Source organism: Hyla sarda (assembly GCF_029499605.1).
Source record: "Hyla sarda isolate aHylSar1 chromosome 2 unlocalized genomic scaffold, aHylSar1.hap1 SUPER_2_unloc_2, whole genome shotgun sequence".
Classification (NCBI taxonomy): Eukaryota; Metazoa; Chordata; class Amphibia; order Anura; family Hylidae; genus Hyla; species Hyla sarda.
In genome coordinates this window covers 613,880-685,968 of record NW_026607607.1, presented here as the reverse complement: position 1 = coordinate 685,968, position 72,089 = coordinate 613,880, and the positions used below count along the sequence as shown (strand labels likewise).

The 72,089-nt window shown below is 48.3% G+C and overlaps 1 protein-coding gene across 2 annotated transcripts; it reads left to right on the top strand.

The window, feature by feature from the left end:
- Positions 1–23,629: 23,629 nt before the first annotated feature.
- On the top strand, positions 23,630–58,156 carry LOC130298364 (uncharacterized). 2 transcript variants are annotated; one of them, XM_056551296.1, is made up of 3 exons: positions 23,630–24,339; positions 24,426–24,725; positions 57,706–58,156. In XM_056551296.1, exons 1-3 carry the CDS (start codon positions 24,215–24,217, stop codon positions 58,154–58,156), a joined length of 876 nt encoding a protein of 291 aa, XP_056407271.1. In that variant the 5' UTR covers positions 23,630–24,214. The 2 variants fall into 2 exon arrangements, with proteins under 2 accessions (XP_056407271.1, XP_056407272.1); XM_056551297.1 differs by lacking the exon at positions 57,706–58,156 and having other exon boundaries at positions 24,426–25,475.
- The last annotated feature ends 13,933 nt before the right edge of the window (positions 58,157–72,089 follow it).

The window sequence follows — 72,089 nt, the reverse complement described above, 5'->3', positions numbered from 1 at the left end:
TCCACGGGGGGCATTCGAGAGGCAGGAGGAAGGAGGACAGCAGTGGGGGAAGGGGGGGGGGGTGGGAACTCGGGGCAGAGAAGTGATGGGGAGGCGTGGGGGGGGCGCAGTGGCTGCAAGAACCATGGGGAGCACTGGAAGAGCACGAGGAAAAAGGGGGGGGGGCAGCAGCAGCAGTGGGCAGGGGGGGAGTGCTAGTGTGGTGGGGGTAAGGAGCCGGGCAAATGAGTGGGGACGATATGAGGGCTCATATAGTTGGCGTTTTGATCTGAAGCTGTCCGCAGTACCATTGTCGTTTCGATCAGAGTTTGAGATCGCTGTTTTTCATATTTACGGTATAAAAAGGGGTCAAAAATACGCTATTTTGGACTGTGAAATTTATTTATTCAAGTAATATTACTTATTTATGTATTTTATTCATTAATTAATAAATTTGTAATGTTTTTTTTTTTTTTTTTTATATTATACACGTACGCCATAGACGGAGCGCCTTAAATGACTATATTTATTTATTAATTTTTTTAATTAATTAATTTATTAATTTTTTTATACTACGGACATGTAGGCATGCGGCGATACCACACATGTGTATGTTGTTGTAATATACAGTATTTTATGTATTATTATTTTATTTATAGATTTTAATTTTTTATCATTACTATTATGATATTTTTTTTTTTTTTTTTTTTATTATTATTAATTTTTATTTTTTATTTATTTATTTTATGATGGGGAAAAGGGGGGTGATCAAACGTGTAAAATTGCAAGGGTTAAAAGATCTTTATTAACTTAACTATTCAAATACTTCAACAGTTTTTTTTTTTGCAATGCTATAGCTCCCCTAGGAGCTATAACACTGCACACACTGAACCTGACACCGATCACTTGCCATGTAGTAACATGGCAATGATCGGTGTTATCAATGATTGATTGCTCAAGCCTGAATTTCAGGCTTGGAGCAATCAATTGAGGAGCGGACGCGCAGGAGGCAGGTGAGTGACCCTCCTGCTGCGTCCCAGCTGATCGGGACCATCGCGATTTTATCGCGATGATCCCGATCAGCCTGCTGAGCAGCCGGGATGCGTTCAATTACATTTTCTGACGCGGCGATGACTTTGATCGCCGCGTCTGAAAAGGTGATGACGGACATCTGCCAGATCGGCGATGTCTAGCATTATCAGGGGTCCTGGTCGCTAATAGCAACTGGGACCCAACAGCTATAATGCGCGCTCACTATGTGAGCGCGGATTATAGCTGGGGACGCGCAAATGGACGTTAATAAACGTCCATTTGCGCAAACGTTAAAGGGGGTTAAAACAGCAGCAGCCACCCAGGGGCCGCCACCTCCAGAGCGGAGGGGACAAACAGGCGGGAGGGGGGGGGGTTATGGTAAGGACCGCAACAGGGGGGGGGGAGGCAGACGAAGGGGACCGCAACAGGGGGGAAAAAAGAGACGGACGGGGCAAGTAGGTAATCAGAGCCTGCTCCAGGAGCACCCCCGGAGAGAGGGATCAAAGTACAGGCAGGGGATAGGGCAAAAGAACGGGACAGGGCTCAAAGGGATTACAGTGGGAAAGGAGGGCAGGACTGATAAGAGGTCCGCCAGCCTCCTGAACCCGCCAAGGGTGCAACAGGAGGGGAGGCCAGCTCAGCCACAAGGGAGCATGCCAGCCCTCACCCTCCTGCTCCATCCAGGCCACAAATAAGGGGCAGACACATACCAGCCAGCAGTCAAAACTCCGGGTCCTGGGCAGATTGAGGGGGGAAGGGAGGCACCACAGCTATAAATACCCAGGGGAGGGCCCCTGAAAGCCCGGGAAACTATTAGACCCCTGATTGGTGCACTCCTTCCCCCCCACCCATGGGACATACCACTATAGTTAGCAACAAGTTTTTACAGGCGGGGGAGGGGGCTAAAAAACATTGCCTGTATATTTCTTAACCCCTTAACTGCTCACCAGTCAGGGGGCAAGCTAGTTATGCACAGCTTGCCCCTCTAGCTACCAAGCAAACAATGCAGCAAAGACCAAGAGGGCAGCATTTTCCACCAAGGTGAGAGCTCTGAAGAAACAGGTGGATGAGATTGTGAGGCTGAGATCGGACATTGTGGAGGGAGGTGGTATACTCAGCGAGAGACTTGTGAACAAGGATCGTTTCTCCAGCATGAAGGTCTCAGGACAAGTGAGTAACCAAGATGACTGCCAGAGTGAGGAGGAGGAGATGGAGGGAGGTGAGGAGGGGGATGTGAGTGAGGGGGATATGAATACTGGACCTGTGTGTACCACCACTACTGTTACCCCAGACCCCCCACTTACCCTCAGTGAGGACTATGTAAACCCGGCTCAGGTGGCCTTACCTCCCTCCAGTGAGGAGGAGGATGATGATGATGATGACGGCAGTGACTGCAGTGATGGAAGCGGCTTGGCAGATGGGGGTCTCCTGCGGGCAATTGTTATGCAGGAGTCCCCCACCCGTCTGGAAAACTTTTCCTTTGGGGATGATTTGGGCCCAGAGGAGAAGGGAAAGAAGAAGAAGAAAGGAAAGGGCAAGAAGAGGAAGAAGACACAAGGAGTTACGTTTGTCTTTTCTCCCTTCCAGCAGTCTGGGTCGGCTGAAAAGTCGGTTCAGGGTGCTGGGTCCCCCAATCTGCCAGACCCCGTTTCTGTAGTGGAGCGGGGCCAGCATGGGGGATACAGTAGCGCACCCAAAATGGCCGCGGGTGCTATAGAAAAAAAAGGGCACCCTCCTGTGAGGGGGGAGGGTGTCCAGGCACCGGAAAATGGCGGCAGATTCACCCGTTCGGGGGGCGGTCCCCTGGTTGAAGTGGGTGGTACAGGTCCTGGCACCGCAGGGCACTCTCCTATGAGGGGGGGGAGTGTCCGGGCGCTGGACCTTGTTGGTTCAGGGGGCGGTCCCCTAGGTGGCGTGGTTGATACTGGTTCTGGCGCCAGGGGGCACTCCGCTATAAAGTGGGAGGTTCCCTGCACATCAGCTGTAGCGGGAGTTAGTCCGGAGGGACAGTCTTTTTGTGAGGGGGTGTGGCCACCCATGTCAGAGGCGGAGCCTGTGTCTGCACCCAAAGACACAGGAAGAAAGAACTATGCAGCACCAATCCTGAAACCGGCAACCCTTAAACATGAAGCAAAAGACCCAGCCAGCCCAGTCTGTAACACTCCAAGGGAGAGTGAACGCAAGAGTGAAAGTGAAAGGAAAAATGTGAATAAAAATGGTAATGTGCAGAATGTGAGTTATGGTGGTGTGCATGGGAGGAGTTGTGGTAGCAGTGTTGATGAGGGGGGTGCAAGTAGTGTGCAAGAGAGGGGTGCAAGTAGTGTGCAAGAGAGGGGTGCAAGAGGAGTGCAAGAGAGGGGTGCAAGTGTAGTCCAAGAGAGGGGTGCTAGTGAAATACAGGTGAGGAGTGGTAGTGGAATGACAGAGAGAGGTGTTATGGCTGTTAAGAATAAGGGTCCAGGTTTGGCCTCTGGGTCAGTTCCTGGTTCGACTGGGCCCAAATCAGGGGGATCCCCATCTCCGTTTGGCTCTGGGGGTCACTTGCAACAGCGCCTCCTGGAGGCTCTACGTAGGGGAGACAGGTCAATCCATGTAGAGGGGAGGGGTGAGGTTGACCTGTCTTTTTGGATAGAAAGACATGGCTTAGGCGCCTTCCGAGAACAAAACGGGGAGGTGGTCTGGTCCCTCCCGACATCCGGCCAGGAAAGTGGCCGTAGGAATGTGGTCCGTTTAGTGTGGAGGGGCGAAGATGCGCGTCCGCCTCGGGGTAAGGTGGTTGAGCTCCTCCTCCGGATGGAATTCAGGGCAAGTGACATCTTTGCCCTGATCCACCCCTATGGTACTTCCGAGTTTGACATCAGCTTTGTTCGGCCAGAGGGTCTGGAACTTTTCTGGTCGAATTATGAGGTGGTGAAAAGCGAGCCCGGCTGGCGCGATTTCGCCGTAAAGGCGATATCCCGTCAGAATCTGGCCAAGAAAGTGACCGTTTTGACACGTAACGAGTCAATATCTTGCTATGACATTATGACCTGGCTTAGCCGATATGGGGATGTGACGGACATGCCAAAAAAGAACTATGACGAACATGGGATCTGGTCTGGGGCCTGGACGTTTTCCGTCAAACTGAAGCGTTCGGGGAGCACTGTTGCCCACATCCCATCAGCTGCTTTTCTTGGGAGAGACAGAATCCAAGTTTTCTACCAGGGGCAGCCCAAGGTCTGTCACAGGTGTGGCAGCCCCACTCACTTTAGCGCAGCCTGTACCGTGCAGGTCTGTGCACTGTGCGGTGGGGTAGGTCATCTTGCCGCATCCTGTAGGCAGATCAGGTGTCATCTGTGTGGTGTCTTAGGACACCCTTTCAGCCGTTGTCCTAGCGCCTTTGCCCGTGCGACGGTCACCTTGGCTGGGGAGAGCAGTAACGTTGCCTCAGCTGGGGAGGGCACGGGTGCGGGTGAAGGTGCAACAGGGTCAGTGAAGAGGAAAAGTCCCGCCAGGCTGAGGCGGGAGGCTAATCGGAGAAGGAGCAGGGAACTGGAGAGTTCCCATGTGGCAGGGGTAGCTTCTGGCCCTGCTCCTGAGGTTAGTCCTGAAACTGCTGAGACCCTGGGGGAGAATGTGCTGGAAGAGGAAATGGGGAGAATCTGTAAAGAAGAGGGCAGCAAGGCCGATCTTTCCGATTCCTCCCACTGTGAAAGTGTGGATGGGATGAGGAGGGTGAAGAGAGGCCAAAAAAGAAGGGCAGTAAAGGGAGAAAGAAGAGGTCGGAGCCCTCTAGTCCCCGTGCTGTGGACCAGGTCCCAAGCGGAAGCTTACCTGCCCCTTCTCTGATTGATCTGTCTAACCGGTACTCTGTCCTTGAAGACATCTCCTCCCCCTCCTTGAAGGGGGGGGGGTCAGGGATGGGGTGCCTGAAGTGGGGGAGCCTCCAGGGGGAACTGGGCCCTGTCCTGATGGGGCAATTTCCGCAGGGGATGGGGCCAAATCGGAGCCAGGCGGAGATGGGGATTATAAAATGGACCAGTCAGAATCAAAAAAACGGTCCAAAGACAAGGAAGCCTCCTCATCTGGGGATGAGGGGGTAAAGAAGAAACAAAAATGAGGGGGTTAGGGCCGTCTATCTCAATCACCCATGATGGCGGCACTCACCCCATTGACACTGGCATCTATTAACTGTGCCAGTATAAAGTCTGATACGGCTAGATTCGCAGCCTTTGATTTTCTCGGCCGTGTTGAAGCCGATATTTTGTATCTGCAGGAGACCAGGTTGTCAGATCTTGCCTCTCTGGTCTCTTGCGGCTGAGCCGTATAGTGGGGTGGCGGTCCTTTTTACCGCTCCTGTTGAATGCAGACGGGTTATTGAGTTAGAAATGGGGAGGTGCCTGATCTTAGATGTCCTCATGAAGGGGCAAGAGCTCCGGCTTATTAACATCTACGCCCCACAAACCAAGTGGGGCCGCAAAGATCTCTTTATGAGGATTAAGCCCTTTCTTTTTACAAGCCGACAGGTGATCTTTGGAGGGGATTTCAATACTGTCACAAGGTCCCAAGATAGGAGAGGCTCCAATGATCGGTTGGCTTATGATATCATAGCTCTCAATAGCATAGTTAGGGAAGCTCGCCTAGAGGACGCCCACATCCGGAGCCCCTCAGGCCACGCGGGTTTCACCTATCATCGAGGTAGCTGCAGGTCTAGAATAGACAGGTTTTATTTGAAGGAGGAAGCTGTCTCTTCTGCAGTGTCCGTGGTTGAGGTGGAGTTCTCCAATCACTGTATGATTTTCTTTTCCCTGAATGTTTCAGAGACCCCTCGGATGGGTAAAGGTTATTGGAAGCTGAATTCGTCCCTCCTGGAGGAAGCAGAGGTAAGACAGTCCTTTGAGGATTTTTTTCAGAGTCAGGTACCTTTACTGGGCCTATGTAGTAGTAAGTCAGAGTGGTGGGAGATATTCAAGAAGCTGGTTGCGGGGTTCTTCCGCCAGCTCTCGAGCCTCAGGTCCCTGAATAGGTATCGCCTGTATCAGGGACTGAGGAGGAAACTCGAGCTTCTCGTCTCGACTGGAGGTAGCCGGGATGATATCTCCAGAGTGAAGTCCTTGCTGATGAGGTGTCAGTACGATAGGCACGCATCTTTGGTTTTTGAGAGGGATTTCGGGAAGTACCGCTCGCCCGACCCTTACAGAAACTGTAAGATGTCAGTGAGTAGTAAAGTCATTTCAGGACTGATTGATAGTACAGGATCTCTGAATCGGTCCAGATCAGGGATCTTGGAGGTCGTCAGATCCTTCTACTCGCATCTCTTGGGAAGGAAGGATCTAGATCGAGACGGGATGTCGGCTTTCCTGGCTGAAACCATTCCTGAGCCAGGGGTAGACCCCTCTCTTGATGTTTTGGCAAAAAAAATCAGGGAAGAGGAAGTGAGACTGGCGATTGAGGGGCTTGCCCCCAAAAAGTCACCAGGTCCGGATGGCTTAACATCCGAGTGGTACAAGACCTTTAAGGAGTCTTTAGCTCCCCTCTTGACTGAGGTATTCAATGAGTGTCTCTCCTCGGGCACTCTGCCGAAGTCAATGAGGAGGTCAGCCCTGATTCTTCTCTCAAAGGGTAAAGATCCCAGCCGTATTGAGAATTGGAGGCCCATAGCTCTTCTCAATACGGACAGGAAGCTTCTGGCAGAGATACTGTTTAATCAGCTGGTGAAGTTTGCACCCCGGCTCCTTTCGGGGGCTCAGCACTGCTCTGTTCCAGGCCGAAGCACCTTAAGTGCTGTTCTCGGTGTCCGGGAGGCAGTGGAGCAGAGTAGTGCAGGTCTCTGGAAGGGGTACTTGCTGTCCCTGGATCAGGCCAAAGCATTTGATCGGGTGAACCACGAGTACCTCTGGTCCGTCCTTCTGAGATCTGGCTTACCGTGTGCTTTTATTAATTGGCTTAAGACCTTATATGCAGGGGCAGAGAGTTTTTCCGCTGGTGAACGGGTGGTCTGGCCACTCTTTTGAGGTGGGGTCCGGAGTCCGTCAGGGTTGTCCTTTGAGCCCGCTTTTATACGTGTTCGCAATTGATCCCTACGTCCGGAGGGTAGATTGTGGGCCGTTGGCGGGAGTCGGGATGAGTCTGGCGGAGCTGGATGTCGCCCAGAGAGTGGGGGTGTACGCTGATGATGTCACCATTTTCGTGTCCTCGAGAGAGGATGTCGATGTGGTGATGTCGGAGGTGGAACGCTACTCGGAGGCATCCGGGTCTAAGATCAACCGGGATAAGTGTGAAAGTCTCTGGCTGGGAGGGGGAGATCCCACTTTTGATCTCCCGGACACCCTCCCAGGGCCCCAAGACTCAGCAAAAATTCAGGGCATCACATTCGGCCAGGATGATTATCCCACCAAAAACTGGGATGGTAAGCTCCAGGATGCCACTCATAGTGTGGATCAGTGGAAGGGTTGGTCTATGACCCTCAGGGAAAGGGTACACCTGATCAAATCGTATCCTGCTCCCCTTGTTTATCTATCTTGGCAGTGTATGTATCTTGCCAGATGCCTACTACACTAGGATCTACAGCCTGTTTTTCCAACTGTTATGGGGGAACAGGATGAACCTAGTCAAGAGGGAGGTTACGTACCGCACAAGGAGACTAGGGGGTTTCTCTATGGTAAACCCTGTGGTGTTCTTAACAAACACCTTCTTGAAAGCTAACATTTCAAACCTCTGGTCGGAGAGGGCTCCTCCGTGGGTACTCTCCTGCAGGGAATGGTTTCGGCCTTTCTTCCAGGAATGGGAGACAGGAGGGCAAGTGAAGGACCTCCGTACGCCCCATGGGCATCTTCCGGCTTACGCTACCCCGACTCTGAAGGCGATACGTCGGTGGGGTCTGGGAGTGTGGGAGATCAGGACCCAGTCAAGGCAGTTCCTTGACAAACGGGTTCTGTTGACCCACTTCCAGAAGCCTCTGGCGCTCAGGGACTGCCCAGGTCGGGATCTGAGGGTGGGGTTGTATCTCTTAAATATGAAAAGGATCCCCCAGAAGTTTTGGGACTTGGCCTGGCGCTGCTTTCAGGGGAAGCTATATGTGAGGGACAATTTGAAGTGCAGGAGATCTGATGACCGGGGATGTCCCCGAGAAGAGTGCGGGGACATGCTGGAAAGCATGGACCATTTCCTGCTTCATTGTCCCTTTAATATAAGGGTCTACAACCGGGTGGGCGCTTCCATCGGCTGGAGTCAACTTGCCGGCCTTACCTATCCAGAGTGGGCTTATGGGGCATTCAGGAACCTGGGTGGCCGAGATCGGGGCACTTTGTTTTTAGTCAGTTTAGTGGTTAGGTACTACACGTGGAATGCACGGTGTTTAGTGTCTAATCAGCGCAAAGTCCTCTGCGAGGTGGAGGTCTGTAGGAACATCACCGGTGACCTCAGGAAGATCAGGTCTTTGGAGTATGGCAGTCTTGGTACCAGTAGGGCTTCTCTCCTATGGAGAGGGTTTTCTTTTGATGTGCCCTAGGTACTAGACCTTTTGGGTAGAGTACCCTTGTTTTTGTTAGGGACAGTGATGCAGGGACAGGGTTAGGGTGATAGTAGGGTCAGTTTATCTTTAGGGATAATGGTAGGGTGAGAGGTAGGGTGCAGTTAGGGAAAGAATATACATTTTGTATGTATCAGGATTGCCTTCCTTCTTCCTGGTGGTGGGCTAATGCATGTGCACCATAGCTTTTTGTTTTGTTTTCAGATGCTATGGTTATGAAGGGCTTACAGGCACCGAACTTGGGCATAAAGTGGGTTGTATTGTTTGCTTATGTATGTTAAAGCTGGTAATGGTTAAGTTGGTTGGGAGGAGTTCTAGGTTGGGAGGGTATATTTGTGGGTGGTGGTGGTCTTTTCTTTTGGTGGACCTGGCATGGGTCAGTTGTGGACTGGACATTGAGGACTATGAACTGTATGGAAAAAACTCTGACCCATGTACAGGAGGGCGGGTGGTGTGGGTGAAGGGTCAGTTTAGTGTAGAATGTTCTTTTATATTTGTAGGTGTGTTTTCTGTTTATTTATAGGTGTATATAGTTTGTGTATAGTATTGTACATAGTAGTGTATATAGTTAGTTATGTATATAGTATGTATAATGTTATATTATTATAAAAAAAAAAAATTTTTTTTTTTTTTAAGTATATAGTATTTATAGTAGAGATAGACATGGCAGTCTAACCAGTTTTGTTTTTGTAGTAATGTTTCTTTAGTATCCTGTTGTGGATTTATTTTCTTTGGTTTATATATGTAGTATGTAGTAAAGATGTGTGTAAGCATGTGTGTATTGTGTTTTCTGTGATATTTTCCCGAGTTTGGGTATTTTGAGTTGAATTTAATTTATTTATTTATTTTTGGTTTCTTGGTTAAATGTAGTTAATATATGGATATATATGTGTGCATGTGTGAGTGTGGTATAGTGTTGTTATTATTATTATTATAATTATTATTATTATTTAAAAAAAAAAAAACATGGTGTGCAGTGTGAGTGCTTGTTGTGTTTTCTATTTGTAATGTATGATTTTTCCCGAGTTTGGGTTTTTTGAGTTAAAGCGAAATAGTGCTATATTTATGTTTCTTATGAGTGTGTTGTTTGGCTATGAAAGGTGAAGTTGTAATATTTATAGTTCTAGTAGGAAAGCTGGGCTGGCCGGTTAGGCAGGATTTTTGTTCTTTTATTTAAATGTAAAGTTTGGGTTTATGTTATTTCATGTTGTTGTTTTCCGTTATGGCAAAGTTGTGCTGGTTTATGTTTTGTTATGATTTATATTTTTCTAATAAAAGATTTACAGGATATAACTCAGGATCAGTACAGGATAAGTAATGTATGTAGACAGTGACCTCACCAGCAGAATAGTGAGTACAGCTCTGGAGTATAATACAGGATATAACTCAGGATCAGTACAGGATAAGTAATGTAATGTATGTACACAGTGACCGCACCAGCAGAATAGTGAGTACAGCTCTGGAGTGCTGACCAATTAGTTGCGGGTGTGGTCGTGCTTCAGCTGTGCTGTGTGTCTGCTGTGTCTCCTGAGCTCCAGGGAATTACCATCTGTTCCACCTGGGGCCTGCTTCCTCCTCCCCAGGGAGGGAGTGGGTTTCCAGGCATGAGTGAGGGAGGTGAGGCCCAGGCTTCTGCTCCTCGGACTAGGCCGCAGGGGAGCAGTAGAAGCCAGCAAGCGGCCGGAACATCGGAGGATTTGGGGGTGAGGCGTTCCACCAGGAGTCGCAGCAATGCTGCTATAACTCCCCCCACAGAGGCGAGAAGCTTCAAGGTGGGATCCTCCTTGGGAAAGCTGGGTGCTGCCAGTGGAAAGCTGGGTTCGTCCGGAAGAAGGCAGAGTGCTCACGGAGGTGAAGCCGACCTCAGTGAGGAAGGCTGGGGAGTGCTGAGGACCCGGGAGTCTATTTCCACCTATACCTCCCGGGTAAAAAGTCACCTCCGTGAGTATGAAGACGCCTGTAAGGCCATCAGGAGGCTCCGAGAGGAACTGCGCTGTGCCCGTGCCAGAGCTAAGGTAACTCCTAAACGGAAAAAAACTGAGATCAAGGCAGAGATAAAAAGACTTATGGCTGACATGCAAGTTTTGGAGGAGAGGAGAGCAGCTTTACTGGAGAAGAGTGGTCCATTTAAAGAAAAATTGGAAAATGAGGAGCGCTTCAGGGTGACAGAAGAAGAAAAAAATAAAAGGTTGATGGGGCTGCAACCTGAGAGCCAGGTGGATGATGCGGAGGAGATGGAGGAAGAACTACAGCCAGATCCACCTGGTGGCCTGCGGCAACAGCAGCAGGCCCCGTACAGTGGGCCCCCTGCACAGCAACCAGCAGTATCACCTGCCGACTCAGGAGAGGACAGTGACAGCAGCTACCAGGGAGGGGCGCTAATGGCCCAGATCCGCATGCTGGAATCCCCAGTGTGTCCTCAGAATCTGGTGTTTGGAGATGAGCTCCCAAATGAGGCACCTGGGGGTAAGAAGAAAAAGACCAAGCCAAAGCAGCAAGAAGTGGTGAGTTACATCTACACCCCCCTCCCTGTAAACCATGAGTCGGCCGCAGGGTCAGCTCATTGTGCAAGCCCCGTTACCCAGCCCAGCCCGTGTTCTGTGGTGGACTCGGTGCAAAGGTGCGGGGAGAGTACAGATACTAAAAGGGCGCAGAGCTCCATGCCTGTTTGCAGTAGCAGGGATGGAGCAGAGAAGGCATCGGCCGCAAGGCCGTACAATGAGGGCGGCCCAGCAGTGGGCAGAGAGGCAGACTCCGGTGCTGTAGTTCGCTCCCCTGTGGGAGAGGGGGGTGACTCAGTGCCGGAGGTAACAAAGGGCATAACAGACACTCCTAAAAGTAAAGAAAAACGTTTATTTTGCATTGGTGCCGCTGATCCCATTGATCAGCGGCGCCATGAGAAGACTGGAGATGATGCTGATGAGGCGGAGGGCACTAATAAGAACAGGGCTGGGGCCTCCTCTAGACCGGGCAAGCATGCTGCCCGGTCCCTTAAAGGGCCAGCGGAGGTTGTCCCAGCCCCAGTGCCCCGTGATGCTGAGGCAAAACAGGGAAAAACATCATCATCATCCTCGTTTCTCGGATTTGCTATTTCTGGTCCAGCTAGAGTGAATGAGAAGGTAAATGGGGGTGCGGGGTGTATGACTGGGGAGCGGATGGAGGTTAATGCTATTGGAGAAGGTGATTTTGCTGTTGCTGTAATTGGGGGTGGTGGTGATGGGACTACAGATGAGGCTATTGGAAACAATGTTGTTGGGGGAAGTGCTAATGTTGTTATTGGGGGTGGTGGGGATGTTGTCATTGGCAGTGGTGTAGGTGTAGGGTCTGGTCCGGTTGCCCCCCCAGTGGTGACAGATCATAGGAGTTATGCCAATGTCACTGCTGGGGGAAGTAGAATATTTTCCTCGTCTCCTGACTCTAGGGACGGTTTATTGCAGCAACGTCTCCTGGAGGCTCTGAAAAAGGGGGAAAGGTCGATTAATGTAGAGGGTAGAGCAGTTGATCTGTCTTTCTGGATAGAGAGACACGGTCTCTCTGCCTTCCGAGAGGAAAGAGGGGGCGATACTGTGTGGTCCCTCCCAACAGCCGGGGCAGGTAGTAACCGTAGGAATGTGGTTCGTCTTCAGTGGCAGGGCGAAGATATGTGTCCTTCAAGGACCAAAGTGGTTGAGCTCTTGCTAAGGATGGGCGTCAAGGCAGTCGATATCTTCGCCTTGATACATCCCTACGGTACTCCTGAATTCGATATCAGTTTTGTTCGGCCAGAGGGGCTTGAGCTTTTATGGCCGAATTATGAATTGGTAAAGAATGAGCCCGGCTGGCGAGACTTTGCCGTACAGGCATTGTCTCGTCAAAACGAAATAAAAAAAGTGACCGTTTTGACCCGTAACGAATCACTCTCTTGTGTTGACATCATCACCTGGTTAGGACGGTATGGCGAGGTAATGGGGGTCCCGCAGAAGAACAGGGACGAGTTTGGCATCTGGTCAGGAGCCTAGACGTTTTTGGTAAAACTTAAGCGTTCAGGAAATACAGTTACCCATATTCCATCCTCTGCCTTTCTCGGTAGGGATCGTATCCAGATTTTCTACCGGGGTCAGCCGAAGCTCTGTCACAGATGTGGTGACCCCACACACTTCAGTGCAAACTGTACGGTGCAGAAATGTGCCTTGTGTGGGGGTGTAGGCCATCTTGCCGCATCTTGTGCAGAGATTAGGTGTCACCTGTGTGGTGACTTAGGTCACCCATTCAGTCGTTGTCCTCGTTCTTTCGCTAATGCGGTCTTGTCCCCAGCGGGTGAAGATCACGAGCCGGAATCTGCTGGGAAGGGGACTAGCAGGGGTGGAGGAACTGAGGGGTCAGTGAGGATCAGCAAGAGAAAGACACCAGCCCAACTAAGACGTCTTGATAAACGCCAAAGGGATAGGGTGATGGGGAAAGCCCGGGTCACCGGGACGACCTCTCATTCTGTCCCAGAGGCCAACCTTGCTGCTGAGACCCCGAGGGATGGCGAGTTGAATGAGGAGGTTAGGAGGATCCAGAATGAGGAAGGTGCCATCTCCTCAGATAGCGTGGAGGAGGATGATGGGGGATGGCAGAAGGAGACACGAAAGCGGGGTACAAGTAGAAAAAAGGGAGATTTGAGATCTTCTCCCACCCTGGTCCAGGTGCCAACAAAGGCAAAACTGACTCCCCTCTGGTTGGCCTTTCCAATCGATTCCGACCCCTCAGGGACATCTCCTCCTCTTCTTCGGAAGGGGAGGATGAGGGGGAGGTGGCAGAGGGGCTTCCAGGGGGCGCCGAGTCCTCTTCCCCTGGGGAGGTTATGTCCTCAGGGGAAGGGACTGGCCTAGAATCCGGAGATGAGGAAAGTAAAACGACGACTGGTGAGATGGACACTTCTATTTCTCTAAAAAGGGTGAAGAGTTCTTCTGATGTGGAGGGTGAGAAGGGGAGTGGGAAAAAGAAAGCTGTTTAACTCAATCACCCTCGATGGCGGCACCCTCTCCGTTGACGCTGGCGTCCATTAATGTCGCCAGCATTAAGTCAGATACAGCTCGTTTTGCTGCCTATGATTTTTTTGCCCATATTAATGCTGATATTTTATTTTTGCAGGAGACCAGGCTAACAGATATGTCATCTATCTACAAGGCTAAAAGAGAGTGGAGGAATGGGCCCTCCTACTGGTCTCTTGGGGCCGAGCCGTATAGCGGAGTGGCGGTCCTTTTTATCGCAGCGGTAGAATGCCGACGGGTTATCGAGTTAGAAATGGGGACGTGCCTGATCTTAGATGTCCTCATGAGGGGACAAGAACTTCGCCTTATTAACATCTACGGCCCACAGTCTAAGTGGGACCGGAAGTGTCTCTTTATGAGGATCAAGCCCTATCTTTTTACAAGTCGGCAGGTGGTCTTTGGAGGGGACTTTAATGCTGTCACGAGGCCCCAAGACAGGGGAGGTGCCAGAGACAAGCTGACTTATGATAGCGTCGCCCTTAATAGCATAGCGAGTGAGGCTCGCCTGGTGGATGTCCACATCCAGCACACCCCAGGCCACGTGGGATTCACCTATCATAGGGGTAGTTGTAGGTCTAGGATAGACAGGTTTTATTTAAAGGAGGAAGCCGTCTCTTCAGCAGTGTCTGTTGTTGAGGTGGAGTTCTCCGATCACTGTTTAATTTTGTTTTCTCTGAATGTCACAGAGACCCCCCGGATGGGCAGAGGCTATTGGAAGTTGAATTTGTCTCTCTTGGAAGAAGCGGAGATAAGACAGTCCTTTGAGGATTTTCTTCAGAGCCAGGTACCATTGCTGGGCCTTTGTAGCAGTAAGTCAGAGTGGTGGGAGATCTTCAAGGAAAGGGTTGCGAGATTCTTCCGCCAGCTCTCGGGCCTCAGAAGCCTAAACAGGTACCGCTTGTACCAGGGCCTGAGGAAGAAACTTGAGCACCTTGTCTCGACTGGAGGTAGTCGTGATGATATCTCCAGAGTTAAGTCCTTGCTGATGAAGTGCCAGTACGATAGGCACGCATCTTTGGTTTTTGAGAGGGATTACGGGAAGTACCGCTCGCCCGACCCTTACAGAAACTGCAAGATGTCAGTGAATAGTAAAGTAGTCTCAGGACTGATTGATAGTACGGGATCCTTGAAAAGGTCCAGATCAGGGATCCTGGAGGTCGTCAGATCCTTCTACTCGCACCTCTTGGGAAGGAAGGATCTAGATCGAGATAAGGTATCAGCTTTCTTGGCTGAAACCGTCCCTGAACCAGGAGTAGACCCCTCTCTTGACGTTTTGACAGAGATGATCCGGGAAGAGGAAGTCAGGATGGCTATTGATGGGCTTGCCCTCAAGAAGTCACCCGGTCCAGATGGCTTAACATCTGAGTTCTATAAGACCTTTAAGGACACTTTGGTTCCCCTCTTGACCGCGGTTTTTAATGAGTGTCTATCCTCGGGCACTCTGCCAAAGTCAATGAGGAGGTCAGCGCTGATCATCCTGTCAAAGGGTAAAGACCCGTCCCACATTGAGAATTGGCGTCCCATAGCACTTCTCAATGCGGACAGAAAGATTCTGGCAAAAGTGCTGTTTAACCGGTTGGTGGAGTTTGCACCCCGGCTCCTTTCGGGGGCTCAGCATTGCTCTGTTCCGGGCCGCAGTACATTTAGTGCTGTACTCAGTGTCCGGGAGGCTGTGGAGCAGGGTAGGGCTGGCCACTGGAAGGGGTACTTGATGTCCTTGGATCAGGCAAAAGCGTTTGATCGGGTTAACCATGAGTACCTCTGGTCTGTCCTTCTGAGATATGGTCTGCCAGGGGGGTTTGTTGATTGGCTTAAGACCTTGTATGTAGGGGCAGAGAGTTTCCCGCTTGTGAATGGTTGGATTGGCTGCTCTTTTGAGGTTGGGTCTGGTGTCCGTCAGGGTTGTCCTTTGAGCCCTTTGCTGTACGTGTTTGCAATCGATCCTTTCCTTAGAAGAATTGATTGTGGACCGTTGGCGGGGGTGAGAATGGACCTGGTGGTGCCGGATTTGGCTCTGAGGGCGGTAGCGTATGCTGATGATGTCACCGTGTTTGTCTCCTCACAAGAGGAAGGCTAATGGATGATGTCAGAGGTGGACCGCTACTCGGAGGCATCCGGGTCCAAGATCAATCAGGATAAGTGTGAGAGTCTCTGGCTGGGAGGGGGAGATCCTGATTTTGATCTCCCGGACGCCCTTCCAGAGCCCCAGGAATCCGCAAAAGTCCTCGGCATCGAATTTGGTCAAGGGGATTACCCCAAACAAAACTGGGAAAGCAGGCTTAAGATCGCCGCTCAGAAGGTGGATCAGTGGAAGGGTTGGTCTTTGACCCTCCGGGAAAGGGTTAACCTGATGAAAACTTTCCTGCTCCCCTTGCTGATATATCTGGGCAGTGTATGCATGTTGCCAGAACCTCTTTGGACCCGGGTCTACAGTGTGTTCTTCCAAATGTTATGGGGGAATAGACTGAACCTAGTGAAGAGGGAGGTTACTTACCGTACGAGGAGACTAGGGGGGTTGTGTATGGTCAACCCTGTGGTGTTCCTAGTGAATACCTTTCTTAAGACCAATATAGCAAAGCTCTGGTCAGAGAGGGCTCCTCCGTGGGTATCCTCCTGTAGGGGATGGTTTCGGCCTTTCTTCCAGGAATGGGAGACAGGAGGGCAAGTGAAGGATCTTCGCACACCACACGGGCATCTCCCGGCTTATGCTACCCCGATTCTGAAGGTTATTCGTCGGTGGGGTCTGGGGATGTGGGAGATTAGGACTCTGTCGAGGAAATTCCTTGACAAGAGGGTCCTGTCTTCTCATTTCCAGAGGCCATTGGCGCTCAAGGACTGCCCAAGTCGGGATCTGGAGGTGGGTTTAGAGCTTTTAAATTCTATCAGGATCCCCTTGAAGTTTTGGGACTTGACTTGGCGCTGCTTCCATGGGAAACTGTGTGTGAGGGACAATCTGAAGTGCAGGAGCTCTGATGACCGGGGATGTCCCCGCGAAGAGTGTGGAGGCATGCTGGAAAGCATGGAGCATTTTCTGCTTCATTGTCCCTTTAACACAGAGGTTTACAACAGGGTGGGCGCTTCCATTGGTTGGCCTCGGCTGGCCAGTCTCTCCTATGCGGAATGGGCCTATGGGGCATTCAGAAACCTTGGAGGCTGGGACCGGTGCACTTTATTCCTAGTCAGCTCAGTGGTCAGGTATTACACGTGGAACGCACGGTGTTTAGTGTCGACGCAGCGTAAAATCCTCCCTGTGGGTGAGGTGGTTAGGAACATTCTTGGTGACCTGGTGAAGGTGCGTTCTCTGGAGTACGAGAGGCTGGGTGCTGGCAGGGCCTCTCGTCTGTGGAGGGGCTCTGCCTTTAAAGTGCCTTAGCCTGTTGTCTCCCCCTGGTGGTGGGCTGATGCTGGCACATTAGTCTTTTTGTTTTGTGCTGTAGATATATGGTGATATAGGGCTTGCAGGCACTGAACTTGAGCTTTAGGGGTTTGTGTGATTGAAAAGCCTTATTGTTGTTTGTTGTTTGGTTTGTATAGTTTTCATTATTTTGTATATATTTGTTTTGTTTGTACATTTATGTATATGTGTATGTATATATATATATATATATATATATATTGTGTTTTTTTTCTAGGGGTTGTGTTGTGTTGGGGTTCAGTGTTAGGTTGGGTGGTGGGTAGATGGGGGGAGGGGGGTTTCTGTGTGGGACTTTTTATAAAAAAAAAAAAAAAAAAAAATCCTGGACTGGTTCATGGACGTCTGTTATCATGTACTGGGGGCATGGGATGCGGGACCAGCTCAGGGCCAAAAAAAAAATAAAAAAAAAAATAAAAAATACATTGTATATTCTGTTTTTCTGTTTGCGGTGTTTGTTGGTGGTTTGACATATTTATTATTTTGGGTGGGGAAATGCAACCGGACCAGTTTTTTAGTTATTATTGTTGTTATTATTATTACTGTTATTATTATTACTGTAAGTATTATTATTATTGTAGAGTGTTTAGTAGTTGTTGTTATTATAGCGGTGTGTTTGGTGAGAATGAGGCTGGACCAGAAGATACTTGGTTGGACATTTTTGGACTAATATGGACTCATTTTTGTATATATTATACAGGTGTATGTTGTTTGTATTATTGTTATGGTGATGTTTGTTCTTTTTGTAATGTTTTATATTTTTTAATAAAAGATCTACAGGATATAACTCAGGATCAGTACAGGATAAGTAATGTAATGTATGTACACAGTGACCTCACCAGCAGAATAGTGAGTACAGCTCTTTAGAATAATACAGGATATAACTCAGGATCAGTACAGGATAAGTAATGTAATGTATGTACATAGTGACCTCACCAGCGCCGCACGCTACATAAAAAGGTAGCGTGCGGCGCAAACCCGCCCCCCCGCCCACTCCTACTAACATTTTGGCCGGGCCCCTGACGCCTGGCCCGCCAGCCTTTATCAGCTTTATGGGGCAAAAGGGGAGAGCTGCTTTTGGGCCCCCAGGAATTACAGGGCCCGGGGCAGCTGCCCCTTTTGCTCCACACCCGGCACACCCTGTGCGCACGCCTATGAGTGTACATAGGTGACAGAGGGGTGTAGAGGAGTGTACATGAGTGACAGAGGGGTGTAGAGGAGTGTACATGGGTGACAGAGGGGTATAGAGGAGTGTACATGGGTGACAGATGGGTGTACATGGGTGACAGAGGGTTGTAGAGAAGTGTAAATGGGTGACAGAGGGGTGTAGAGAGGTGTACAAGGGTGATAGATGGGTGTAGAAGAGTGAACATGGGTGACGGGGGCATAGGGGTGACAGAAGGGTGGACAGGGGGTGGACATGGGTGACAGGAGGGTGGAGAGGGGAGACAGGGGGTCAGAGGGGTGGACAAGGGGGTAATAGAGGGACAGGAGTGACAGAGAGGGGTGGACTGGGGTAACAAAGGGACAGATGGGTGAACAGGAGGGTGGACATGGGTGACAGAGTGGGGGTGGACATGGGTGACGGGGGGTGGACATGGGTGACGGGGAGGATTACATGGGTGACGGGGGAGGGATTACATGGGTGACGGGGGAGGGATTACATGGGTGACGGGGGAGGGATTACATGGGTGACAGGAAGGGTGGACATGGGTGACAGGGAGGGTGGACATGGGTGACAGGGAGGGTGGACATGGGTGACAGGGGGGGTGGACATGGGTGATAGGGGGGGTGGACATGGGTGACAGGGGGGGTGGACATGGGTGACGGGGGGGTGGACATGGGTGACGGGGGGGTGGACATGGGTGACAGGGGGGGTGGACATGGGTGACAGGGAGGGATTACATGGGTGACAGGGAGGGATTACATGGGTGACTGAGGGGGTGGACATGGGTGACAGGGGGGGGTGGACATGGGTGACAGAGGGGTGTACATGGGTGACAGGTGTGTAGAGGAGTGTACATGGGTGGCAGAGGGGTACAGAGGAGTGTACATGGGTGACAGATGGGTGTACATGGGTGACAGAGGGTTGTAGAGAAGTGTAAATGGGTGTCAGAGGGGTGTAGAGAGGTGTACAAGGGTGATAGATGGGTGTAGAAGAGTGAACATGGGTGACGTGGGCATAGGGGTGACAGAGGGGTGGACAGGGGGTGGACATGGGTGACAGGAGGGTGGAGAGGGGAGACAGGGGGTCAGAGGGGTGGACAAGGGGGTAAAAGAGGGACAGGAGTGACAGAGAGGGGTGGACTGCGGTAACAAAGGGACAGATGGGTGAACAGGAGGGTGGACATGGGTGACAGAGTGGGGGTGGACATGGGTGACGGGGGGTGGACATGGGTGACGGGGGGATTACATGGGTGACGGGGGAGGGATTACATGGGTGACGGGGGAGGGATTACATGGGTGACGAGGGAGGGATTACATGGGTGACGGGGGAGGGATTACATGGGTGACAGGGAGGGTGGACATGGGTGACAGGGAGGGTGGACATGAGTGACAAGGAGGGTGGACATGGGTGACAGGGGGGGTGGACATGGGTGACAGGGGGGGTGGACATGGGTGACAGGGGGGGTGGAGATGGGTGACAGGGAGGGATTACATGGGTGACAGGGAGGGATTATATGGGTGACAGGGAGGGATTACATGGGTGACAGGGAGGGATTACATGGGTGACTGAGGGGGTGGACATGGGTGACTGAGGGGGTGGACATGGGTGACGGGGGGATTACATGGGTGACAGGGAGGGATTACATGGGTGACAGGGAGGGATTACATGGGTGACGGGGGGGTGGACATGGGTGACTGGGGGGGTGGACATGGGTGACTGGGGGGGTGGACATGGGTGACTGGGGGGGTGGACATGGGTGACTGGGGGGGTGGATATGGGTGACAGGGAGGGTGGACATGGGTGACAGGGAGGGTGGAAATGGGTGACAGGGAGGGTGGAAATGGGTGACAGGGAGGGTGGACATGGGTGACAGGGGGGGTGGACATGGGTGACAGGGGGGGTGGACATGGGTGACAGGGGGGGGGGTGGACATGGGTGACAGGGGGGGGGGTGGACATGGGTGACTGGGGGGGTGGACATGGGTGACTTAGGGGTGGACATGGGTGACTGGGGGGGTGCACATGGGTGACTGGGGGGGTGCACATGGGTGACTGGGGGGTGGACATGGGTGACAGGGAGGGTGGACATGGATGACAGGGGGGGATTACATGGGTGACATGGAGGGATTACATGGGTGACAGGGAGGGATTACATGGGTGATAGAGATGGACAGGGAGGTAAACAAGGCAGATATGGCTGACAGGGGGGGGTGGACATGGGTGATAGAGATGGACAGGGAGGTAAACAAGGCAGACATGGCTGACAGGGGGGGGTGGACATGGGTGAAAGAGATGGACAGGGAGGTAAACAAGGCAGACATGGCTGACAGGGGGGGTGGACATGGGTGATAGAGATGGACAGGGAGGTAAACAAGGCAGACATGGCTGACAGGGGGGGTGGACATGGGTGATAGAGATGGACAGGGAGGTAAACAAGGCAGACATGGCTGACAGGGGGTGGTGGACATAAGTGACGGGGTCGGGGGGGGAGGGGTAGAGTGTGGACCTGGGTGACGGTGGGGGGATTTAGACAGGGTTGAGAAGGTGAACAGAGGGGTGGAAAGGGTACGGTACCTTAAGCAAGCCGGCCCGCACAGCTTGCAGTTCCACAGGAGGCACGGGAGTCCGGCGCTGGTGCAGCTCGTTCCGCCCCAGGGCACCATATCCGGCTCACTGCGCCGCAAGGGAGAGGGGGACGGAGGGGGACGCAGGAGACGGAGAGTGAAGGAGGGGGATGCGGGGGACACAGGGAACAGATGGGGAAGGAGGGGAACACGGGTCACGCGGCAGACGCAGGGGACGGAGGGGAACACAGGAAACGCAGGAGATAGAGGGGGACGCTGTGTGCGCAGTGCGCACGCAGACTTCCCTTCCCCCCTGCGCCGTCAGGGCGGGGCGGGACATTTAAAAAAAAATAATAGTAAAAAATAAAAAAAATCACGGCTAAATCCAGCGGCACCACGGGCAGTGCTGAACGGCACACACGTGTGCCGCGGCACCGCGGTTGGGAATCACTGCTATATACTGACCCCCATATATATGAATGTATACTATATACTGACCACATATATATGAATGTATACTATATACTGACCCCCGTATATATGAATGTATACTATATACTGACCACATATATATATGAATGTATACTATATACTGACCCCCGTATATATGAATGTATACTATATACTGACCCCCATATATATGAATGTATATTATATACTGACCCCCATATATATGAATGTATACTATATACTGACCCCCATATATATGAATGTATATTATATACTGACCACATATATATGAATGTATACTATATACTGACCCCCGTATATATGAATGTATACTATATACTGACCCCCATATATGAATGTATATTATAAACTGACCCCTATATATATGAATGTATACAATATACTGACCACATATATATGAATGTATACTATATACTGACCCCATATATATGAATGTATACTATATACTAACCACCATATATGAATGTATACTATATACTGACCCCCATATATATGAATGTATACTATATACTGACCACACATATGAATGTATACTATATACTGACCCCCATATATATGAATGTATACTATATACTGACCCCCATATATATGAATGTATACTATATACTGACCACACATATGAATGTATACTATATACTGACCCCCATATATATGAATGTATACTATATACTGACCCCCATATATATGAATGTATACTATATACTGACCACACATATGAATGTATACTATATACTGACCCCCATATATATGAATGCATACTATATACTGACCCCCATATATATGAATGTATACTATATACTGACCCCCATATATGAATGTATACTATATACTGACCACACATATGAATGTATACTATATACTGACCCCCATATATATGAATGTATACTATATACTGACCCCCATATATATGAATGTATACTATATACTGACCCCCATATATGAATGTATACTATATACTGACCCCCATATATATGAATGTATACTATATACTTACCCCCATATATATGAATGTATACTATATATTGACCACATATATGAATGTTTACTATATACTTAGCAACCAATCAGATCGCTTCTTTCATTTTTGAAAAGGCCTCTGAAAAATGAAAGAAGCAATTTGATTGGTTGCTATGGGCAACTCAGCAGCTTTTCCAGGAAAGTAAAGTTTAACCACAACACTGTAACACTGTCCACCCTGGGACTCGAACCAGTGACGGTCTCCCATCCCACTGTACTGCCGAGACGGTCCTGCTTATCTTACATGCAGTGAGATCCCCATAGACCACAATTAGCCTATTGGTTTTATTGGGCAAAAAATCACAGAGTTGATGCACTAGTCACAGTTCTCTATACCTTTAATGAAGGGAGGGCTCAATATTCGCAAATTTGCGCATATGCGCACAAATTTTCACATATGCGCAAAAAAAGCGAATATTCGTAATTATGAATATATAGTGCTATATTTGCAATATTCGCAAATTCGCGAATATGCTATATTCGCGATTAAAATTTGAATTGCGAATATTCGTGAGCAACACTAGTCGCTGCAAATACAGTGAAGGAGTTTAAACATGCATGGGATAGGCATAAGGCTATCCTTCATATAAGATAGGGCCAGGGACTATTGATAGGATTCAGATTATTGGGCAGACTAGATGGGCCAATTGGTTCTTATCTGCCGACACATTCTATGTTTCTATACTGTATGGATATCAGAAAAATGGTTCCAAGCTCTTATTTCTTTATTAAATTCATTACTTTGGGGCAGGAAAGCACGAGAATGAAATATGTTTCTTTAACGTTAGCTAAGCACGATGGGGGTTGGGCACTTTTTTTTTTTTTAGGTACTTTTTAGCACTAAAATAGCAGACTATTATGAGAAGGAGGGAAAATGTAGTCCTATTTTTTCTCTCTAAGGGTATGTTCACACTACGGAATTCCCACGGAATTCCACGGGCGGAATTCCGCAAGCCGAATTCCACGGGCGGAATTCCGAGAGCCGAATTCCGCGGTGTGAACTAAACATTAATGTGAATGGGTTTCCGCGAGAGCCGTTCACACTGCGGAATTTCAGCGCCACTGAAATTGTTCCGCCCAAAGAAAGAACATGTTCATTCTTTGCACGGAAGTCCGCGAGCACTGCATAGCTGTCAATGGTGACGGCTCAGTGCCGCCCGGTCCTACCGCCACCGCCGGCTGCCAGTCTGAATCTTCGCTCACTGAATTCAGCGAGCGGAGATTCCATTCACACACTGTAGTGTGAACATACCCTAATGGGTCGTTATAAGGATATTTTTGAGATTTTGGAAGCTGGGATACTCACTACACCCATGCATATCTATATAATTAAGTATGGGAGGAACTTAAAAAATGTTTAAAATCACATGGAGATTTGACTTTACTTCATTATGGTCGAATAAAGCACTTAAAGAATTCCTTAAAATTAAAGATTCACTCTTTTGGATGAAAAGGGGCTTATTTATGTAAATCAATTATACGCTTTAGGTCAAATAAAGTCGTTTGAAGAGATAGCCCATAAATGTGTGGGGGGAAGACAATCAGAAACATTGTTTTTTACAAATAAGTAACACAGATCATAAACCAATAAAAGGAGAGATTGGAGATTTCAGGGATTCTATATATAAGAAAAGTTTAATTAGACTATTTCCTTATGCGAAGTTGCTGTCTCGGCATGCTGGGAGTTGTGGTTCTGCAGCGGTTGGGGGTTCACAGCTTGAAGACCACTGCTATAGAGGGTGCAAATGTATCTGAGCCCTGGAACTCAAATAATGTGAAATATGAGATGATCAAAATGGAGCCCCTGCACTAATTACTTGGGTTCTGAGGTCTGTAAGGTCCATAGTAAAAACATCAGGTTCTGTCTATAGCAGATACTAAATCATGGCAGCTCAAAGAAACAAGCAGTCATTCTGACATGTCACATGTGATGTCATAGACAGCTGGAGGCCTGACATTCCACTGACAGCCGCCCGAGCCTTCAGTCAGTTCCAGTGCGATTAGTGAGAATAGTGAGATTAGCGTCTTCTTCTTCTACTTGTCTGAAATGGAGCTAAAAGGACTGGGGTTCGTCCCCCTCCTGTTGGCGTTTTGGTGTGCGGCCTGGCTTGCCACCAGCTACATCATGACGGTCGTCCTCGGCCATGCAGCCTCGCCACTGATGAGCATCAGGTAAGATAAACAAGCACATGATTCTTATTTCATGGGTTGGGAGTGAGGAAATATCCATAATAACATTGGTTTCTTTTCCTTCACAGTGACGTGGGAAATGTCTTTCCCGAAAGCATATTATTCAGAATTGGATTCATAGGGACGTCCATTGGCACTTTGGTACTAACCTTTCTTATTTATAAGTATATGGTTATGCATACTGAAGAGTTCAGGGGTCATCAGGTCCTGATCCAGAGGATCCTGCTGGCCATTGTGTGCGCCTCCTGTTTTTCCACAGCTGTTATGCATGTATTGTCCCCCGAAGAATATCCCAGGATACACTTTGTCAGCACGATAATTTCCATTACATGTGAAGCCTTATACTACCTTGGGCAGTCCATCCAGATGTATAAATTACCAGGAGCAAAAAAAGTCATCCACCATAGTAGATGCACCTGCTGTGGCCTGACTTTTGTCTGTGTAGTTTTCTATTTTGGATATGAAACATTAAAGGAATTATTCCATAATGATGAAGACTGGGACGAGATCCGTGAAATCCCCATCATAATCATCGAGTGGGTGATGCTTCTACTGATCCTGATAAACATCGTGACCTATTATTCCACCATGCAGAGGTTATTGTTGACCGTCTCCAGAAACAGCTGCGAACAGCCATCCTGAATATAGATATTTAAATCCAGGAACTCACATTTTTTGGGGGACTGATGCAGCGCTGCCTTTGGATATCTCTGGCTCTGCCATAGCGCTTTTTTTGAGGGGGCGTGTCGGCTGCCCCTTCGTCTGGTGGTCAACACTAGTGTTGCTCGCAAATATTCGCAATGCGCGAATTCGCGAATATTCGCCAATATAGCACTATATATTCGAAATTACGAATATTGTTTTTTTTTTTTTTCACAATACACATCACAGTGATCATCCCTCTCTGCTTCCAGCTTGTGTGGTGTAAAGAAGGCTCTAATACTACTGTGTGAGACTGGCATATGAATTTTCGCATATGGGAAAATTTGCTTATGCACATTTTCATTTATGCAAATTTTCGCATATGCAAAAATATTACGCGAATATTACGAATATGCGAATTTAGCGAATATATGACGAATATTTGTCCATATATACGCGAAATATCGCGAATTCGAATATGGCCTATGCTGCTCAACACTAGTCAACACGCGCTATCTGGCCAGCGAGCCAAGGCCCCGTACAGGAGATCACGGGGCCCCCCAGCAGTCGGACACCCCACAATCTGAAATGTATCCCCTATCCTTGGGATAGGGGATGTTTTTCAACACTGCACTACTCCTTTAATGGCCTCCAAAATGAAGTTCCTCTGATGTATGGGCATCAAGGGATCTTCCACTAAAAAAGATCACACAGCTTCCACTCCTCTGTCATGTGGGATGTTACTATATAATGAAGCAATATCTAGCGTTGCCCACATATAGTCCTCTTCCCGCATGATATCTTTCAATAGGGTTAATAAACGCCCATTTATCTCTGAGGTATGCTGGTAAAGACACCACACATTTCTGTAACTGATGGTCTATATATTCAGATAAACATCTGGCAACTATCGGACGACCAGGTGTTTTTTTTTTCGGTCTTTATGTACCTTAGGTAGAAAATAAAAATAAGGTACATTTGGGTTGGGGTTAAATATATATCATGTTTTTCCCTCTTAAAGGGGTACTACGCACCAAGACATCTTATCCCCTCTACAAAGGACCCCCGTGATCTCGGTTGCGGCCCCCTGCTGTCATCACTGCACAGAGAATACAGGGGCCAGCACATCGGCATAGCCATTGACTGTCCTGGCATGCTGGGAGTTTTGCTACAGCTGGAACTCTTTTTATTAGAAAAATATAAAACTTTTACAAAACACAAATACAATGCTTAATCAGCTGAAACATAAGGATGAAAAAGTAACAAATATAAACTCTTTGTTACAGAATAAAAGGACCTACCTAACCAACCAGCCCAGCTTAACTCAACTAACAAATATTGCCTGATACTACTAATTCTTACCTATTATCCTTCCAAACACACATACACACACACATTAATTACCAACAAAACATAAATATAGCTTTCCTTAATTAAGTTTTAACTGAAAACATCCGAATAGGAAACTTATCCCCACATACCATACACAAAATGCATTAAACAAAAATAAATAGGGCTAACTGCCATAAAAATAATAAGGAAATAAATAAAATAATTCCATCTTGGAAATACCATTAATTTTACACACATACAACAACCAATACTCACAATACATATTATATCATAACAACGAAAAAAAAAAAAAAAAGTTAAAAATAAATAAAAAAAAATTATAATAAAAAGAGGGCTTATTGCCATAACTAAAAATAATTCCAACTTGGAAATTTCATTTATTTATTTATTTTTTCCCCTTTCTCCTTTCCCTTCTCTTTAAACTATAGTAACACACACATGCATGGATACATTACCATAAGGGGGAAAAAATAAACACAATAATATCAACTAAAAGCTGGTCCGACTGCCTTTACCCAACAATGAGGTATAACACTATACAAAAATACATAAAACTATTTATACTTATGAAATACATGTAAACAAGAATAAAACCTAAAGAAAAATAACCTACACTATGAACTCTCCCATCACCCACACCACTCCCACTGGACATGGTCAGAGTTCGTGTATCACAGTGTTTTTTTATTTATTTATTTATTTATTTTTTTACTGAAACAGTCATTGTCCATAAACTGACCCAAGTCAGACCCAAAGCATCACCCCCTCCCCCCAACAACCCCCACCCAACTTAAAATTAACCCCCCCCCCCCCCCACTATTATTAACTAACTCAACAATGTACTAATTCACTACAACCACAGAAATAATATGAAAAACAAAGTAATACAGTACTACAAACCCCCACCAGGCCCAAGATTGGTTGCCTGCAAGCCCTTTACATTCAAATTACAGAAAACAAAACAAAAAGCTAGAGTGACATGCATAGCCCACCACCAGGAAGAAGGATGGCAATCCTGATAAAACTAAGTTTCAAAATGCTTACCCTATGAACCTTACTTCTAACCCTATCGCTATCCCTTCATAAAACTGACCCTATACTCACCCTAACATCTATATACTGTCCCTAACCAAAATTAAGGTACATCAAAAGAAAACCCTCTCCACAGGAGAGAAGACCTACTGGTACCAAGACTGCCATACTCCAAAGACCTGATCTTCCCGAGGTCACCAGTGATGTTCCTACATACCTCCACCTCGGAGAGGACTTTCTGTTGGGTCGATACTAAGCACCGTGCATTCCACGTGTAGTACCTAACCACTAAGCTAACTAAGAATAAAGTGCCCCGATCATGGCCACCCAGGTTCCTGAATGCCCCATAAGCCCACTCCGGATAGGAAAGGCCGGCAAGTTGACTCCAGCCGATGGAAGCACCCACCCTGTTGTAAACCCCTATATTAAAGGGACAACGAAGCAGGAAGTGGTCCATGCTTTCCAGCGTGTCCCCACACTCTTCTCGGGGACATCCCCGGTCATCAGAGTTCCTGTACTTCAGGTTGTCCCTCACATATAGCTTCCCCTGAAAGCAGCGCCAGGCCAAGTCCCAAAACTTCTGGGGGATCCTTTTCATATTTAAAAGATGCAACCCCACCCTCAGATCCCGACCTGGGCAGTCCCTGAGCGCCAGAGGCTTCTGGAAGTGGGTCAACAGAACCCGTTTGTCAAGGAACTGCCTTGACTGGGTCCTGATCTCCCACACTCCCAGACCCCACCGACGTATCGCCTTCAGAGTCGGGGTAGCGTAAGCCGGAAGATATCCATGTGGTGTACAGAGGTCCTTCACTTGCCCTCCTGTCTCCCATTCCTGGAAGAAAGGCCGAAACCATTCCCTGCAGGAGAGTACCCACGGAGGAGCCCTCTCTGACCAGAGGTTTGCAATGTTGGCTTTCAAGAAGGTGTTCGTTAAGAACACCAGAGGGTTTACCATAGATAAACCCCCTAGTCTCCTCGTGCGGTACGTAACCTCCCTCTTGACTAGGTTCAACCTGTTCCCCCATAACAGTTGGAAAAACAGGCTGTAGACCCTAGCGTAGTAAGCCTCTGGTAAAATACATACGCTGCCCAGATAGATAAACAAGGGGAGCAGGTACGATTTGATCAGGTGTACCCTTTCCCTGAGGGTCATAGACCAACCCTTCCACTGGTCCACCCTCTGAGTGGCATCCTGGAGCTTACCATCCCAGTTTTTGGTGGGATAATCATCCTGGCCGAATGTGATGCCCAAAACTTTTGCTGACTCTTGGGGCCCTGGAAGGGTGTCCGGGAGATCAAACGTGGGGTCTCCCCCTCCCAGCCAGAGACTCTCACACTTATCCTGGTTGATCTTAGACCCGGATGCCTCCGAGTAGCGGTCCACTTCCGACATCACCACATCGACCTCCTCTCTCGAGGAGAGGAAAATGGTGACATCATCAGCGTACGCCACCACTCTCTGGGCGACACCCGGCTCCGCCAGAATCATTCTGACTCCCGCCAATGGTCCGCAACTCACCCTCCTAAGGAAGGGATCGATCGCAAATACATATAAGAGCGGGCTCAAAGGACAACCCTGACGGACTCCGGACCCCACCTCAAAGAGCGGCCAGACCACCCGTTCACCAGCGGGAAACTCTCTGCCCCTGCATACAAGATCTTAAGCCAATTAACAAAAGTACACGGTAAGCCATATCTCAGGAGGACGGACCAGAGGTAGTCATGGTTCACTCGATCAAATGCTTTGGCCTGATCCAAGGAAAAGTAAGTACCCCTTCCAGAGACCCGCACTACTCCGCTCCACTGCCTCCCTGACACTGAGGACAGCACTTAAGGTGCTTCGGCCTGGAACAGAGCAGTGCTGAGCCCCCGAAAGGAGCCGGGGTGCAAACTTCACCAGCCGATTAAACAGTATCTTGGCCAGAAGCTTCCTGTCTGTAGGTGCGAGTAGAAGGATCTGACGACCTCCAGGATCCCTGATCTGGACCGATTCAGAGATCCCGTACTATCAATCAGTCCTGAGACTACTTTACTACTCACTGACATCTTGCAGTTCCTGTAAGGGTCGGGCGAGTGGTACTTCCCGTAATCCCTCTCAAAAACCAAAGATGCTTGCCTATCGTACTGACACATCATCAGCAAGGACTTCACTCTGGAGATATCCTCTCGGCTACCTCCAGTCGAGACGAGAAGCTCGAGTTTCCTCCTCAGTCCCTGATACAGGCGATACCTGTTCAGGGACCTGAGGCTCGAGAGCTGGCGGAAGAACCCCGCAACCTGCTTCTTGAATATCTCCCACCACTCAGACTTACTACTACAAAAGTCCAGTAAAGGTACCTGACTCTGAAGAAAATCCTCAAAGGACTGTCTTATCTCTGTTTCCTCCAGGAGGGACAAATTCAGCTTCCAATAACCTTTTCCCATCCGGGGGGTCTCTGAAACATTCAGGGAAAACAAAATCATACAGTGGTCGGAGAACTCCACCTCAACCACGGACACTGCGGAAGAGACGGCTTCCTCCTTTAAATAAAACCTGTCTATCCTAGACCTGCTGCTACCTCGATGAAAGGTGAAACCCGCGTGGCCTGAGGGGCTCCGGATGTGGGCATCCTCTAGGCGAGCTTCCCTGACTATATTACTAAGGGCCACACAGTCATAAGCCAGCCGATCATTGGAACCTCTCCTATCTTGGGACCTCGTGACATTATTGAAGTCCCCTCCAAAGATCACTTGCCGGCTAGTAAAAAGAAAGGGCTTAATCCTCATAAAGAGATCCTTACGGCCCCACTTTGTTTGTGGGGTGTAGATGTTAATGAGCCGGAGCTCTTGTCCCTTCATGAAGACATCTAAGATCAGGCACCTCCCCATTTCTAACTCAATGACCCGTCTGCATTCGACCGGAGCGGTAAAAAGGACCGCCACCCCACTATACGGCTCAGCCACAAGAGACCAGTGGGAGGGGCCGCGCCTCCACTCTCTTCTGGCTTTCACCAGAGAGGCTAGATCTGACAACCTGGTCTCCTGTAAAAAGAAAATGTCGGCTTCAACACGGCCGAGAAAATCAAAGGCTGCGAATCTAGCCGTATCAGACTTTATACTGGCACAATTAATAGATGCCAGCGTCAATGGGGTGAGTGCTGCCATCCTGGGTAATTGAGTTAGACGGCGTTACCCATTATTTTTTCTTGCCCTTCTTCTTCACCGCCTCATCCCCTGAAGAAGAAGGAGCATTCTTACTTTCTTTAGATCTCTTTTTTGACTCAGACTGATCCATCTGGCTCCCATCTCCATCTGGCCCTGAGTTAGCCCTGCCCTCCGAGGAAGATGCCTCAACAGTACAGGACCCAGTTCCCCCTGGAGGCTCCAATCCCTCAGGCACCCCATTCTCGCCACCCCCCTCCAATGAGGGGGAGGAGATGGTATCAAGGACAAGGTACCTGTTCGATAGGTCAATCAGAAGGGGGGCAGGTAAGCTTCCTTTTAGGACCTGGCCTTTAGCACCTGAAATAGAGGACTGAGACTTCCCCTTTACAACTTTTTTGCCCTTGTCTTTTTTCGGCCTTTCCCTCCCCTCCTCATCCACACTTTTATAGTGGGAGGAATCAGAAAGATCAGCCTCTTTGCCTTCCTCTTCGCGAATCCTCCTAATCTCCTCATCCAACACATCATCCCCCAGGGTCTCAGCAACATCTGGGCTAGTGACAGGAGCAGGGCCAGGAGCTACCCCCGCCACCTGAGAACTCTCCAGCTCCCTGCTCCTTCTGCGGTTTTCTTCTCGCCTTAGTTTGGCAGGCCCCTTCTTGCTCTTCATTAACCCTTTTGCTCCTTCACCCATGCCCGTACCCTCCCCAGCCGGGGCAACCCTAAAGCTCTCCCCAGCTGGAGCGGCCACCAAACGGGAAAAGGCGCTGGGGCAACGCTTGAAAGGGTGTCCTAGGACACCACACAGATGACACCGGATCTGCCCACAGGATGCAGCCAAATGACCAGCCCCACCACACAAAGCGCAAACCTGCACAGTGCAGGCTGCGCTAAAATGGGTAGGACTACCACACCTGTGGCAGACTTTAGGCTGCCCCTGGTAGAAGACTTGGATTCTGTCACGTCCGAGTAAGGCTGCCGATGGGATGTGGGCAACTGTGCTCCCTGAACGCCTAAGTTTGACGGAAAACGTCCAGGCCCCAGACCAGATCCCGTGCTCATCAAGATTTTTCTTGGGCATGTCCGTCACATCCCCATAACGACCGAGCCAGGTCATGATGTGGTAGCAAGAGAGCGACTCGTTACGGGTCAAAACGGTCACTCTCTTGGTTTGGTTCTGCCGGGATATCGCTTTTACAGCGAAATCCCGCCAGCCGGGCTCGTTCTTCACCATCTCGTAATTCGACCAGAAAAGTTCAAGACCCTCTGGCCGAACAAAGCTGATGTCGATCTCAGAAGAACCATAGGGGTGAATCAGGGCAAAGATGTCACTCGCCCTGAACTCCATCTGAAGGAGGAGCTCAACCACCCTTGCCCGGGGTGGGCACGCATCTTTACCCCTCCAAATCAGACGGGCCACATTCCTACGGTTACTATCCTGCCCGGGAGTCGGGAGGGACCACATCACCTCCCCATTCTGTTCTTGGAAGGCACCCAGACCATGCCTCTCTATCCAAAAAGACAGGTCAACCGAACCCCTCCCTTCTACCTCAATTGACCTATCACCCTTACGCAGAGCCTCCAGGAGGCGCCGCTGCAAGTGACCCCCAGAACCAGATGGAGACGGAGACCCTCTTGATTCCCCGGCAGCGACCCTGGCATAGCTTCTAGCAGTCACCACCAGGGGGGCAGCCGAACCAACTTCCTCAGTACTCTTTACTGATCCAGTGACATCCCTTTGCCTGCCTCCAGCACTCTTCTCTTGCACACCGATAGCATCCCTCTCTTGTACACCTCTAGCACCCCTCTCTCGCACACCGCTAGCATCCCTTTCTTGCACACCGCTAGCACCCCTCTCTCGCACACCGCTAGCACCCCTCTCTTGCACACCGCTAGCACCCCTCTCTTGCACACCGCTAGCACCCCTCTCTCGCACACCGCTAGCACCCCTCTCTTGCACACCGCTAGCACCCCTCTCTTGCACACCGCTAGCACCCCTCTCTTGCACACCGCTAGCACCCCTCTCTAGTACACCTCTAATGCCCCACTCTTGCACACTGCTAACATTTTCATGCAACATACCATCACCAAAATTTTCACTCTCTTTTGCACTCTTCCCTTTCACACTATTATCCTGGCTAAACTTTCCTGAGCTGGCCGGGTTATTTGCGTATGCCACGGGGGTTTGTGCTGCTGGTCCCGCCCCCGATGACTGCTTTTTGGTTCTGGCGATGTTACTTCCAGTTCCAGTGATGACACTTCCTTCAACGCCGATGATGTTCCCAGTGAGAACTGCTTCACACTGGGTGGGAGCTGTCCCTCCGGACGCACCCCCACCCCTCCTACAGCAGCCGACGTGTAGGGATTCCCCACAGCGTCAGTGCAACCTTCAGGAGCCACCTCACCCGACCGCCCGGGCTTTTCTACCAATCCAGACGCATGGACACTCCCCCCCCTCACAGAGGAGTGCCCTGCTACGCCCAGATCGCTCGGGGGACCGCCCCCCGAGCAGACAGCAACATCACCAAGCTCCGGCACTAGGACACGCCCCCTGCCCACCTGGGGTGGTCCTGCAGCATCGGAGTCGCCCACCTTAAGCCTGTCCTGCCCTTCCCTACCGGCTGGAAAGGCGGGCTCCTTGGCGTCTGCAGCCATTTTAGAAACCTTATCCACCATGTACCCCCCATTCTGGCCCCGCTTTACAGCAAAAGCGGGGTCGGGCAGACTGGGGGGCCCACCAGCCTGAACCACCTTTTCAGATGGCCCAGACTGCTGGAGAGAAGAATAAACAAGTCTGCTGACCTCTCCTTTTTTCCTTTTATTTCTCCTCTTCCTCTTGCCCTTCACCTCAGTATCTGGGCCTAAGTCATTTCCAAATGAGAAGTTCTCAAAATGGGTAGGTGACTCTTGGAGCACAATCGCCTTCAGCAATCCACCACCAATTAACCCATTGCTACTGCCGCTGTCGTCACTGCTGTCATCTGACGTTACAGGCAGGGCTACCTGATCAGGATTTATGTATGAACTCTGGGTTGTGTCCTCCTCCATTTCACTCTCCTCTGCACCACCATCTTGCTTCTCTTTAGCACCTTCCTCAGCACTGTCCTCTCTTTCTCCACCACCATCTTCCTCCACACTGTCCTCCTCAGCACTGTTCTCTCTTTCTCCTCCACCATCCACCTCCACACCATCCTCCTCTGCACTGCTTTCGCTGTGACTGACCTCCTCCTCTCTTTCTGGGTTCTGCTGGCCTCTGAACCGACTTTCATTGCAGAGTTTTTCTCTGAAGATACCAGCCCCTTCCATGATCTCCATCTTCACCCTTTCTACCTCCTCAACCTCTTTTTTCAGGGTGCGCACTTTAGCCGAATACACTGGCCTTGGATTTTTTGAGGTGTAATCAGCCTGGAAACGGGCAAATTTTAAGTCCTCTCTTAGCCCACGAAGCATTTTGCCAAGACGCTCATACTCCGCCATTTTTGCTTGGAGTCGGGACCCAAAAGTGGCCAAAGACTCCCTGGGACCCAATGCCCCCCATTGCTGGGGTTCAGAGGTACCTTGCCTCCCCATGTTTCTCCTCAACTCCTCACCTTCATGCAGGTCTTTACCTGCAGCCTTGCTTGTAGCCTTCCTTGCAGCCTTGCGGCTTCCAGATATGGACGGTGGAGTTGGTTCTGCATTTCTGCGGATCCTGGAGGATCTCCGTACCCCATCCTGGGAGTTGGCCGTTGCAATGTCACCTCCACCTCCCGCCGGCCTGGTAAGGGAGATGGGGACGTTGGGGTTCATGCAGGGAAGCCCTTCCCCGAAGGCTGCCACAAACCTGGGGGGGGGGGAGGGCTGGTGAAAATCCTGCTGCTCTCTGGTTCTCTGGTTCTCCTGGAGCTGACGATCACACAACCACACCCTGAACAGGAAGTAGTGCAACAGCTGGAGACACCCTATTTGGGAAGCACTGCTGTAGGGTAATTTGGTGGTGGATGCAAATCCCTAATTTAGGCCTCAAATGCACATGGTGCTCTTTCACTTTGGAGCCCTCTCATATTTCAAGGCAACAGTTTTTGGTTACAAATTTTTTTTCTCTTCTTTTACCCCTTAAGAAAAGGTAAATTTTGGGTCTACACCAGCATGTTAGTGTAAACAGAGTGTACCATATACATTTGAGGCCTAAATTGGTGATTTGCACAGGGGTGGCTGGTAGTTACAGCAGTTCTGACATAAACATAAAAAACACCCATATGTGACCCCCATTTAGAAAACTACACCCCTCACGTAAAGTAACAAGGGGTATAGTGAGCCTTAACATCCCACAGGTGTTTGACAAATTTTAGTTAAAGTTGGAGGTGAAAATAAAAAAATGTATATTTTTTCCCCTAAAATGCTATTGTTACCCCAATTTTATCATTTTCACAAGGGGTAATAGGAAAAAAAGCCCAGCAAAATTTGTAACCCCATCTCTTGTGAGTCAGAAAATACCCCACATGTGGATGTAAAGTGCTCTGCGGGGGAACTACAGGGCTCAGAAGAGAAGGAGCACCATTGGGCTTTTGGAGAGAGAATCTGGCTGAAATTGAAGGCCATGTGCGTGTAGGCCTCCATGGTGCCAGAACAGTGAACCCCCCCCCCCCCACATGTGACCCCATTTTGGAAACTACACCCCTAATAAGAAGTGCAGTGAGCATTTACATCTCACAGGTGTCTGATAGATTTTTTTGAGCAGTGGTCTGCAAAAAGAAAAATGAAAATTTCATTTGCACAGCCCACTGTTCCAAAGATCTGTCAAATGCCAGTGGGGTTTAACCCCTTAAGGAACCAGCCCATTTTCACCTTAAGGACCCAGCCATTTTTGCACATCTGACCACTGTCATTTTAAGCATTAATAACTCTGGGATACTTTTACTTTTCATTCTGATTCTGAGATTGTTTTTTTGTGACATATTCTACTTCATGTTAGTGGTAAATTTTTGTTGAGGCTTGCATCATTTCTTGGTGAAAAATTCCCAAATTTGATGAAAAAATAGAAAATTTAGCATTTTTCTAACTTTGAAGCTCTCTGCTTGTAACAAAAACAGACATTCCAAATAAATTATATATTGATTCACAGATACAATATGTCTACTTTATATTTTCATCATAAAGTTGACAGGTTTTAACTTTTAGAAGATATCAGAGGGCTTCAAAGTTCAGCAGCACTTTTCCAATTTTTCACAACATTTTCTAAATTGGAATTTTTCAGGGACCAGTTCAGTTTTGAAGTGGATTTGAAGGGCCTTCATATTAGAAATACCCCACAAATGACCACATTATAAAAACTGCACCCCTCAAAGTATCCAAAATGACATTTGGGTAAGTGTGTTAACCCTTTAGGTGTTTCACAGCAATAGCAGCAAAGTGAAGGAGGAAATTCAAAATCTCCATTTTTTACACTCGCATGTTCTTGTAGACCCAGTTTTTGAATTTTTACAAGGGGTAATAGGAGAAAAAGCCCCCCAAAATTTGTAACCCAATTTCTCTAGAGTAAGGAAATACCTCATATGTGTATGTAAAGTGTTCGGCTGGTGCAGTAGAGGGCTCAGAAGGGAAGGAGCAACAATGGGATTTTGGAGAGTGAATTTTTGCTGAAATGGTTTTTGGGGGGCATGTCACATTTTGGAAGCCCCTATGGTGCCAGAAGAGCAGAAAACCCCCACATGGCATACCATTTTGGAAACTACACCCCTCAAGCCACGTACCAAGGGGTCCAGTGAGGCTTAACACCCCACAGGTCTTTTACGACTTTTCGTTAAATTTGGATGTGTAAATGAAAAAAAAAAAAAAAGTTTCACTTCCAGGCAGTGGAAGAGAGGTGGTTGTGGTTGTGATAAATATAAAGCAAATACACTATGTTGAGCTAGCGACTGTTTGTCTGTATACAAGAGTGTGAAGCATACAAGTGAGTGAGTATAAAAGTGAGGGGACTTAAAATTAAGGGACTTTAAATTCAGGAAGTTTAAATTGAAATATTTGATTTTTTTTTCTTTTCTGTTAATTTTTGCAATCCCCAAATCTAGTATGACCTCCATGTTGGAAAAGGCAGTCCAGTGTGCATCTTGCGCAATGTATGCAATCCTTGAACAACAGTTTGAGGGTGCATATTGTTGTGCGAGATGTGTGCGAGTTGCTCATTTAGAAGCCCAGATCCTGGATCTAGAGGAGCAACTGGCAACACTGAGATGCATTGACAACCCGCAGAGTAGTCTCCTGCTCACTGAGCAGGTACTCTCTGGGGTCGAGGTGGGGATGGATAGTGGGACGGAGGGGCAGGACAGTCAGGCAGTTAGCTGGGTTACAGTTAGAAAACGGGGTAGAGGGAAAAGTGTCAGGGAGGCTAGTCCTGAACTGGCACACCCCAACAAGTTTGCCCAGTTGGCAGATGAGGGGGATGTCATTTCAGAGCTAGCGGTACTGCAGTAGGACTTTGCCTCTGACCGCCAGGGGGGTGTCTGCTCCAGTAAGGAGGGAGGGAGGAGAGCAGGGCAGGCCAGACAGGTACTGGTAGTGGGGGACTCAATTATTAGGGGGACAGATAGGGAGATCTGTCACAAAGACCGGGATAGCCGAACAGTGTGTTGTCTTCCTGGCGCTCGAGTTCGGCACATCGCGGATCGGGTTGACAGGTTGCTGGGTGGGGCTGGAGACGACCCAGCAGTCATGGTGCATATTGGCACCAATGACAAAGTAAGAAGTAGATGGAGTGTCCTTAAAAATGATTTCAGGGACTTAGGCTGCAAGCTTAAGGCAAGGACCTCCAAGGTAGTATTTTCTGAAATATTATCTGTACCACGAGCCGTACCAGAGAGGCTGCGGGAGATAAGGGAGGTAAACAAGTGGCTCAGAAGCTGGTGTAGGTGTTACGTCGAGCGCTCCGGGTCCCCGCTCCTCCCCGGAGCGCTCGCTTCTCTCTCGCTACCGCAGCGCTCCGGGCAGCTCCACTGACCCGGTGCGCTGCGATACCGTCTCCAGCCGGGATGCGATTCGCGATGCGGGTAGCGCCCGCTCGCGATGCGCATCCCGGCTCCCGTACCTGACTCGCTCTCCGTCTGTCCTGTCCCGGCGCGCGCGGCCCCGCTCCCTAGGGCGCGCGCGCGCCGGGTCTCTGCGATTTAAAGGGCCACTGCGCCGCTGATTGGCGCAGTGGTTCCAATAAGTGTGTTCACCTGTGCACTCCCTATTTATACCTCACTTCCCCTTCACTCCCTCGCCGGATCTTGTTGCCATTGTGCCAGTGAAAGCGTTTCCTTGTGTGTTCCTAGCCTGTGTTCCAGACCTCCTGCCGTTGCCCCCGACTACGATCCTTGCTGCCTGCCCCGACCTTCTGCTACATCCGACCTTGCTTCTGTCTACTCCCTTGTACCGCGCCTATCTTCAGCAGTCAGAGAGGTTGAGCCGTTGCTAGTGGATACGACCTGGTCACTACCGCCGCAGCAAGACCATCCCGCTTTGCGGCGGGTTCTGGTGAAAACCAGTAGTGACTTAGAACCGATCCACTAGCACGGTCCACGCCAATCCCTCTCTGGCACAGAGGATCCACTACCTGCCAGCCGGCATCGTGACAGTAGATCCGGCCATGGATCCCGCTGAAGTTCCTCTGCCAGTTGTCGCCGACCTCACCATGGTGGTCGCCCAGCAGTCACAACAGAAAGCGCAACAAGGCCAACAGCTGTCTCAACTGACCGTGATGCTACAGCAGCTACTACCACAGCTTCAGCAATCATCTCCTCCGCCAGCTCCTGCACCTCCTCCGCAGCGAGTGGCCGCTTCTGGTCTACGACTATCCTTGCCGGATAAATTTGATGGGGACTCTAAATTCTGCCGTGGCTTTCTTTCCCAATGTTCCCTGCACTTGGAGATGATGTCGGACCAGTTCCCTACTGAAAGGTCTAAGGTGGCTTTCGTAGTCAGCCTCCTGTCTGGAAAAGCTCTGTCATGGGCCACACCGCTCTGGGACCGCAATGACCCCGTCACTGCCTCTATACACTTCTTCTTCTCAGAAATTCGAAGTGTCTTTGAGGAACCTGCCCGAGCCTCTTCTGCTGAGACTGCCCTGTTGAACCTGGTCCAGGGTAATTCTTCCGTTGGCGAGTACGCCGTACAATTCCGTACTCTTGCTTCAGAATTATCCTGGAATAATGAGGCCCTCTGCGCGACCTTTAAAAAAGGCCTATCCAGCAACATTAAAGATGTTCTGGCCGCACGAGAAATCCCTGCTAACCTACATGAACTCATCCATCTTGCCACTCGCATTGACATGCGTTTTTCCGAAAGGCGTCAGGAGCTCCGCCAGGATATGGACTTTGTTCGCACAAGACGTTTTTTCTCCCCGGCTCCTCTCTCCTCTGGTCCCCTGCAATCCGTTCCTGTGCCTCCCGCCGTGGAGGCTATGCAGGTCGACCGGTCTCGCCTGACACCTCAAGAGAGGACACGACGCCGCATGGAGAATCTCTGTCTGTACTGTGCCAGTACCGAACACTTCCTGAAGGATTGTCCTATCCGTCCTCCCCGCCTGGAAAGACGTACGCTGACTCCGCACAAAGGTGAGACAGTCCTTGATGTCTACTCTGCTTCTCCACGTCTTACTGTGCCTGTGCGGATATCTGCCTCTGCCTTCTCCTTCTCTACTATGGCCTTCTTGGATTCCGGATCTGCAGGAAATTTTATTTTGGCCTCTCTCGTCAACAGGTTCAACATCCCAGTGACCAGTCTCGCCAGACCCCTCTACATCAATTGTGTAAACAATGAAAGATTGGATTGTACCATACGTTTCCGCACGGAGCCCCTTCTAATGTGCATCGGACCTCATCACGAGAAGATTGAATTTTTGGTCCTCCCCAATTGCACTTCCGAAATCCTCCTTGGACTACCCTGGCTTCAACTCCATTCCCCAACCCTGGATTGGTCCACTGGGGAGATCAAGAGTTGGGGGCCCTCTTGTTTCAAGGACTGCCTAAAACCGGTTCCCAGTACCCCTTGCCGTGACTCTGTGGTTCCCCCTGTAACCGGTCTCCCTAAGGCCTATATGGACTTTGCGGATGTTTTTTGCAAAAAACAAGCTGAGACTCTACCTCCTCACAGGCCTTATGATTGTCCTATTGACCTCCTCCCGGGCACTACTCCACCCCGGGGCAGAATCTATCCTCTGTCCGCCCCAGAGACTCTTGCTATGTCGGAGTACATCCAGGAAAATTTAAAAAAAGGCTTTATCCGTAAATCCTCCTCTCCTGCCGGAGCCGGATTTTTCTTTGTGTCCAAAAAAGATGGCTCTCTACGCCCTTGCATTGACTACCGCGGTCTTAATAAAATCACGATAAAGAACCGCTACCCCCTACCCCTCATCTCTGAACTCTTTGATCGCCTCCAAGGTGCCCACATCTTTACCAAACTGGACTTAAGAGGTGCTTATAATCTCATCCGCATCAGAGAGGGGGATGAATGGAAAACGGCATTTAACACTAGAGATGGACACTTTGAGTATCTGGTCATGCCCTTTGGCCTGTGCAACGCCCCTGCCGTCTTCCAAGACTTTGTTAATGAAATTTTTCGTGATCTCTTATACTCCTGTGTTGTTGTATATCTGGACGATATCCTGATTTTTTCTGCCAATCTAGAAGAACACCGCCAGCATGTCCGTATGGTTCTTCAGAGACTTCGTGACAATCAACTTTATGCCAAGATAGAGAAATGTCTGTTTGAATGCCAATCTCTTCCTTTCCTAGGATACTTGGTCTCTGGCCAGGGACTACAAATGGATCCAGACAAACTCTCTGCCGTCTTAGATTGGCCACGCCCCTCCGGACTCCGTGCTATCCAACGTTTTTTGGGGTTCGCCAATTATTACAGGCAATTTATTCCACATTTTTCTACCGTTGTGGCCCCTATCGTGGCTTTAACCAAAAAAAATGCCAATCCCAAGTCTTGGCCTCCTCAAGCGGAAGACGCCTTTAAACGGCTCAAGTCTGCCTTTTCTTCGGCTCCCGTGCTCTCCAGACCTGACCCATCTAAACCCTTCCTATTGGAGGTTGATGCCTCCTCTGTAGGAGCTGGAGCGGTCCTTCTACAAAAAAATTCTTCCGGGCATGCTGTTACTTGTGGTTTTTTTTCTAGGACCTTCTCTCCGGCGGAGAGGAACTACTCCATCGGGGATCGAGAACTTCTAGCCATTAAATTAGCACTTGAGGAATGGAGGCATCTGCTGGAGGGATCAAGATTTCCTGTTATTATTTACACCGATCACAAGAACCTCTCCTATCTCCAGTCTGCCCAACGGCTGAATCCTCGCCAGGCCAGGTGGTCTCTGTTCTTTGCCCGATTTAATTTTGAAATTCACTTTCGGCCTGCCGATAAGAACATTAGGGCCGATGCTCTCTCTCGTTCCTCGGATGCCTCGGAAGTTGAACTCTCTCCGCAACACATCATTCCTCCTGACTGCCTGATCTCCACTTCTCCAGCCTCCATCAGGCAAACTCCTCCAGGAAAGACCTTCGTCTCTCCACGCCAACGCCTCGGAATCCTCAAATGGGGTCACTCCTCCCATCTCGCAGGTCATACAGGCATCAAGAAATCTGTGCAACTCATCTCTCGCTTCTATTGGTGGCCGACTCTGGAGACGGATGTCGTGGACTTTGTGCGAGCCTGCACTGTCTGTGCTCGGGATAAGACTCCTCGCCAGAAGCCCGCTGGTTTTCTTCATCCTCTGCCTGTCCCCGAACAGCCTTGGTCTCTGATTGGTATGGATTTTATTACAGACCTACCCCCATCCCGTGGCAACACTGTTGTTTGGGTGGTCGTTGATCGATTCTCCAAGATGGCACATTTCATCCCTCTTCCTGGTCTTCCTTCAGCGCCTCAGTTGGCTAAACAATTTTTTGTACACATTTTTCGTCTTCACGGGTTGCCCACACAAATAGTCTCGGATAGAGGCGTCCAATTCGTGTCAAAATTCTGGAGGGCTCTCTGTAAACAACTCAAGATTAAATTAAACTTTTCTTCTGCATATCATCCTCAATCCAATGGACAAGTAGAAAGAATTAACCAGGTCTTGGGTGATTATTTACGACATTTTGTTTCCTCCCGCCAGGATGATTGGGCAGATCTTCTACCATGGGCCGAATTCTCGTATAACTTTAGAGTCTCTGAATCTTCCTCCAAATCCCCATTTTTCGTGGTGTACGGCCGTCACCCTCTTCCCCCCCTCCCTACTCCCTTGCCCTCTGGTTTGCCCGCTGTAGATGAAGTGACTCGTGATCTTTCCACCATATGGAAAGAGACCCAAGTTTCTCTTTTACAGGCTTCATCTCACATGAAAAAGTTTGCCGATAAGAAAAGAAGAGCTCCCCCCATTTTTGCTCCCGGAGACAAGGTATGGCTCTCCGCTAAATATGTCCGCTTTCGTGTCCCCAGTTACAAACTGGGTCCACGCTATCTTGGTCCCTTCAAAGTCTTGTGCCAAATTAATCCTGTCTCTTACAAACTTCTTCTTCCTCCTTCTCTCCGTATTCCTAATGCCTTTCATGTCTCTCTTCTTAAACCACTCATCATCAACCGTTTCTCTCCCAAATTAGTTTCTCCCACTCCTGTCTCCGGTTCTTCTGACGTCTTCTCAGTGAAAGAGATACTGGCCTCCAAGACGGTCAGAGGAAAAAAGTTCTTTTTGGTGGATTGGGAGGGCTGTGGACCTGAAGAGAGATCCTGGGAACCTGAGGACAACATCCTAGACAAAAGTCTGCTCCTCAGGTTCTCAGGCTCTAAGAAGAGGGGGAGACCCAAGGGGGGGGGTACTGTTACGCCGAGCGCTCCGGGTCCCCGCTCCTCCCCGGAGCGCTCGCTTCTCTCTCGCTACCGCAGCGCTCCGGGCAGCTCCACTGACCCGGTGCGCTGCGATACCGTCTCCAGCCGGGATGCGATCCGCGATGCGGGTAGCGCCCGCTCGCGATGCGCATCCCGGCTCCCGTACCTGACTCGCTCTCCGTCTGTCCTGTCCCGGCGCGCGCGGCCCCGCTCCCTAGGGCGCGCGCGCGCCGGGTCTCTGCGATTTAAAGGGCCACTGCGCCGCTGATTGGCGCAGTGGTTCCAATTAGTGTGTTCACCTGTGCACTCCCTATTTATACCTCACTTCCCCTTCACTCCCTCGCCGGATCTTGTTGCCATTGTGCCAGTGAAAGCGTTTCCTTGTGTGTTCCTAGCCTGTGTTCCAGACCTCCTGCCGTTGCCCCCGACTACGATCCTTGCTGCCTGCCCCGACCTTCTGCTACGTCCGACCTTGCTTCTGTCTACTCCCTTGTACCGCGCCTATCTTCAGCAGTCAGAGAGGTTGAGCCGTTGCTAGTGGATACGACCTGGTCACTACCGCCGCAGCAAGACCATCCCGCTTTGCGGCGGGCTCTGGTGAAAACCAGTAGTGACTTAGAACCGATCCACTAGCACGGTCCACGCCAATCCCTCTCTGGCACAGAGGATCCACTACCTGCCAGCCGGCATCGTGACAGTAGGAACGAGGGGTTTGGGTTCATGGAGAACTGGGCAGACTTCGACTTTAAAGGAAACAGATTTCTGACTATAGCTAAAGACCATTATCTGTCCCAAATGGTGCAGGGCCTGACCAGAGGGGGCGCCCTACTAGACTTAATATTTACCAACGTACTGAAACTGGCAGAGTAATTAATGTGCAAGTAGATGGACACCGAGGAAATAGTGATCATAATGTAATACATTATAACTTGTTCTTCAATAAGGGAATCTCTCGAGGGGCCACAAAAACAATGAACTTTCGAAAAGCAAAGTTCGATCAACTCAGAGAAGCCCATAACAATATAAAATGGGATATTGTCCTCAAAAAGAACAATACTGACACTAAATGGGAGACTTTTAAAAATATCTTAAATTTTTACTGTAAGATGTATATACTTTATAGGAATAAAAGGGTCAGAAATAAAAGAAAACCAATATGGATGAATAAAAATGTTAAGGGGGCAATAAATGACTAAAATAAAGCATTTCAGTTACTAAAACAGGACAGCAGTGAAGAAGCATTAAAAAGCTATAGAGAAAAATGTGAAATATGTAAAAAACAGATAAAAGCCGCAAAAATAGAGACAGAAAGACTCATTGCCAAAGAGAGTATAACTAACCCCAAAATGTTCTTTAATTATATAAATAGCAAAAAGGTCAAAAATGAAAGTGTTGGCCCTTTAAAAAATGATGAGGAAGAAATTATAAACGGGGATCAGGAAAAAGCAAATATACTAAAATTCTTCTCCACTGTATTCACTGAGGAAAATGAAATGCCAGGTGAAATACAGGGTGATAAGGTAAACTCCCCAGTACAGGTCACCTGTCTAACCCAGGAAGAAGTACAGTGCCACCTACAAAATATCAAAATAGACAAATCACCAGGTCCAGATGGCATTCACCCCCATGTTCTAAAGGAATTAAGTAATGTAATAGACAGACGCGGACGTGTTGAGGGGCATGTGTGGAACTCCGCTACTCCTTGCTGGGATTTGGATAGACTGGCCCAGACCCTTTCTTGTGGATGGAGAGTGGAGCTGAGTAAAACGATCAGACTTTACATGTGATGAATATCTAACAGTGCAGAAGCCGGTGAAACCATTGATTAATACCCCGGCAATATTCTGAACAGCAGCAGCCTCTTGCACTGGCCCCATGTGGAATGGACAATATTGGATGCCTGACTCTCTGCCTGGTCACTCCTCCTAGCGATTTGGAGAAACCGGGACTCATGGACTAAATTGAACAACTTGGTCTTAGCAGAATTCCTCTCTCATGAAATTGGACCTCTCCCTGGACCCAATAAGATCAGTGACTCTGGGGGGTGATTGCACTGTCTACCAGGGGGAGCGTGAATACGCTAATGATTCCGTAGTTGCATATTAGTATGCTATATTTGGTGGTGGATATTTCTGGATCAGGGTGTGATACCCTAGGTTTTAAGCGCTCCCCAGAGCCATATGGGACTGTGAATTCTTACTTTTGTATGCTGTAAATAACGGGATTTAAATTCTCGAGTGGGAGGGGCCTATGGTGTATAAAGTTGCTAAGTTGGTCCGTGATATCCCCGTAGTGATACATACACCCCACAAATATAAAGTGAAGAGAAATAGTGGGTGAAATGGCCCCTAAGGTGAACCCCAGAAGATCAGGGGGTAGCTCGCCACAAAAAGATAAGGGGGCTATGGGTAAATTGGATAAAATATGGAAGTCTCCAGCTGTGGGTATAAAAACTAGAACCCAGAAGGATCTCTCCCCTAGTAAAACAGGCTCTAGGTACTCGGTCTTGGAGGTGGAAGAAACTGAGGAAGGGCAGTCTGTGCCCCCTATGGGAACACAGATGTTGGAGGAGATCTTGGGAGGGGTGAAAAAATCCAATTGTGCAATTGAGGAGATAAATAAACAATTAGGTGTGGTATCTACCGAGGTATCTCTGATAAGACACGATATGACTAAAATGAGAGATAGGATTTCCAGACTGGAGGAAGAAGCCCCTAAAACAGAAAATAGGATTAAGGTTTTGGAGGAGGAGGTTAATGACTTGAAAAAGGAGAGGACATCTGTTAAAGATAAGCTCACTGACCTTGAGGATAGATCCAGACGTTGTAATATAAGGATGGTGGGGTTTCCTGAGGGGATGGTGGGGTTTCCTGAGGGGGTGGAGGGGGGGGGGGAACTCTGCCATACAGTTTCTTAGTAGGTGGTTGAAGGAGGGGATAGGGGAAGGGCATCTTACCCCAATGTTTGGGATTGAACGAGCTCATCGGTGCCAAGGCGTATTCCCCATCCGGGGGGTCCCCCTAGGACAATTCTAATTAAGTTATATACCTCCCAGGACAGGGATACTATCCTTAGGAGGGCAAGAGAGATGAGGGACCTACAGTATAATGGACAGAATATTTTTCTATATCCGGATTTCTCTTGGGAGACCCAGAGGAAAAGGGCATCCTTTCGGGAGATAAAAAGGCGGCTAAAGAACGCAGGGGTGCCCTTCTCTCTGCTGTTTCCAACGAGACTCCGGGTTGAGCATAAGGGAAAGGTAACAATATTTGGAACCCCACAAGAAGTCTCAGATTGGATGGATAAATAAGGCATCTAATATAAGGCACTACTGTGGCATTAGGGGTTGGAAGTATTAGTTGAGTAATAATGTTACGTCTCGGGGGGAGGGGGGAGGGGTTGGGGGGTTCTCTGGGGTGTCACTAGGATAGGAGTGCATAGTAGAAGTACGGTGCATTATGGGGAGAGGGGGGGGGTGCGGGGGGGGGGAAGGATAAGGGAAAGGAGGGAGGGATGGCACGGGATGATCAAAAGATTTTTTTATTTTTTTTCTCTCTCTTCTTCTTCTCTCTTTTCTTTTTTCTCTTAGGCAAATATATCTATGCTTAAATTATTAGCCTGGAACATACGAGGTATGTCGGATAGAATTAAAAAGTGTGCAGTCTTCGATTATATTCGGAGGTGCCTTCCTGCGATCATATGTTTAGTTGAGACCCATAGGTCAAGAGATGAGCAGATACTTCCAAGGAAGTGGGCCAAAGAAGAATACCACTCCAGACTCTCTTCCTACTCCATGGGAGTATCAGTATATGTTCACAGGAGGGTACCATTCGAGACTAAGAATGCAAAGGTAGATAAGTATGGTCGATATGTATTTCTTTATGGAATATGGGAAGATAGGGCAGTCATCTTGGCTTTTGTTTATATTCCTCCATCTTTTAGAGTGGATGTTCTGAGGGACTTCGTGAGCTATAGCGAAAGTAAGACACATTCGGCATTATGGATAGTTGGAGATTTGAACAATGTAATAGACCCTAGTATGGACAGATACAAATTAGGTAGGAATGTAGGGGGGAACGAAACAGCATTGGCGAGATACTGTGGAGAGATGAATTGGGTTGATGGGTGGCGGAAACTAAACCCAGGAGTAAGACAGTACTCATGTTTTAGTACCTCATATAACACCGCTTCCCGAATTGACTTATGCCTGTGTGATAAGAATGCAATGACCTGGACCAGCAGGGTGCAGTATAAAGCTAAAACCCTATCGGACCATTGCCCAGTGGTGGTGGAAATTGGAGGTAAGGTAATGGGTGGGAAAAGGTTGGGCTTTCGGCTCAACCCCCACTGGATTGAATTAGTGGGCGACCAGGACTGGTTTAGACAGGAAATAGAGGCATTCTGGGAGATTAATCATAAGTCCGCAAACCCTCAGGTGGTATGGGATACTATGAAGGCATACTTGAGGGGCCTATATATAGGGCGAATCAATAAAAAAAAAAAAGGAATTCTCACAGGAAGAATCAGTACTGAATAGTAAAGTGGCAACATTAGAAGCAGGGACAGAAGAGGATAGTGGGGGGAACAGCTGTTAGAACTGAAGGCAGCTCAAGAGAAATATAAAGAATATCTACTTAAAAAGGCACAAAATAAACTATTCTTCAGTGGGCAATTTAATTTCTTTGAGAAAGGGAAACCAAATAAGACACTGTCAAGATTACTTAAAAATCAAGGCGACGAATGTGGTATTATGGCTCTGAGGAGGGAGGATGGCAGCATAACCACAGATAGAGAAGAAATAGCCCAAATGGTTGGCTCTTTTTTCTCCAATCTCTATATGGGCAGCTATATTAATAGGGCGGAGGTAGCGGAATTCTTGAGGGGAATTAATATTCCGAGTTTGACAGAGGATGTCAGGGACTCCCTGGATGACCCAATCTCCCTCCAGGAATTGGAGGAGGCATTGGCATCAATCCAAGGGAATACATCCCCTGGGTCTGACGGCATTCCTTTCTAGATATATAGAATATACTCAACCCTGCTGCTTCCAAAACTGCTGGGTATCATTAATGAATCCTGGAGGGGGGGGGGGGGGTTCTCCCTAAATCTATGTGTGAGGCTAATATTAGACTCATTAGGAAAAAAGATAAGGATCCCTTGGATTTGGGCTCATATCTCCTTGCTTAATACAGATATAAAGATAATAGCGAAAGCACTGGCAAGGAGATTGGATAAAGTAGTGGAGGTAGTGGTGGGCGGTGACCAGGGAGGGTTTAGGTCAGGAAGAACGGTTCATGACAATATCCACCAGGTGTATGAAGCAATCCAGAGTGGATGCCGTGGCCCCCGCTCCATTCTGTCATTGGATGCTACTAAAGCTTTTGACAGGGTGGAGTGGGAATACCTCTGGGAAGTTTTGAAGAGGGTTAGGGTGGGCCCGAGGTTTTTGAGTTATATTCAGCTACTATACACTAACCCCGAGGCGAGTGTGGTGGTAGATGGAACCCCCTCCTACCCATTCAAACTAAGTAGAGGAACAAGGCAGGGCTGCCCCCTCTCACCCTTTTTATTTTTAATTTATATTGAACCCTTAGCGGCTTGGATAAGAGATAATGATGTTTATGAGGGATTTGGAGTAAATGGAGAGAAGAGTAAGATCTTGTTATTTGTAGATGATATCCTCCTTTTTGTAACTAACCCACAAGAAAAAATACATCGTATCATTAAGATGTTCGAGGCATTTGCCCCTCTATCTGGGTTGGACATAAATTGGAGTAAATCTACTATGCTCCCCCTGGATGAAGATATGGGGGAGACGGTGGGAAGACTATCCGTGTTCAAAAAAAATGAATGTTTCCATTATCTGGGAGTAAAAATAGCAGCCACGAATGATAGGTTTGTGATTAACAATATACGGCCCCTTTTGAATAGTTTAGCGAAGAGAGTAGAAGTATGGATTAAAATGCCCTTCTCTATGTCAGAAAGGATGGAGATAATAAAAATGGTGGTCCTCCCACAGATCCTTTTTTTTCTTGCTGCCTCGCCAGTGTGGATCGGCAAATGCTGGTTCCGGAAGATAGAAGTGATACTGGGTAGATTGTTATGGGGAAGAAAAAGGGTTCGTCTGAAGTACAGATATTTTATGGCCCCTGGAGATAGGGGGGGGATTGGATATGCCCAATTTCTTTGTTTATTACATGGCCGCGCAGTTGGTACGAATCGTGAATTGGAGAAATTTTTGATATCTGGAGAAGATTGTAGTAGATAAGGAGAAAGTGAACATATATGAGGTGTTGGAATTAGATGATTATGAGGAGAGTGGGTCAAATAACACGATGTTATTGTATAAATATAGGAAAGTATGGGAAAGATTAAAGGGAGAATTACATGTAGGAAATAGTTTTGGGTTCACACCCCTATGGGGTAACAATAAATTTAAAGAATTGGTGAAGTGTGAGTCAACTTTTTGGGATAGTAAGGGTATAAAACGACTGGAACAATTATTTGATAAAGGACAACTCTTTTCATTTGAGCACATAAAAAGGGGGTATGATATTAGTGATAACAATTGGCTGTACTATTGGCAAGTTAGTCATGCAGTCCATAACACGATAGATAAGGAGATATATGTAGCACAGAAACACAATTTCATAGAAGCACTAACTCAAATAGAGCACTTTAAAAAAAAAAGGAATATCAATTTTGTATAAGAAATTAAATAAGATTATTGGAGTAAGGGGGATCGACAGAATTAAAGACAAATGGTCCGGAATAGTGGGTACTGTGTCTGAGGAAGATTGGGACATTATGGCCCAAAATATAAGCAAGGTTTCTCGTAATATGGAACATAAAATTACACAATTTAAGATATTACACAAGACCCACTATTCCGCGCTTCATTTACATAGGATAGGGGTGAGAATCACTTCACAGTGTGTTAAATGTGGTTTGGAAGAGGCGGACTATTTACATAGTTTTTGGTCGTGTGAGAAGATATCTGTTTTCTGGGAATCTGTAATAAAAGAGGTAGAAAGTAAAATCCCTGTGAAGGTACCTCGTACGATAGAGTTTATACTGCTGGGAGCTATTGGTAAGATGGGCAAATTTGATTAGACATACTCTTGGATGTAAACAAGTATGGATTTGGCTTCTATGGCTTTTGCTTTTCTTCCGATTGGTGATGTTGTTTTATCGGATTTGTACAATGTATTTTTGTAATTGTTTAATATTAAAATAAAAAAAAATATAAAAAAAAAGTAATGTAATAGACAGACCCCAATTTTTAATATTCAGGGACTCTATAGTGACAGGGACTGTTCCCCAGGACTGGCGCATGGCAAATGTGGTGCCAATATTTAAGAAGGGGTCAAAAGGTGACCCCGGGAATTATAGACCTGTTAGTTTAACCTCGGTAAATTGTTTGAGGGTTTCCTAAGAGATGCTATTGTCACGATTCGGCTTCCAGGTAGTGGATCCTCTGTGCCAGAGAGGGATTGGCGTGGACCGTGCTAGTGGACCGGTTCTAAGCCACTACTGGTTTTCACCAGAGCCCGCCGCAAAGCGGGATGGTCTTGCTGCGGCGGTAGTGACCAGGTCGTATCCACTAGCAACGGCTCACCTCTCTGGCTGCTGAAGATAGGCGCGGTACAAGGGAGTAGGCAGAAGCAAGGTCAGACGTAGCAGAAGGTCGGGGGCAGGCGGCAAGGTTCGTAGTCAGGATGGGTAGCAGAAGTTCAGGTACACAGGCTTTGGACACACTAAACGCTTTCACTGGCACAAGGCAACAAGATCCGGCAAGGGAGTGCAAGGGAGGAGACTAGATATAGCCAGGGAGCAGGTGGGAGCCAATTAAGCTAATTGGGCCAGGCACCAATCATTGGTGCACTGGCCCTTTAAGTCTCAGAGAGCTGGCGCGCGCGCGCCCTAGAGAGCGGAGCCGCGCGCGCCAGCACATGACAGCAGGGGACCGGGACGGGTAAGTGACCTGGGATGCGATTCGCGAGCGGGCGCGTCCCGCTGTGCGAATCGCATCCCCAACGGCCAAAACAGTGCAGCGCTCCCGGTCAGCGGGACTGACCGGGGCGCTGCAGGGAGAAAGACGCCGTGAGCGCTCCGGGGAGGAGCGGGGACCCGGAGCGCTAGGCGTAACAGTACCCCCCCCCTTAGGTCTCCCCTTCTCTTTGTCCGGTAACTGCCTCCCCTGGGATGAGGACACCGGGAAAGAATGGAGGGTTTCCTCAACGGCAGGCAGTACAGCAGGAGTGGGAATGGGGAGGGAGGGCAGAGGGCGAGGCCTGGCACGGGGCAGTGTGACACCAGGACGGGGGCCATGGGGAGGCACAGAGGCTTGCCTGATGGGACTGGGAGGGGGGGAGAGACACTTCCTGTGGCAGGCAGAGTCCCAGTTCCTGATCTCCCCGGTGGTCCAATCAATGGTGGGGGAATGAAGCCGGAGCCAAGGCAGACCGAGGAGGACCTCAGAGGTACAGTTGGGGAGAATGAAGAACTCAATCCTTTCGTGGTGAGGTCCGATAGACATCAGGAGGGGTTCTGTGCGGTAACGCACGGTGCAGTCCAATCTGGCTCCGTTGACCGCGGAAATGTAGAGCGGTTTGACGAGACGGGTCACCGGGATGCTGAATCTATTAACAAAGGACTCCAACATAAAATTCCCGGAGGCACCAGAGTCCAAGCAGGCCACGGCTGAGATGGAGGAGTTGGCTGTAGAGGAAATCCGCACGGGCACCGTGAGACGTGGAGAAGAAGACTTAGAAGCAAAAGATGCCACACCCACGTGAGCTGGGTGCGTGCGTGCGTTTCCCAGGCGTGGAGGACGGATAGGGCAATCCACCAAGAAATGCTCAGTACTGGCACAGTACAGACAGAGATTTTCTTCTCTACGGCGATTCCTCTCTTCCTGGGTCAGGCGAGACCGATCCACTTGCATGGCCTCCTCGGCGGGAGGCCCAGGCGAAGACTGCAAAGGATGCTGTGGGAGAGGTGCCCAGAGATCTAAGTCTTTTTCCTGGCGGAGCTCTTGGTGTCGCTCAGAAAAACGCATGTCAATGCGGGTAGCCAAATGGATGAGTTCTTGGAGGTTGGCAGGAATCTCTCGTGCGGCCAGCACATCCTTGATGCGACTGGATAGGCCTTTTTTAAAGGTCGCGCAGAGAGCCTCATTATTCCAGGATAGTTCAGAAGCAAAAGTACGGAATTGTATGGCGTACTCGCCAACGGAAGAATTACCCTGGACCAGGTTCAGCAAGGCAGTCTCAGCAGAAGAGGCTCGGGCAGGTTCCTCAAAGACACTTCGGACTTCAGCAAAGAAGGACTGGACTGTGGCTGTGGCAGGATCATTGCGGTCCCAGAGCGGTGTGGCCCAAGACAAGGCCTTTCCTGAAAGAAGACTTACTACGAATGCCACCTTAGACCGTTCAGTAGGAAACAAGTCTGACAACATCTCCATATGCAGGGAACACTGAGACAAAAATCCACGGCAGAGTCTGGAGTCCCCATCAAATTTGTCCGGCAGGGACAAGCGGAGGTTAGGAGCGGCCACTCGCTGCGGAGGAGGTGCAGGAGCTGGCGGAGGAGATGGTTGCTGCTGTAGCAGAGGCAGAATTTGCTGTAACATGGCGGTCAACTGCGACAGCTGCTGTCCCTGTTGGGCAATCTGCTGCGATTGCTGAGCGACCACCGTGGGAAGATCAGCGAGACTTGGCAGCGGCACCTCAGCGGGATCCATGGCCGGATCTACTGTCACGATTCGGCTTCCAGGTAGTGGATCCTCTGTGCCAGAGAGGGATTGGCGTGGACCGTGCTAGTGGACCGGTTCTAAGCCACTACTGGTTTTCACCAGAGCCCGCCGCAAAGCGGGATGGTCTTGCTGCGGCGGTAGTGACCAGGTCGTATCCACTAGCAACGGCTCACCTCTCTGGCTGCTGAAGATAGGCGCGGTACAAGGGAGTAGGCAGAAGCAAGGTCAGACGTAGCAGAAGGTCGGGGGCAGGCGGCAAGGTTCGTAGTCAGGATGGGTAGCAGAAGTTCAGGTACACAGGCTTTGGACACACTAAACGCTTTCACTGGCACAAGGCAACAAGATCCGGCAAGGGAGTGCAAGGGAGGAGACTAGATATAGCCAGGGAGCAGGTGGGAGCCAATTAAGCTAATTGGGCCAGGCACCAATCATTGGTGCACTGGCCCTTTAAGTCTCAGAGAGCTGGCGCGCGCGCGCCCTAGAGAGCGGAGCCGCGCGCGCCAGCACATGACAGCAGGGGACCGGGACGGGTAAGTGACCTGGGATGCGATTCGCGAGCGGGCGCGTCCCGCTGTGCGAATCGCATCCCCAACGGCCAAAACAGTGCAGCGCTCCCGGTCAGCGGGACTGACCGGGGCGCTGCAGGGAGAAAGACGCCGTGAGCGCTCCGGGGAGGAGCGGGGACCCGGAGCGCTAGGCGTAACAGCTATTTTGGAATATCTTGATAAAAATAAATGTATGACCCTGTATCAGCATGGATTTATGAGGGATTGATCCTGTCAAACTAACCTGATCAGCTTTTATGAGGAGGTGAGCACAAGACTGGACCAGGGGCAATCGCTGGATGTCGTATATCTGGATTTTTCCAAAGCATTTGATACGGTTCCACATAAAAGGTTGGTGCATAAAATGAGAAGGTTTGGGCTGGGGGAGAATGTGCGCAAGTGGGTAAGTAACTGGCTCAATGATAGGAAACAGAGGGTGTTTATTAATGGTACTTATTCTGATTGGGTGACTGTTACTAGTGGGGTACCACAGGGGTCCGTCTTGGGTCCTGTCCTATTTAATATATTCATGAATGACCTTGCAGAGGGGTTGAATAGTAAAGTAGCAATCTTTGCAGATGACACCAAACTCTGTAAAGTGGTAAACACTATAGAGGACAGTGCACTGTTACAAATGGATCTGGATAGGTTGGAGGTTTGGGCTGGGAAGTGGCAGATGAGGTTCAACACTGATAAATGTAAGGTAATGCAAAAATCCGAGCTGGGATTATGTATTAAATGGAAGAACACTTAGGACGACTGACATGGAAAAGGACTTAGGAGCCTTAGGTAACAGTAAACTTAGCTGTAGTGACCAGTGTCGGGCAGCTGCTGCCAAGGCTAATAAAATCATGGGGTACATCAATAGGGGCATAGATGCCGACGACAAGGAAATAATGCTACCGCTGTACAAATCACTAGTCAGTCCTCACATAGAGTACTGTGTACAGTACTGAGCACCAGTGTACAAGAAAGATATAGTGGAGCTGGAGAGGGTTCAAATCCCACTAAGGACAACAATAAATAAAGACTTATTATTATTATTATTATTATAACGTCAGCAGAGAGCACTGTGCTCGTGATGTCATCAGAGAGCATTCCAAAAAGAAAATAATTTCCTCTGTAGTATTCAGCAGCTAATAAGTACAGGAAAGATTACGATTTTTTAATAGAAGTAATTTACAAATCTGTTTAACTTTCCGGAGCCAGTTGATTTAAAAGAAAAAAAAGGTTTTCACCAGAGTACCCCTTTAACCCCTTCATGACCCAGCCCATTTTCACCTTCAGGTCCTGGGCATTTTTTGAAAATCTGACCACTGTCACTTTAAACATTAATAACTCTGGAATGCTTTTACTTATCATTCTGATTCCGAGAACTGCTGTAACAATCAGCCACCCCTGTGCAAATCGCCTCAAATGTACATGGTGCACTCTCCCTTCTGAGCCTTGTTGTGCGCCCCCAGAGCACTTTGCACGCACATATGGGGTATCTCCATACTCGGGAGAAATTGCATTACAAATTTAGAGGATCTTTTTTCCCCTTTTACCTCTTGTGAAAATGAAAAGTATAGGGCAACACCAGCATGTCAAAGTAAAAAAATTATTTTTTTACACTAACATGCTGGTGTAGACCCCAACTTCACCTTTTCATAAGGGGTTAAAGAAGAAAAAGCCCCCCAAAATTTGTAAGGCAATTTCTCCCGAGTACGGCAATACCCCATATGTGTCCCAAAACTGTTGCCCTGAAATACGACAGGGCTCCAAAGTGAGAGAGCGCCATGCGCATTTGAGGCCTGAATTAGGGATTTGCATAGGGGTGGACATAGGGGTATTCTATGCCAATGATTCCCAAACAGGGTGCCTCCAGCTGTTGCAAAACTCCCAGCATGCCTGGACAGTCAATGGCTGTCCGGCAATACTGGGAGTTATTATTTTGCAACAGCTGGAGGCTCCGTTTTGGAAACAGTAGCGTACCAGACGTTTTTCATTTTTTGGGGGGAGGGGGGCTGTGTAGGGATAATGTGTATATGTAGTGTTTTTTACTTTTTATTTTAGGTTAGTGTTAGTGTAGTGTAGTGTTTTTAGGGTACAGTCACATGGGCAGAGGTTCACAGCAAGTTTGCCGCTGGGAGTTTGAGCTGCAGCGCAAATTTTGCGCCATCTCAAACTTGCAGCACTCACTGTAAACCTCCGCCCATGTGAGTGTACCCTGTACATTCACATTGGGGGGAGGGGGCAAACATCCAGCTGTTGCAAACTCCGAGCATGCCCTTTGGCTGTCCGTGCATGCTGGGAGTTGTAGTTTTGCAACAGCTGGAGGCACACTGGTTTGGAAACACTAAGTTAAGTAATAAACTTTCAAGTGTTTTGCAACCAAACTTAGCGTTTCCAAACCAGTGTGCCTCCAGCTGTTGCAAAACTACAACTCCCAGCATGCATGGTCTGTCAGTGCATGCTGGGAGTTATAGTTTTGCAACAATTGAAACAGCTGGAGGCACTGAGGTAGGAAACGGACAATGTTTCCCAACTAGTGTGCCTCCAGTTGTTGCAAAACTACAACTCCCAGCATGCCCAGACTGCCCAAGCATGCTGGAAGTTGTAGTTCGGCAATATCTGAAGGATCAGATGTTGCCGAACTACAACTTCCAGCATGCTTGGGCAGTCTGGGCATGCTGGGAGTTGTAGTTTTGCAATATCTGGAGGTCCACAGTTTGGAGACCACTGTATAATGGTCTCCAATCTATGCTCTTCCAGATGTTAGAGAACTACAACTCCCAGCATGCCTGAACAGACTGAGCATGCTGGGAGTTGTAGTTTTGCAACATCTGGAACAGCACAGATTGGAGACCATTATACAGTGGTCTCCAAACTGTGGACCTCCAGATGTTACAAAACTACAAAGGCTGTTACAAAGGCTGTCTGGGCATGCTGGGAGTTGCCGTTTTGAAACTCCCAGAGGCAGCAGTGAGATCGCTTTACGGCGATCTCACTGCTGCCAATGAAGATGCCGCACTGCTGCCGGAAACTCACCTCCGGGACGCAGCGCCGCCGGGACCGCCTGGAGGACGTCGCTCGCAACGGGACCACTCGGGACACCGCATGGTCGGGTAAGTGATACCGGGGGATGGGTAAGGGACACTTAGCAGAGCGGTGTGTGTCCCGATCCCCGTGATCGGGACTTACACACCGCGCTGCTAAATATTCTGATAGCGAAACGCTGCTATTAGCTAGTCAGATTTGACCAGCTGATAGCAGCGATCGCTGGGGGGGGGGTGGGGGATGAAACCCCCCGTGGTTGCATGGTAAGATGGCTGGCTATCAGTGATAGCCACCATCTTACCGGGCGCTGCGGGATGCCGCGAGTAGCGGCAAAAATGTTCATGACGTACCTGTATGTCATGGGTCGGGAACACCTTGCCACCCATGACGTACAGGTATGTCATAGGTCGGGAAGGGGTTAATGGTATAGAGAACTGTGTCTAGTGCATTAACTCTGATTTTTTGCCCATTGAAACCAGTAGGCCCATTGTGGTCTATGGGGAAAGCTGCTGAGTTGCCCATAGCAACCAATCAGATCGCTTCTTTCATTTTTGAAAAAGTCTCTGAAAAATGAAGGAAGTAATCTGATTGGTTGCTATGGGCAACTCAGAAACTTTTCCAGGAAAATATGCTGAGTTGCCCATAGCAACCAATCAGATCGCTTCTTTCATTTTGCAAAGGCATTGTGAAAAATGAAAGAAGCAATCTGATTGGTTGCTATGGGCAACTGCACAACTCTTCCTCTACACTGGTCTTGATGAATCTCCCCCATAGAGGGAGATTTATCAAAACCTGTCCAGAGGAAAAGTTTCTGAGTTGCCCATAGCAACCAATCAGATCGCTTCTTTCATTTTTGAAAAAGCCTCTGAAAAATGAAGGATATTTTTGAGATTTTGGAAGCTGGGATACTCACTACACCCATGCATATCTAGATAATTAAGTATGGGGGGAACTTAAATTTATTTTTTAAATCACATGGAGTTTTGACTTTACTTCATTATGGTCGAATAAAGCACTTAAAGAGTTCCTTAAAATTAAAGATTCACTCTTTTGGATGAAAAGGGGCTTATTTATGTAAATCAATTATACGCTTTAGGTCAAATAAAGTCGTTTGAAGAGATAGCCCATAAGTGTGTGGGGGGAAGACAATCAGAAACATTGTTTTTTACAAATAAGTAACACAGATCATAAAGCAATAAAAGGAGAGATTGGAGATTTCAGGGATTCTATATATAAGAAAAGTTTAATTAGACTATTTCCTTATGCGAAGTTGCTGTCTGGGCATGCTGGGAGTTGTGGTTCTGCAGCGGTTGGGGGTTCACAGCTTGAAGACCACTGCTATAGAGGGTGCAAATGTATCTGAGCCCTGGAACTCAAATAATGTGAAATATGAGATGATCAAAATGGAGCCCCTGCACTAATTACTTGGGTTCTGAGGTCTGTAAGGTCCATAGTAAAAACATCAGGTTCTGTCTATAGCAGATACTAAATCATGGCAGCTCAAAGAAACAAGCAGTCATTCTGACATGTCACATGTGATGTCATAGACAGCTGGAGGCCTGACATCCCACTGACAGCCGCCCGAGCCTTCAGTCTGTTCCAGTGCGATTAGTGAGAATAGTGAGATTAGCGTCTTCTTTTTCTACTTGTCTGAAATGGAGCTAAAAGGACTGGGGTTCGTCCCCCTCCTGTTGGCGTTTTGGTGTGCGGCCTGGCTTGCCACCAGCTACATCATGACGGTCGTCCTCGGCCATGCAGCCTCGCCACTGATGAGCATCAGGTAAGATAAACAAGCACATGATTCTTATTTCATGGGTTGGGAGTGAGGAAATATCCATAATAACATTGGTTTCTTTTCCTTCACAGTGACGTGGGAAATGTCTTTCCCGAAAGCATATTATTCAGAATTGGATTCATAGGGACGTCCATTGGCACTTTGGTACTAACCTTTCTTATTTATAAGTATATGGTTATGCATACTGAAGAGTTCAGGGGTCATCAGGTCCTCATCCAGAGGATCCTGCTGGCCATTGTGTGGGCCTCCTGTTTTTCCACAGCTGTTATGCATGTATTGTCCCCCGAAGAATATCCCAGGATACACTTTGTCAGCACGATAATTTCCATTACATGTGAAGCCTTATACTACCTTGGGCAGTCCATCCAGATGTATAAATTACCAGGAGCAAAAAAAGTCATCCACCATAGTAGATGCACCTGCTGTGGCCTGACTTTTGTCTGTGTAGTTTTCTATTTTGGATATGAAACATTAAAGGAATTATTCCATAATGATGAAGACTGGGACGAGATCCGTGAAATACCCATCATAATCATCGAGTGGGTGATGCTTCTACTGATCCTGATAAACATCGTGACCTATTATTCCACCATGCAGAGGTTATTGTTGACCGTCTCCAGAAACAGCTGCACACTCTCTCTTAGAGTAAAAATTGATGACTTCGGGGTGTAGACCACCACGGGGGCCATCAAGTGGACTTCTGGGAGAGATACTGCACAGGACACGGAAAACATCTAAAGAAGAATAACTGGGGGACTACATATGGTGCCAGTAATCATGACACAATAATATGAGCTGGTGATATTACCTATACAAAAAAAAATAAAAAAATGTAAAAAAAATATTGGTGTGTGAAGTGTAATACCTAGTTAGAAAAACAGAATCAAATTCATCATTATAACCCCCCTCTGCATTACCCTGTTTATTATTTTTCAAGCAAGCACTTTGTTCTAATTCGTCCACTCTCTGGCGTGCTCCTTGTATAAGGGGTTTGGGATACTCTTTTAGTTTAAAACGATCCTCCAGGTTCTCTAGTTGTTGTAGGTATTTTTGTGTGGAAGAACAATTCCTTCGGATTCTTTTCATTTGACCGAATGGAATGTTCTTCTTCCGTTATTTAAGATGGCAACTGTTAAAGTCGAGGTATCTGTTTGCATCCACCTCCTTAAAATAGTTGGCAGTATGCGAACAGCCATCCTGAATATAGATATTTAAATCCAGGAACTCACATTTTTTGGGGGACTGATGCAGCGCTGCCTTTGGATATCTCTGGCTCTGCCATAGCGCTTTTTTTGAGGGGGCGTGTCGGCTGCCCCTTCGTCTGGTGGTCAACACTAGCGTTGCTCGCAAATATTCGCAATGCGCGAATTCGCGAATATTCACCAATATAGCACTATATATTCGAAATTACGAATATTGTTTTTTTCCCCCACAGTACACATCACAGTGATCATCCCTCTCTGCTTCCAGCTTGCGTGGTGTAAAGAAGGCTCTAATACTGCTGTGTGAGACTGGCGTACAAATTTTCGCATATGGGAAAATTTGCATATGCAAATTTTCGTTTATGCTAATTTTTTACATATGGTAACTTTCGCCCATGCAAATTTTTGTTTATGCTAATTTTTGCTTATGCGAAAATATAACGCGAATATTACGAATATGCAAATTAAGTGAATATATGACGAATATTCGTCCATATACTCGCGAAATATCGCGAATTCGAATATGGCCTATGCCGCTCAACACTAATAATGACCCCACATAAAAATATACTTGTCCCCACAAATGAATTTATACTATAAACTGACCCCCAAATATATGAATGTATACTATATACTGACCCCATATATATGAATGTATACTATATGCTGACCCCCATATATATGAATGTATACTAAATACCGACCCCCATATATATGAATGTATACTATATACTGACCCCCATATATATGAATGTATACTATATACTGACCCCCATATATATGAATGTATACTATATACTGATCCCCATATATATGAACGTATACTATATACTGACCCCCATATATATGAATGTATACTATATACTGACCCCCATATTTGAATGTATACTATATACTGACCCCCATATATATGAATGTATACTATATACTGACCACATATATATGAATGTATACTATATACTGATCCCCATATATATGAATGTATACTATATACTGCCCCCCATATATGAATGTATACTATATACTGACCACACATGAATGTATACTATATACTGACCCCCATATATATGAATGTATACTATATACTGACCCCCATATATATTAATGTATACTATATACTGACCACACATGAATGTATACTATATACTGACCCCCATATATATGAATGTATACTATATACTGACCCCCATATATATGAATGTATACTATATACTGACCCCCATATATATGAATGTATACTATATACTGACCCCATATATATGAATGTATACTATATACTGACCCACATATATATGAATGTATACTATATACTGACCCCTATATATGTGAATGTATACTATATACTGACCCCATATATATGAATGTATACTATATACTGACCCCCATATATATGAATGTATACTATATACTGACCCCCATATATATGAATGTATACTATATACTGACCCCATATATATGAATGTATACTATATACTGACCCCCATATATATGAATGTATACTATATACTGACCCCATATATATGAATGTATACTATATACTGACCCCCATATATATGAATGTATAATATATACTGACCCCATATATGAATGTATACTATATTCTGACCCCCATATATATGAATGTATACTATATACTGACCCCATATATATGAATGTATACTATATACTGACCCCCATATATATGAATGTATACTATATACTGACCCCCATATATATGAATGTATACTATATACTGACCCCTATATATATGAATGTATACTATATACTGACCCCCATATATATGAATGTATACTATATACTGACCCCTATATATATGAATGTATACTATATACTGACCACACTTGTGGCACTTGTAGTCCGCTGCAGGCATCCTCCATTGTATGCATTTTTATGCTGGGGATCGCCCCTAGCAACAGACTACAAGGGCAGGATCTGCTCCCCCAGTATAAATGCACAACCGCATTTGGGGTTGAGCACCTCCAGCCATTTGAGACCACGTTTTTTGTTGTTTGTTTAAATTTTATATTTGGAGGTGTGTAAACTCCAACATTAATGCTCCTTGAATATCTACAAGGCAGCATTAAGGTAGCACCTGTGAGGCCAGGCACCCATATTAGCCAACTCAGGTGGGGCTTGCAGCTTGCCTCCCTCCTCCCATTGCATGTGTGCTCAGTCACGCTGGAGGGTATCTGGGAGGAAGTTGTGAGTCAACCGAATGCTGCCGTAATTGCCCACTGGCCCCTGTTTTGCTTATCAAGCACAGGTAGGATTAGCGTTAGGTCTCGCACCAATTTGAGAAACCTTGGCGTTGGTGTGCGGGCTCTGGTGTGTCCTTCATATAAGGATACACTGGCGAATGTCTCTATTTTAACATCAGTGTTGAGGGATAGCCAATGTATTGTTTACATCTACCACAGTAGTGCACCCATATTCCTGTATTGTATCCCATATATATGAATGTATGTATATACCAGTGTTTCCCAACCTTTTTCGGGTCGGGGCACACCTTGGAAAAAAAATTTCCACGGGGCACCGCTACCGAGGTTGATGAGCAAGGAAAAAAAAAAAGGATAAAACGGTAAAAAACGCAATGCACTATATCTATTTATCAGTGAGTATGTAGTTTAACCCCTTAAGGACCGGGGGGTTTTCCGTTTTTGCATTTTCGTTTTTTGCTCCTTGCCTTTAAAAAATCATAACTCTTTCAATTTTGCACCTAAAAATCCATATGATGGCTTATTTTTTGCACCACCAATTCTACTTTGTAATGACGTCAGTCATTGTGCCCAAAAATCTACGGTGAAACGGGAAAAAAAATCATTGTGAGACAAAATTGAAAAAAAAATCGCCATTTTGTAACTTTTGGGGGCTTCCGTTTCTACGTAGTACATTTTTCGGTAAAAATGACACCTTACCTTTATTCTGTAGGTCCATATGATTAAAATGATACCCTACTTATACAGGTTTGAATTTGTCGCACTTCTGGAAAAAATCATAACTTCATGCAGAAAAATTTATACGTTTAAAATTGTCATCTTCTGACCCCTATAACTTTTTTATTTTTCCGTGTATGGGGCGGTAGAAGGGCTCATTTTTTGCGCCGTGATCTGAAGTTTTTAACGGTATCATTTTTGCATTGATAGGACTTATTGATCGCTTTTTATTCATTTTTTCATGATATAGAAAGTGACCAAAAATGCACTATTTTGGACTTTGGAATTTTTTTGCGCGCACGTCATTGACCGTGCGGTTTAATTAACGATATATTTTTATAATTCGGACATTTCCGCACGCGGCGATACCATTTATGTTTATTTTTATTTACACTGTGTTTTTTCTTTTATGGGAAAAGGGGGGTGATTCAAACTTTTAATAGGGAAGGGGTTAAATGATGTTTATTCACTTTTTTTTTGCACTTTTTTTTTGCAGTGTTATAGGTCCCATAGGGACCTATAACACTGCACACACTGATCTTTTACATTGATCACTGGTTTCTCATAAGAAACCAGTGATCGATGATTCTGCCGCATGACTGCTCATGCCTGGATCTCAGGCACTGAGCAGTCATTCGGCGATCGGACAGCGAGGAGGCAGGTAGGGGCCCTCCCGCTGTCCTGTCAGCTGTTCGGGATGCCGCGATTTCACCGCGGCTATCCCGAACAGCCCACTGAGCTAGCCGGCATGGTTTCGGTTTCACTTTAGACGCGGCGTTCAACTTTGAACGCCGCGTCTAAAGGGTTAATAGCGCGCGGCACAGCGATCAATGCCGCGCGCTATTAGCCACGGGTCCTGGCCGTTGTTAGAGGCCGGGCCCGAACCGCTATGACGCGGGGCCACGCCGTGGCCCCGCGTTATAGATCGGGAGTGGACACATGACGTTCCAGTACGTCATGTGTCCTTAAGGGGTTAAAGTGCTGCTTTATACAGCAACTCACCAATGACGTCTTCTCTAATTTGCATCGTTGCCTTCTCTTCTCCATCTGGTCTGGGCCATCATTACGATTTCTTCCAGCCACAATTCTTCACCGTTAAATCTGCAAAACAAACCTATTAGGCGCCAAACTTTTTTTTCTTTTTTTTTTTACATGGGTGACAGAGGTGTGTAGAAGAGTGGACATGGGTGACAGAGGGGTGGACATGGGTGACAGAGGGGTGTAGAGGGGTGGACATGGGTGACAGAGGGGTGTAGAGGGGTGGACATGGGTGACAGAGGGGTTTAGAGGGGTGTAGAGGAGTGTACAGAGGGGTGTAGAGAGGGGTGTAGAGGAGCGTACATGGGTGACAGGGGTGTAGAGGAGCATACATGGTTGACAGGGGTGTAGAGGAGCATACATGGGTTACAGGGGTGTAGAGGAGCATACATGGGTGACAGGGGTGTAGAGGAGCATACATGGGTGACAGGGGTGTAGAGGAGCATACATGGGTGACAGGGGTGTAGAGGAGCATACATGGGTGACAGGGGTGTGGAGGAGCATACATGGGTGACAGGGGTGTAGAGGAGCATACATGGGTGACAGGGGTGTAGAGGAGCGTACATGGGTGACAGGGGTGTAGAGGAGTGTACAGAGGGGTTTAGAGGAGTGTACATGAGTGACAGATGGGTGTACATGGGTGACAGAGGGTTGTAGAGGAGTGTACAGAGGGGTGTAGAGGAGTGTACATGAGTGACAGATGGGTGTACATGGGTGACATAGGGGTGTAGAGGAGTGTACATGGGTGACAGATGGGTGTACATGGGTGACAGAGGGGTGTAGAGGAGTGTGCATGGGTGACAGATGGGTGTACATGGGTGACAGAGGGGTGTAGAGGAGTGTACATGGGTGACAGAGGGGTATAGAGGAGTGTACATGAGTGACAGAGGGGTATAGAGGAGTGTACATGGGTGACAGATGGGTGTACATGGGTGACAGAGGGGTGTAGAGGAGTGTACATGGGTGACAGATGGGTGTACATGGGTGACAGATGGGTGTAGAGGAGTGTACATGGGTGACAGATGGGTGTACATGGGTGACAGAAGGGTGTAGAGGAGTGTACATGGGTGAAAGAGGGGTGTAGAGGAGTGTACATGGGTGACAGCTGGGTGTACATGGGTGACAGAGGGGTGTAGAGGAGTGTACATGAGTGACAGAGGGGTATAGAGGAGTGTACATGGGTGACAGAGGGGTGCAGAAGAGTGTACATGGGTGACAGGGGTGTAGAGGAGTGTACATGGGTGACAGGGGTGTAGAGGAGTGTACATGGGTGACAGGGGTGTAGAGGAGCATACATGGGTGAAAGGGGTGTAGAGGAATGTACAAAGGGGTGTATAGGAGCTTACATGGGTGACAGGGGTGTAGAGGAGTGTACATGGGTGACAGAGGGGTAGAGAGGAGTGTATATGGGTGACAGAGGGGTGTTGAGGAGTGTACCTGGGTGACAGAGGAGTGTACATGTGTGATAGATGGGTGTACATGGGTGACAGAGGGGTGTAGAGGAGCGTACATGGGTGACAAAGGTGTGTAGAGAAGTGTACATGGGTGACAGAGGGGTGTAGAGGAGTGTACATGGGTGATAGATGGGTGTAGAGGAGTGTACATGGGTGACAGAGGGGTGTAGAGGAGTGTACATGGGTGACAGAGGGGTGTAGAGGAGTGTACATGGGTGACAGAGGGGTGTAGAGGAGTGTACGCATAGGCGTGCACAGTCTATTGCATTAGGGTGTGCACCCTAAAGCACAAACTCATGCCGCACACGCGTGTGTGTGTTTATATAGATATATATATATATATATATATATATATAAATGTCCAAAAAAATGCAGCACTACTTTACCACAGTAGGCGGGTGCCAGCTCCTCAGGCTCGATCACAGCCAATTGATAACTTCAAAAATGGTGCGGCACTCCAAATATCCAAAAAATAACTATTTATTCCACATGTCAAACAGTGCGACGTTTCAGCCCCTCTTGCTTGCATGCACACATACATAAACAGACCTACACTCATATAAATATCAATACAAACAAAATGAAAAACTTTATTAAAACTTTTTGGGGGATTGGAGGCTTTTTTTTAGATTGGAGGCTCCATTATACATACACTGTACAGCAATCATACCTCCATTATACACACTGTACAGCAATCATACATCCATTATACATACACTGTACAGCAATCATACATTCATTATACATACACTGTACAGCAATCATACATTCATTATACATACACTGTGTCTGTACAGCAATCATACCTCCATTATACATACACTGTACAGCAATCATACATTCAGTATACATACACTGTACAGCAATCATACATCCATTATACATACACTGTACAGCAATCATACCTCCATTATACATACACTGTACATCAATCATACATTCAGTATACATACACTGTACATCAATCATACATCCATTATACATACACTGTACAGCAATCATACATCCATTATACATACACTGTACAGCAATCATACATCCATTATACATACACTGTACAGCAATCATACATTCATTATACATACACTGTACAGCAATCATACCTCCATTATACATACACTGTATAGCAATCATACATTCATTATACATACACTGTACAGCAATCATACATCCATTATACATACACTGTACAGCAATCATACCTCCATTATACATACACTGTACAGCAATCATACATTCATTATACATACACTGTACAGCAATCATACATCCATTATACATACACTGTACAGCAATCATACCTCCATTATACATACACTGTACAGCAATCATACATTCATTATACATACACTGTACAGCAAGCATACCTCCATTATACATACACTGTACAGCAATCATACATTCATTATACATACACTGTACAGCAATCATACCTCCATTATACATACACTGTACAGCAATCATACCTCCATTATACATACACTGTACAGCAATCATACATTCATTATACATACACTGTACAGCAATCATACCTCCATTATACATACACTGTACAGCAATCATACATCCATTATACATACACTGTACAGCAATCATACCTCCATTATACATACACTGTACAGCAATCATACATTCATTATACATACACTGTACAGCAATTATACCTCCATTATACATACACTGTACAGCAAGCATACCTCCATTATACATACACTGTACAGCAAGCATACCTCCATTATACATACACTGTACAGCAAGCATACCTCCATTATACATACACTGTACAGCAATCATACCTCCATTATACATACACTGTGACTGTACAGCAATCATACATCCAATCCATTAATAATGGATTGGATGTATGATTGTTGTACAGTCACAGACACAGTGTATGTATAATGGATGTATGATTGCTGTACAGTGTATGTATAATGGAGGTATGCTTGCTGTACAGTGTATGTATAATGGATGTATGATTGCTGTACAGTGTATGTATAATGAATGTATGATTGCTGTACAGTGTATGTATAATGGATGTATGATTGCTGTACAGTGTATGTATAATGGATGTATGATTGCTGTACAGTGTATGTATAATGGACAGGGCCGTCTTTAATTTTGATTGGACCCTGGGCAAGCAATTTTTTTTTGGGGCCCCCCGGTCCCCCACCCCCATCCCACACACAATCGGGATCAGTACAGGATCAGTAATGTAATGTATGTACACAATGACCTCACCAGCAGAATAGTGAGTACAGCTCTGGAGAGAGGTTGGGTGTGTCTGAGCTCCTGTGACTTCCAGAGACTTCCAGTGAAGCAGCGTTTTCATCCGCCCATACCAAGGTGTGTGGCAGGCGCCTGGGTAGGTTTTTCCTGCTATGGACCCCAGAATTCCATCGTCCACTCCCCGTTTATGGCCGGCTGGGAGTGTGAGGGAGCATGCGACGGCCAGTAGCCAGGATGGGGTGAGGCGTTCAGCCAGGACCCACAACATCCCCCCCCTCCCCCATCCCCTGCTGGAAGCTGCAAAGCTTCCAGCTAAAGTGTCTCCAGGCAAATGAGTGCAGGAAAGGCTAAGGTGTCTGGTTCCTCTGAACCCCAGCAATGGGGAGTAAAGGGGCCCAGAGAATCCCTGGCTACCTTCGGATCCAGAATCCAGGCTAAGATGGCAGAATATGAGCAACTCGGCAAACAGCTCAGAGGCCTGAGGGAAGAGATGAAGCTTGTGTCTTACCAGGCAGATACAGCAGCCAAGACCAAGAGAGCAGCATTCACTGCAAAGGTGAGATAGTTAAAGAAAGAGGTGGAGGATCTGGTGCAGCTGAGGTCGGACATTGTGGCTGGAGCTGGATTCCTCAGTGAGAAGCTGATCAATAAGGAAAGGTTCTCCAACATGCGTGCCTCCAGAGGTTCAGAAAAACTGCATGATGACTTCCAGAGCGAGGAGGAGGAGATGGAGGAAGGTGATGGAGGTGAGGAGGGCAATGTGAGTGGGGGGGATATGGACATGGGTTCTGTTGGTGCCACCAATGTTGCCCCCGCTTACCCTGAGTGATGACTACATAATGGCAGCTCAGGTGGCCTTACCTCCCTCCAGCGAGGATGAGGACGGTAACGGCAGTGACTGTGGTGAAGGCAGCGGCTTGGCGGATGGGGGTCTCCTGCGGGCGATTGTGATGCAGGAGTCCCCCACCCGTCTGGAAAATTTTTCTTTTGGAGAAGATCTGGGCCCAGAGGAGAAGAGGAGGAATAAAAAAAAGGGCAAGAAGAGGAAAAAAACTGAAGGGCAGATAAAGTTTGTGTTTTCTCCCCTCCAGCAGTCTGGGCTGGCTGAGAAGTCAGTTCAGGGTGCTGGGTCCCCCAATCTGCCAGACCCCGTTTCTGTAGTGGAACGGGGCCAGCATGGGGGATACAGTAGTGCACCCAAAATGTCCGCGGGTGCTATAGAAAATAAAGGGCACACTCCTGTGAGGGGGGAGGGTGTCCAGGCACCAGAAAATGGCGGTAGTTTCTCCCGTTCAGGGGGCATTCCCCGGGTTGAAGTGAGCGGTACAAGTCCTGGCGCTGCAGGGCACTCCCCTGTGAGGGGGGGGGGAGTGTCCGGGCACCAGACCTTGGTGGTTCAGGGGGAGGTCCCCTATGTCCGGTTGGTACCGTTTCTGGCGCTGCGGGGCACTCACCTGTAAAGGGGGAGGTTCCCTGCAAGTCAGCTGTAATAGGCGGGGCAGGAGTGCGTCCGAAGGGACAGCTCCTGCCAAAATCCATGACTTCGTGTGAGGGGGCGGGGCAATCCATATCAGAGGCGGAGCTTGTGTCTGCACCCCAGAAGACTGGAAATGCAACCCTAGTCCTGAAACCGGCGACCCTTATACATAATGCAATAGACCCAGCCAGCCCAGCCTGTAATATACAGAGTGTAGGCAAGAGTGAAAGTGAGAGCAAAAATGTGTGGAACAATGGTAATGTCCAGAGTGTGAGTTATGGTAGTGCGCATGGGAGGAGTTGTAGTAGCAGTGTGGATGAGGGGGGTGCAAGTGGGATGCAAGAGAAGGGTGCAAGGGGAGTGCAAGAGAGGGGTGCAAGGGGAGTGCAAGAGAGGGGTGCAAGTGGAGTGCAAGAGAGGGGTACAAGTGGAGTGCAAGAGAGGGGTGTAAGTGGAGTGCAAGAGAGGGGTGCAAGTGGAATGCAGGTGAGGAGTGGTAGTGGAATGCCAGAGAGAGGTTTGACTGACACCTCAGCTAAGAACAAGGGTCCTGGTTTGGGATCTGGGTCAGGTCCTGGTTCGACTGCCCCCCCGGTAGTGGCTGCTTCTCCCAGAAGCTATGCCAGCGTCACTGCCGGGGGATCAGGGGGATCCCCATCTCCATCTGGCTCTGGGGGTCACTTGCAACAGCGCCTCCTGGAGGCTCTACGTAGGGGAGACAGGTCAATCCATGTAGAGGGGAGGGGTGAGGTTGACCTGTCTTTTTGGATAGAAAGACACGGCTTAGGCGCCTTCCGAGAACAAAACGAGGAGGTGGTCTGGTCCCTCCCGACATCCGGGCAGGAAAGTGGCCGTAGGAATGTGGTCCGTTTAGTGTGGAGGGGTGAAGATGCGTGTCCGCCTCGGGGTAAGGTGGTTGAGCTCCTCCTCCGGATGGAATTCAGGGCAAGTGACATCTTTGCCCTGATCCACCCCTACGGTACTTCCGAATTTGACATCAGCTTCGTTCGGCCGGAGGGTTTGGAACTCTTCTGGTCGAACTATGAGGTGGTGAAGAGTGAGCCCGGCTGGCGGGATTTCGCCGTAAAGGCCATATCCCATCAGAATCTGGCCAAGAAAATGACCGTATTGACACGTAACGAGTCACTATCTTGCTATGACATCATGACCTGGCTCAGCCGATATGGGGATGTGACGGACATGCCAAAAAAGAACTATGACGAACATGGGATCTGGTCTGGGGCCTGGACGTTTTCCGTCAAACTGAAGCGTTCGGGGAGCACTGTTGCCCACATCCCATCAGCTGCTTTTCTTGGGAGAGACAGAATCCAAGTTTTCTACCAGGGGCAGCCCAAGGTCTGTCAAAGGTGTGGCAGCCCCACTCACTTTAGCGCAGCCTGTACCGTGCAGGTCTGTGCACTGTGCGGTGGGGTAGGTCATCTTGCCGCATCCTGTAGGCAGATCAGGTGTCATCTGTGTGGTGTCTTAGGACACCCTTTCAGCCGTTGTCCTAGCGCCTTTGCCCGTGCGACGGTCACCTTGGCTGGGGAGAGCAGTAATGTTGCCTCAGCTGGGGAGGGCACGGGTGCGGGTGAAGGTGCAACAGGGTCAGTGAAGAGGAAAAGTCACGCCAGGCTGAGGCGGGAGGCTAATCGGAGAAGGAGCAGGGAACTGGAGAGTTCCCATGTGGCAGGGGTAGCTTCTGGCCCTGCTCCTGAGGTTAGTCCTGAAACTGCTGAGACCCTGGGGGAGAATGTGCTGGAAGAGTAAATGGGGAGAATCTGTAAAGAAGAGGGCAGCAAGGCCAATCTTTCCGATTCCTCCCACTGTGAAAGTGTGGATGAGGAGGGTGAAGAGAGGCCAAAAAAGAAGGGCAGTAGAGGGAGAAAGAAGAGGTCGGAGCCCTCTAGTCCCCGTGCTGCGGACCAGGTCCCAAGCGGAAGCTTACCTGCCCCCCCTCTGATTGATCTGTCTAACCGGTACTCTGTCCTTGAAGACATCTCCTCCCCCTCCTTGAAGGGGGGGGGGTCAGGGATGGGGTGCCTGAAGTGGGGGAGCCTCCAGGGGGAACTGGGCCCTGTCCTGATGGGGCAATTTCCTCAGGAGATGGGGCCAAATCGGAGCCAGGCGGAGATGGGGATTATAAAATGGACCAGTCAGAATAAAAAAAAACGGTCCAAAGACAAGGAAGCCTCCTCATCTGGGGATGAGGGGGTAAAGAAGAAACAAAAATGAGGGGGTTAGGGCCGTCTATCTCAATCACCCATGATGGCGGCACTCACCCCATTGACACTGGCATCTATTAACTGTGCCAGTATAAAGTCTGATACGGCTAGATTCGCAGCCTTTGATTTTCTCGGCCGTGTTGAAGCCGATATTTTGTATCTGCAGGAGACCAGGTTGTCAGATCTTGCCTCTCTGGTAAAAGCCAGGAGAGAGTGGAGGCATGGCCCTTCCCACTGGTCTCTTGCGGCTGAGCCGTATAGTGGGGTGGCGGTCCTTTTTACCGCTCCTGTTGAATGCAGACGGGTTATTGAGTTAGAAATGGGGAGGTGCCTGATCTTAGATGTCCTCATGAAGGGGCAAGAGCTCCGGCTTATTAACATCTACGCTCCACAAACAAAGTGGGGACGAAAAGATCTCTTTATGAGGATTAAGCCCTTTCTTTTTACAAGCCGACAGGTTATCTTTGGAGGGGATTTCAATACTGTCACGAGATCCCAAGATAGGAGAGGCTCCAATGATCGGTTGGCTTATGATAGCATAGCTCTCAATAGTATAGTTAGGGAAGCTCGCCTAGAGGACGCCCACATCCGGAGCCCCTCAGGCCACGCGGGTTTCACCTATCATCGAGGTAGCTGCAGGTCTAGAATAGACAGGTTTTATTTGAAGGAGGAAGCCGTCTCTTCCGCAGTGTCCCTGGTTGAGGTGGAGTTCTCCGATCACTGTATGATTTTGTTTTCCCTGAATGTTTCAGAGACCCCTCGGATGGGTAAAGGTTATTGGAAGCTGAATTTGTCCCTCCTGGAGGAAGCGGAGGTAAGATTTTCTTCAGAGTCAGGTACCTTTACTGGACCTTTGTGTTACGCCGAGCGCTCCGGGTCCCCGCTCCTCCCCGGAGCGCTCGCTTCACTCCCTCCGCTGCAGCGCCCCGGTCACGTCCTCTGACCCGGGGCGCTGCGATCCCGCTGCCAGCCGGGATGCGATTCGCGATGCGGGTAGCGCCCGCTCGCGATGCGCACCCCGGCTCCCCTACCTGACTCGCTCCCCGTCTGTTCTGTCCCGGCGCGCGCGGCCCCGCTCCCTAGGGCGCGCGCGCGCCGGGTCTCTGCGATTTAAAGGGCCACTGCGCCGCTGATTGGCGCAGTGGTTCCAATTAGGGTTTTCACCTGTGCACTTCCCTATATTACCTCACTTCCCTTGCACTCCCTTGCCGGATCTTGTTGCCTTAGTGCCAGTGAAAGCGTTCCTTGTGTGTTCCTTGCCTGTGTTTCCAGACCTTCTGCCGTTGCCCCTGACTACGATCCTTGCTGCCTGCCCCGACCTTCTGCTACGTCCGACCTTGCTTCTGCCTACTCCCTTGTACCGCGCCTATCTTCAGCAGCCGGAGAGGTGAGCCGTTGCTAGTGGATACGACCTGGTCACTACCGCCGCAGCAAGACCATCCCGCTTTGCGGCGGGCTCTGGTGAAAACCAGTAGTGGCTTAGAACCGGTCCACTAGCACGGTCCACGCCAATCCCTCTCTGGCACAGAGGGTCCACTACCTGCCAGCCGGCATCGTGACACTTTGTAGTAGTAAGTCAGAGTGGTGGGAGATATTCAAGAAGAGGGTTGCGGGGTTCTTCCGCCAGCTCTCGAGCCTCAGGTCCCTGAACAGGTATCGCCTGTATCAGGGACTGAGGAGGAAACTCGAGCTTCTCGTCTCGACTGGAGGTAGCCGAGAGGATATCTCCAGAGTGAAATCCTTGCTGATGAGGTGTCAGTACGATAGGCATGCATCTTTGGTTTTTGAGAGGGATTTCGGGAAGTACCACTCGCCCGACCCTTACAGAAACTGTAAGATGTCAGTGAGTAGTAAAGTCATTTCAGGACTGATTGATAGTACAGGATCTCTGAATCGGTCCAGATCAGGGATCTTGGAGGTCGTCAGATCCTTCTACTCGCATCTCTTGGGAAGGAAGGATCTAGATCGAGACGGGATGTCGGCTTTCCTGGCTGAAACCATTCCTGAGCCAGGGGTAGACCCCTCTCTTGATGTTTTGGCAGAAAAA

Bases quoted from the DNA above. Each gene is read 5' to 3' on its own strand.
- LOC130298364 (XM_056551296.1), top strand. From the start codon at position 24,215: ATGGAGCTAAAAGGACTGGGGTTCGTCCCCCTCCTGTTGGCGTTTTGG. The intron at 24,340-24,425 runs GTAAGATAAACA...TTTCCTTCACAG, and splicing joins TCGCCACTGATGAGCATCAG to TGACGTGGGAAATGTCTTTC. The intron at 24,726-57,705 runs GTATAAATTACC...CCTCATCCAGAG, and splicing joins CTTGGGCAGTCCATCCAGAT to GATCCTGCTGGCCATTGTGT.